The sequence below is a fragment of the Eleutherodactylus coqui genome, chromosome 1 (genome assembly GCF_035609145.1).
Source record: "Eleutherodactylus coqui strain aEleCoq1 chromosome 1, aEleCoq1.hap1, whole genome shotgun sequence".
In the NCBI taxonomy this organism is placed as follows: domain Eukaryota; kingdom Metazoa; phylum Chordata; class Amphibia; order Anura; family Eleutherodactylidae; genus Eleutherodactylus; species Eleutherodactylus coqui.
In genome coordinates, this window is record NC_089837.1 from 362,601,396 (window position 1) to 362,673,484 (window position 72,089).

General features: G+C 42.4%; 2 long non-coding RNA genes across 4 annotated transcripts; one reads left to right on the forward strand and one right to left on the reverse strand.

The window, feature by feature from the left end:
- The first annotated feature begins 23,081 nt into the window (after nt 1-23,081).
- Nucleotides 23,082-26,101, forward strand: LOC136577896 (uncharacterized). Of its 2 annotated transcripts, XR_010786554.1 has the most exons (4): nt 23,083-23,266; nt 23,313-23,464; nt 24,175-24,282; nt 25,642-26,101. It is a non-coding gene; the product is annotated as an uncharacterized lncRNA (long non-coding RNA). The 2 variants fall into 2 exon arrangements; XR_010786553.1 differs by having other exon boundaries at nt 23,082-23,464.
- Nucleotides 26,102-26,183: 82 nt separating this feature from the next.
- LOC136577890 (uncharacterized) lies at nt 26,184-30,835 on the reverse strand. 2 transcript variants are annotated; one of them, XR_010786552.1, is made up of 4 exons: nt 30,635-30,835; nt 30,460-30,588; nt 28,634-28,741; nt 26,184-26,873 (listed from the first exon to the last, which is right to left on the reverse strand). It is a non-coding gene; the product is annotated as an uncharacterized lncRNA (long non-coding RNA). The 2 variants fall into 2 exon arrangements; XR_010786551.1 differs by having other exon boundaries at nt 30,460-30,827.
- Between the last annotated feature and the right edge of the window lie 41,254 nt (nt 30,836-72,089).

Genomic DNA, 72,089 nt, shown 5'->3' on the forward strand with positions numbered 1-72,089 from the left:
ATCCATTCATGAATTCATGAATGGGTGTGAGTGGGACATGCCTCTGATTGGCTCAGCGCTGAGCCAATCAGGGGGCAGGTCTGACTCACACCCCCTTCACACCCACAGCAGGACGGCCGCGCGGAACTCCGGCTGCCGGGAGCAGGTAAGTATATATATATTTTTTATTTTTACACATTTTAGGATGCATTGCAGGGAAGGGCTTATATATTTAAGCCCTTCCCGACAATTCATCCTGGGCTCGCCCGCAGCGCATTGCTTTAAATGGAGCGGGCTCTATTGCCGTCTCCATTGAATGCAATGCGCTGGACAGCTCCGGCCCGTTTCAAATGAAACGCGGCTAGGAGCAGATTTTCGGGTGATTTGCGGGCGACTTGCGCGCACCGGTCACGCGATTTGCGGATGCGCATCCGTCATGCGATCCGCAAATCGCGCGAAAAAACGCCCGTCTGACTAAGGCCTTACACACGTTTTCGCCCAGTCCGAGCTGCCTCATTTTGTATATTAGCCTATTATGTGGCACGGTGTCAAAGGCTTTAGAGAAGTCCAGATATACGAGATCAATAGATTCTCCCTGGTCCAGTTTAGAGCTTACTTCATCGTAGAAACTGATCAGATTTGTCTGACATGAGTGACCCTTCATGAACCCATGCTGGTGAGGAGTTATTCCCTTATTCTCCTTGAGGTACTCATCGATGGCGTCTCTCAGAATCCCCTCGAAAATTTTTCCCGTTACTGAAGTGAGACTTACTGGCCTGTAGTTACCAGGCTTACTTTTGCTCCCTTTTTTGTAAATTGGAACCACGTTGGCAATGCGCCAATCCAATGGTACTACACCGGTCTTGATAGTGTCTAGAAATATTAGGTATAGCGGCCTAGCTATCTCATCACTTAGTTCCCTTAGTATCCTTGGGTGTAATCCCTCTGGGCCCGGCGATTTATTAATTTTAGTCTTCTTTAGTCGCTTCCGCACCTCCTCCTGTGTTAGGTATGAGATATTTTGTGAGGGGTTCATTTTATTCCCCTGCATCTCGTGTGGCATTTCCTTTTCGTTTGTGAATACACTTGAGAAGAAACTGTTTAGTAGATTTGCTTTCCCTTCGTCATCATCAATGATTTCTCCTGCATTATTTTTTTAAAGGGCCAGTGCTCTCCCTGCAAATCCTTTTGCTGTTAATATAGTTGAAAAATAGCTTCGGGTTGTTTTAGCTCTCTTTGGCGATCCGTCTTTCTGCTTCCTCCTTGGCAGTTTTGATCTTATCTTTGCATATTTTGTTTTTTTGGCGCGAGTTCTACAGCAAATTCCGCTGAAAAAATCTGATTTGGGAACATACCCTAACAATTTTCTTCACATCAAGTCAAGTGAAAAAAGAGGAACTAACTCCTGCACTCAGAGTGACCCGTGAGGTGCCGAATGTGATTACCTGAAAACGGATATGTGTAAGTGTGTGGACTGTTAGAATCCGTAAGGTCTGGTACAGAGAAGCAGGGCCCTCTTAGTTGAAATAAATATAAATTAATTGGACAAAGCTATAGTGCACAGTGCAACGCGTTTTGAAGCTAGGATGCTCCTTTCTCAAGCACAAAATCACTAATATAATATAATACAAAAAAAGTAGACGAGAAACAAAGGATATGTGAAAGAGGCGAATTAATAGACAGCAAGGATAGTGATAAAAAAGTAAAGTAATATATAATTAAAATGAGTTAAAAAACCAACTCGTTAAAAAAATTAAAATGTATGGACATAGTAATAATTGCAGTTAAAGTAGTGTATTATGGTAAGTGAACATGGTAATACATTTCCATATTGAACACTAATATGTGGTCAGTGGTACATATAACCTGAAAATCGATGTGAAAAGGGGAAATCTTATAATCATAATTGATGAGACAATATAACAGTACTAAAAAATTGGTAATATTATTGACATAACAGCATCGATATCAAGAGTAATATATTTAAAAGCAAAATCAATAGAAACAAGGCATGGATTGGGGGTAGTGGTCCCTATAGTTACGGGAAACTGATAAGATGAAACCATCACAGAGAACCATACATGAGATAGCGTAAATATGGGGATTGTCCCTTGTGAGTGGCGACATACATTGACCAAAGTCAGGCAGTGGGGAGTGCTGCCTGGCCGTCGGGGAGATACATATATGCAGCACAAGTGATTTATAATGGGAACAGCGCTGGGGCGCTGACGAACTTACCCGGGTCCGTGACGCTCCAACATGTGGAGTGCTCCAGCCGGATCTTAGTTATGTATGTTAGTGAACATGGACGTCGGTCTATGCCGGGATCTCACGGGACTTCAGTGGCTGTGCGTCACCGGAAGTGATGTCAGGATGCGGTCCAAGAGTGGAAGTTATGCGTTCCACAAGCAGGAAGTTACCAGGAATTCTATGTCATATAGACTAGGGTGCAGACCCCTACTGAAAGTAATGAGATGCAATTACCACGGAATTGGCACGAGTTCTGCAACAAATTCAGCTGAAAAAATCTGATATGGGAACATACCCTAACAATTTTCTTGACTGAAATTGAAACAATAATGATAATTGGGAAATTTTCTTATGGAACACTTTAACACTACCATACCATAAATACCATAATGGCTTCAATACTTTGTGGAGCTATGACCAGTTTGACAAATTTGCTTCTAAATAGAGATGAGCGAACGTAGTCGGTAAGGCCGATTTCGCAATCGAGCACCGCGATTTTCGAGTACTTCACTACTCGGGTGAAAAGTACTCGGGGGCGCTGTGGATGAGCGGGGGGTTGCAGAGGGCAGTGGGGGAGAGAGGGAGAGAGAGAGAGCTCCCACCTGTTCCGTGCTGCTACCCACCACGCCACGCCCCGCCCCACAGCGCCCCCGAGTACTTTTCACCCGAGTAGTGAAGTACTCGAAAATAACGGTGCTCGATTGCGAAATCGGCCTTACCGAGTACGTTCGCTCATCTCTACTTCTAAAGGATCTCAACAAATCCATTAGGTTCTGATTAGAGATGAGCAAACTTACTCGGGCGAAAAGATTTGGGGGGCGCCGGGGATGAGCGGGGGGTTGCAGAGGGGAGTGGGGGGGAGAGGAGAGCTCCCCCCTGTTCCCCACTGCTACCCCCCGCTCCACCACGCCGCCCCCGGGTGCCCCCCGAATCTTTTCGTCCGAGTAGTCTGTTACTCGGAAAAAGCGGTGCTCAAGTGCAAAAATGCCCTAAACGAGTAAGTTCGCTCATCTCTAGTTCTGATACTAAAGGGGAAGTTTAAGACCCATGCACCAGATCTGCAGTGTAAAATAGTTGCTAATTTTTGAAGCCCTACTTCCACAAAGACTTGCAACTTTTCCTGCTGCCCCTTTTCAGAAAAGTGTTAGGGGCTTAGCGGAAGGTGGCAGGGCACTCTAAAACTTTTAAAATAATTTATGCCAGAAGTTGGCATAAATATTAGCAAAAATGTAAGCCCGATTGTAGCTAGTATAGATTTCAAACTTTTTGGTGCCTGGGATGGATAGAAAGTTTATTAAGAAGCATGTGCTTCTTATTTCAATTTTTTGCATCTTACTCAGGCGGGCATTTTACAAAGACCAACACCTGAAATGTGACCCTAAGGCCTCTTTCACATGACCGTATGCGTTTTTACGCTCGGCTGATTGCAGCTAAACATTGCATGAAAGAAGAATAGCCGTGATGAAGTCCCAATCAGAATTAGGGTTTTCTTGTCCATTCACATGGGTGGCTGTAACGTACTGGCAAAAGTATACACTGCAGCGTGAAAATCCCTCAAAAATCCTCGAAATGACTTCCAATGCTTAAATAGAGCCAGCTGTCTTCTTTTTCCACCATTGAATGCCGGAAAACTCCCTCCCCCTCCCTTTTTTTTAGTTCCAATAGAAGCCTATGGGAGCCTCAAGCATATCTTGTCAAAAGATAGGGCAAGACCTATCTTTTCACGCGCCGTATAAAATTGCCATTTTCGGTCGCCAATGTCCTAATTTTCCCAACACTGTTTTTTTACGTGCCTAAAAATTGCTCATCTGAATGAATACATTGGAATTCAATGCTTCAGATGACCAGGATTTTTTGACACGGTTAAATTAGTCATGTATAAGCGGTTGTGTGAATAAGGCTTAAGACAGTACTATTCTTGCCATGAAAAACACCAGATCCCAAGGGAATATATTGGAATCTTTTGTAGACCTTAAGCCTCATATTTTTATTGTAGAGCTAGTAGATAAATAGTGTGTAGTGCCCCCAAAGACAGGCAAAATGTTATTATGGTAAGGTGAGTTAACCTTATTGAGACTTCCCATTTACAACTCAATCAAATCTAACATTTAATATTAAAGAATAACTTTAAAATATTTTATATAAGTTATTACTTGTAGTATTATAGGCATAAAACACATTTATCCCTTATGGTATATTGAAGAAAATCCTATGATAAGGTTACATTGTCAATGTAAGTACACTACTAATATAGGATACTTTTTAACATCAAGGGTTAAAAGGAAGAAAAATACCAAAAATTGAATCTGCCGTAACTCCTGCCCCATTTTTTTCCTTTGGCCGCTATATTCTGAGAATTTCTCTGTGTGCCTTGTTTACTGTTGATATTTTCTAGCTGATTGGAGAGGATTGACATTTTGACAGTTTACTGTAGCAGAAAGCACTGTACAAACAAAAGGTGCTGATGAAAGCTAGGAACTCATTATTATGTAAATTATGGCTGACTAACACAGATTCCATCTCCCAGTCCCCATCACTGAGACCAGTTTTATTCAATGATAATAATTTTCATGATTGCAGTCTTCAGAGTGATCAGAAATATGTTTTAGCTGTTGCATTTATGTACTGCCAGTACTTGACCCTTAATTAAATTCTGAAACTTTTCATAAAGTAAAGTAAAATATAGCTGACACAATTGTTCAAACAAGCCATGCGGTACATGGATCTATAAATTAAGGAGGGAAGATTGAAAGGTTATCTTCATGTATAGGTAGCAAGAAGCACATTTTTATGCAAAATCCAATTTTCCTTTTAGAAAATGCATTATCATAGAAAAAAATGTTTAAACATTGATGACTACATTGATATGAAAACAACAACCTAATACTATACACTTATAGGTATCCTTGCATTCTGTTATTCACAGATACAAAGGCAGCAATAAATCTATAATAATAATGTATGTTTTTGTGCTTCCATCTCAACTAGTATAGAAGAGAATGTAACAAAATAATAAAATCCAGTGATTGTCTGCCGCAGTCATATGTCCGTGTCCAGAGAGGAACCAGGAAGTAGGCACCAGAGTTAGTCAGGAGCTTCGAAGCAGGTGTGGTAGGTGCACCAGTAAGGTGAGATTGACATATATTCTTATTTCAGACCATTCTGACCCTTTTTTAAATACTTGTAGTCCCTATAAAATAACGATGTTGATGCAGCTTTCCTTAGGGTGCTGTACTATGCCATTCATCTCTTCCCTGCAGGAAATGTATGTATAAATTAAGAGCTAGGTTTTAGCCTTATCCTAGTAAATAAGCAGTCACTCTACACAGTCTGATGGTGTCATCACTGATTGCTCAATGTCACATAATGTAAGGACACACCCTTTTGCCAGTTAATTCATATGTGTCCAGGAAAAATAATAGAGGATTGATACATTGCCCATTTTACAAGGAGTGGAAGTATGTACTGAAATAGGCATATCACTAAGCTGTATTGGCTTCTCAAAGACGTTCTCCACAGCCAAGGAGGACACCACGTAGAGAATGTCTTTACTTGCCTCTCCTCCCTACCTAAAGGCAAATAGTAATCTTCTTACATTCCCCTTCGCTTTCTTTTCAACTATCACCCAGTTCAGAAAGTAGCACACTTGCATAGGAATCTGAAGTGCATTGATTTCACCCACTCTTTCAGTAATTTTTACCATATCCTCAGTTCGCAAATGCAGATACAGACACTTTTTTCAGTTTATGCATCAGCTGCCAATGTTCGGTTTGTCTTGTGCTGTGCTTTGCTTTGTGAAGGTTTCCACTGAACTATAAAGTGGATTCCATATGTCAAAAAGTCTAAGTCGCCAGCTTCGCTGGTCTAACTGGGCTGTTCTGAACCTGTTTGCTGAGTGTGCATACCTTCATATAACCACTGCTTCTAGCACCTTGGTCAGAATGGTCTAGATGATGGGCAATTTGTCAAAACAACCATCACGCTCCCCTCATATCAATGATGCACCCCCTTTTAGAGCTTGATAACTTGACAAAATGTATTTGAGTGTGTCAGGGTTGAATCCAGGAGCTCCCGTGCACCAAGCAATGGCTCTACCTACTGAGCTATCCAGCCTTCTGGACAGCTTTCCTGCTGGACCTTAGCCTAGTTCCTGTACCCCTGCCTTGCTCTTGATTGGACTTCATATATAAGCCGGGCCCTTCCACTGCATCATTGCAAGATTATTGCGCTCTGTGCCTTTAGTCAAGCTTATTACCTACGGCTCCTTCCTATATGATTGCTGCTACTCGTTACCGACCTCTGGCCAAATCCTAACTATGCTACCTGCCTGTGCCCTTGTACTCCAACAGATACCATCCCATTACGGACCTCTGTATAAATCCTGACTACGCTACCTGCCTGCTCCCTTGTACTACAACAGATAGCAACCTGTTACTGACCCTTGGCTTTCCTTGACCACACTATCTGTCTGCTCGGGTTACAACATAAGGCTCTGAACTCACTCCAGACCGTAACAGAGTGTATCATATAGGCATGTCAAGCAGTCATCAATCTCTCAACAAGAAGTACACTACACAAAAGTAGCCTCTGGCAACCTTGTTATAGGGCAACAGAGAAAGCACTTTTCTAGCCTCCAGTGGCAAGACCCAGTATCTAATCATACCACAACTGTAACTAGTGTCTGCAGCGTTGGTGTCTCAGGTTCAAACCCAACAAAGGGTTCTTTCTGTATGGAGTCTTCATATTCTCTCTGTGTTTACATTTGGTTTCCTATGCCATATACAGAGAGAATAATGGAGTTAAACCAAGATTTAACGGGTGCACTACATGTATCATGTGGTCTGACACTTTGTATTTGACTTTCTTGTGCAGGAAATTACACTAAGCAACCACCCCCCTCATTATAAAGAGGCTCTGTGAGTGGTTGTCTCATCACTGTCCTCACATTTGTCTGTTTTTGACTCCTCCATATGGCAGTCTGCACTCTGCATATTTGAGGGACATGTGGTTTATATGCCTGCTCTTTTGTACCAATGTATCAGTGAATATGGCTGCTATCAAATTCATAGAGCATATTTCAGAATACCATATATCAAAAGTGTCTAATATTTAACAGCATTTAGCTATCATGCATTCAAAACAAATACTAAATAGTTGATGCTGTGCAAACTTATGTATGCCCAATATCATTTTTGAAAAACAGACCTTCAATGAAGCATGCATTGCATTATGTTGTTGAGACCACTCAGCCTGTGAAACATCAGATTGGACAGCATAACTCAACCATAAGATTCAAGAAAGTGGAATTACCAGCTCCAAAACATTTTTGGAAGTTGGACATAACATAGAGTATGCCAGTTAAGATCAGGTTATTTATTTAGTACCTGTTTTGAGGAGAAGCAGAAATGATTTGCCCTTTTAAAGAGTTAAGTGAAGTTTTGGATTTGTAAGATAAATAATAATAACTGATTTTTATTTTTTTCTGAACCAAAATATTGTATTACATGAACTTCTCAATTTTAGAATTCTACTCAATTATCCTGTAAAATTGCACTTGTTTGGTCTTTTCAAAATTCTATTGAAATAAAGTAGGACAAAAAATGTCAAAAACATTTCGCAATTAATATTATCTCACATTTTTGCTGGTAGAATGAAGACAACTAGATGGAGAATAACAATGATATACTGCTAAAATAAAACTTCAGTGAATAATATAAATGGAAAAAAATGGCTTGACATTTGACAAAGGATCAAAGGAATAAACAGACATTCCAAGGCATAACAATGGTGGTTCTTTCTCCCTCTCTCAATTATTTCCTCAATTATTTTCTTGTAATTAGGTTAACGTGCATTTAAATTTGCACCTTAAAAAGGTGACATTTTTATTGCGAAGCAAAAGAAAAAGCATTCAGTTGGGCTTCTCATGAAAGAGTCATCACAGACGTACAGTAGACTAATTAAATAACCAGAAAATGATTAGTGCTGGTTATGTAAAACACAAGGACCATGGCAAGGTGAAAGTCAAGAGATATTTCCTACAATGATGTTAAAAGCTCATGACGGGGCTGAGTATGATAACTTCTCTCTATATACTGGTTGCGCAATTGAATAGCTGACATTCAACTATTATGCTGAGAAGTCTAATTAAAGCGTTATGCAAGAAATATACTTTAGTCTTGGTTTTTTCTGTTATTTCAGGTTGCTTAGTTACAACACTGGATTACGCCATTGTGAACTCTTGATATATTCTGCCATCAAGTACAATGCAGAATAACAAATGGACATGCTGCTCTGACATGACACTAACCAAACAAAACAGAAACTTCATACTTCATAAAGTAAGTGACAGCCTAATAGACCAAATTGCATTAATTAACAGTACAGTATAAATAGATAGTTGCAAGAAAAAGTAAGTGAACCCTTTGTAACCACTTGAATTTTCGCATTGATTACTAACAAAATATGGTCTGATTGTTCTCTAAGTCACAGTTATAGACAGACACAGCTAACTAAACTAATAAAATACAGTTGAACCGTTCATCAATTTTCTAAGCAAATATCCACAGTTCAGGGAAAAAAGTACGTGAACCATTGTGTTAATGATTTCTTCAATAGATAATTTCACTGTGCTTTACTGATTAAATAAAGGTGCAGAGAGCCTGGTTGCTGACAAATCTGTTCTTCTTGAAAAGAGAGAAAAAAAAGAGAAAAAAATCAGGGAGAGCGCCTCACACATCGAGAACGAACATATGAAAAGCCAAATTCCACTTACCCGGTGTCAGGCGGGATACTAATAAAAATACCCCGCCTGCACCTCCAATCCTGGTGGGCTTTAAATCAATATCTTTGAAGGTTTCTTTCACTTTATCCAAAACTTGCAGGGCTGCAGCTTTAAGGGGAACCCGGTTTTTCACATAAAAAACGGGTAAAGATAACCATATACCAGAAAAAAACCCTATTTCTTCTGCGCTACCAAAAATGGATAAACCTCTATATCCAAAAAGAGGGTGGATTTTCCAAAGTTTATTCATAAATATAAGGCAACATTACCTCCGATTAAAAAATAGATGAAGTAGTTTGCAACGCGTTTCGGCATCTGAGATGCCTTTATCAAGCATCTTCTTCTCGAAAAGGATTGATTGGTGTGAGCCATGCCTATATGCAGACAACTTTCAGAAAACCTCAAAAGATGTGATATAGATATAGGTCCACAGTTAGACAGGTTATCTACAAATGGAAAAAAAAGAACTGTTACTACTCTCTAAAAGTTGACATCCTGTTAAGTACCACAGACAATTGAATGTGGTTGATGGAAAATGTTCTATGGATAGATACATCAAAAATTAAACTTTTTAGCACAAATTCACAATACTAGGTTTGGAGGAAAAAGAGCAATGCACACCACCCCAATGTCATCCCAACTGTGAATCATGGTGGAGATAACATCATGTTTTGGGGGTGCTTTGCTGCCTCAGGACCTGGACACCTTGTGATTGTTGATGAAACAATGTATTCTAAGGTGTCAAAACATTTTACAGGTGAATGTAAGGGCAGTGGTCCCTGACCTCAAGCTGAAAAGATATTGGGTGATAAAGACTATATGCAGCGGTTCAGGTACTAGGGTGGAGCCTCAGGTGTAGTAGCTGCAGGTCTGGAGGTAATCAGGGATGAGCTAGGAAACAGCAACAGGAGGTCTTGGTTTGCAGTACAAGGAGATGAGGCGTGTAATGTGGTCAGATGGAAAGCCAGACGTCAGCAACGGGAGGTCTCGGTTTGCAATGCAGAGAAATGAGGTGGGTGACGTAGTCAGATAAAAAAAGCCAGAAGTAGGAATCAGGAGGTCTTGTCACAATAGCAGAGGAGCAGGCAGAAGTGGAGCTAATCAATGCTGCAATTGTCAGCAGAACAATCATGGAAGAAGTGGGTGGAAGGGCCAGGCTTATATAGATATGGGGTTCCCTAGAACATTGTATCTGATCACGGGGTTCAGTTTGTTGCGCAATTCTGGCGAGCCTTCTGTAGAAATCTGGGAACGTCGCTTTCCTTCTCGTCAGCATTCCACCCGCAAACTAATGGTCAGACTGAGCAGAAGAACCAGGATTTGGGGCAATATTTGCAGTTGTTTGCTAGCGAAAAGGCTCATCAGTGGTCAGAATTTCTGCCACTGGCAGAGTTTGTGCTAAACAACCATACTTGTTCTTCCACTGGGGTATCTCCATTCGGTTGCGTATATGGTCAGCATCCCCACTTCCTTACAGCTATCTCTACTCCGTCTGCCTGTCCTTCAGCTAATGACACCACAGATGCGCTACTGGGAGTATTGAGAGAGGTACAGAAGAATCTGGAAGCAACGGGGGCTCGTATGCAGTTGCATAGTGGGAAGAGTCTGTTGCTGTCTGAACCTTACTGGGTGGGACAGAAGGTGTATTTGTCGTCTAGAAATCTCAAATTGAAGGTTCTGTCCTTGAAATTGGTGCCACGTTACGTGGGTCCCTTTGTCATTACGCGGGTAGTAAGTCCGCTGGCTTATGAACTTGTATTGCTAGCTACTTGAAGGGTACATAGGGTTTTTCACAAGTCGTTATTGAAACCTTTTGTCTCTTCAGCTGATTTAGGGGCAGTCTTACAAGCAGCAATGTCCTTGCTCATAAAGCCTTTGGATCCAAAGCAATGTTAATTACCTGTAGGAGGTAACCATGGAAAACAAAAGAAGACAATGATTTCAAGCTTTATTCCCCTTTTAAAGCAACTAGTCTGCTCTTATAATTCAGTCATCATGACAGAGTGATATCAGCTGCTTTGTCCTTGTTAACATTTTCTCTTGAACTAACGAGAGGATCACTGAAATAAGAGGTCATTTTGTGGCAGGGCTGAAATTCAGTAGAAATGGAATTTTAGTGATTAAGTTAATTTTCATGCCAAAAAAGGACTTTGCAATTAATTGCAATTCATCTGTTCACTCTTCAAAACAATCTAGAGTTAATGCAAATTGCCACTATTAAAACTGAAGCAGTAAACTTTGTGAAAAACATTGCTGCGAGGAAAAAATAGCTCACATGAATAAACTCATTTAAGAGAATGCATCACATCGCACAAAGCGACTGTGTATCAGATAGACACAATAGGTAAAGGTAAAGTCTCCTGGTGCAAGAACCGAGTTATGACTGACTCCTAGGGTGACATCACATCGTGACTTTTTCTTGGCGGACTGTTTTTGCGGGGTGGGTACTCATTTTATCGACCTCAGACGGATGGAAGTCTGATTCAACCTTGAGCTACCTGACCCAAGTGGGGATTGAACCCTCAACCTTCAGGTCCAGAGTAAGAGCTTAGGACTACATTTCTGCTGGCTTAACATTCTGCACCACGGGGGGCTCAAAATAGATGCAATAGTGGGGAATAATCAATAACTAAACCTTAATTTTCAAGAGTATATAGTTTATCTTACTGGATTGCCCCTTTAACTGCTCTCTGCAGTTAATTTTTTTGTGTTTTCAGATATGACATGCTTCATCTTTCGGGTTTGATTATTCATTGTAACAGATATATAAGCTGAAATAATCGATACTTGCAAAATTCCTTCAAGATCATTTAGACAGTCTAAAATTAGTCATCAATCAAATAGAACGAGATATCTCAGACAAATATTGAAAAATGAACGTTTTAAATTATTGATGTAGTTAAATATGTATTATATACAATAAATAACACTTTTACTGATAAGGTAAATTATGATTCTATAAATAATTTTGTTACATATGTCACAGGATGGTACACTGATAGCAGAAGCTGAAATAGGCACATCTATACAATTAACAATTTCACGTTAACACAAGCTATCATTAGTGTAAATGTAATTTCCCTGTTATAAGCTTTCTGCTCAATGTTCTATATCATAGCTATAGTATCTATAGTATAGTGTAAGGTAAAATTTGTAAAAGAAGTAATCCACCTAAGTTAAAGGGATTTTCTGGTCATTTACTATCGATGAACTGGTGGGGGCATCGCCAGCGCATGAAGGGATAGGAAGCAGCACTAAGAGCTCCCGCGGCACCTACCCATTTCCAGACCCTGGACACCAGCAAAACCCAGCTTAAGAGCCGCAGCAGCAGTCACGGGAAGGAACAGGACTGACAGGACCGAGGCGGCGGTGGAGGATGGCAGCATTGGGGTGATGGAGTGCTTTCTCGGCACCTCGCGCTCAGTCCCTGGCAGATCCAAGATGGCGCCGGATCGCCACATGCAGGAGGCTCCAGCAGCTCAGACAGGAGCAGGGAGCGCCGGAGTAGCGGCCAGCGGCACTGCAACAGACAGGGGATCCCCCTCAAAGAGACCCACAGCCCCTGAGGACAGCAGAGACAGCAGCCCCAAGGACTTTCTCAGCGCCCATGGCTGAGCTCCTGTGAGTACAGCCAGCAGCAGCCATGCTGCACACCAGTCCTCCTCATCTCCCCTCTCACTTAAACAACAGGGACAAACACTGGAGAGGATAATAATAATAATAATAAACTTTAGGAGTAGTAGTCCTTCCTGGGACATGTCACAATCCCCCACAGACTACCCTGCAGTGACCCTTAAGAGAGCAAGGAGGGTGCTGCCAGCTATGTCCCCACATGATGCAGGGGAGGAAGCCTGGAAAACCCATATTATGGCAATACCTACTAGGGACGAGCTGGGTGCCCTATTCACTAAACTTGAAACCTCTAACAAGCAGGCTCTGGAATCTATCCATGCTGAGGTGCACCAAATTAATCACAGGCTGCATCAGGTAGAGGAGGTGCAGGAGGAGACAGCAGGCAGATCAGATTGCCAATCTTACCATGCACCTGGATGACATAGAGAATAGAAATAGGAGAAATAACCTGCGTATTAGAGGCCTCCCTAAGGAAGTTGAAGGGAACCAGCTAGAACCATGGGCACAAGCTCTCCTTATGCGTTTACTGGACAGACCACCTGAGCGCCCGGTTGAACTTGACAGTATTTACAGAGCACTGGGCCCTAGAGTGACTGACATAAACTGCCCAAGAGACGTTATATGCAGGATCCATTTTTTCTGAGACAAGGATGCTATACTTCGCAAAGCTAGAGACCAGCCGGACCTCCTAACATGCGAGGGTAAATCCATCATCATATTACAGGACTTGGCTCGCCACACACTGCAACTGAGAAGGGCTCTATGGCCCCTCCTGTCGGCACTCAAAGAACGTGGAATCCAGTACCACTGGGGATTTCCATTCTCACTGTCATCCAAAAAGGATGGCAGATCCGCAATCTTTCGTTCATTGGGCGACTTGCCCAAATTCCTGGGAATATTCGAACTGCCGATAATAGCACTTCCTGAATGGCCTTTGCCCTCTAGCTTGCTTATACAGACCACACAAAAGTAGTGGCAGACAGCGCGACCAAGAAGACAACGAGAGGGCCGCAGGGGAGGCGATCACGTCACTTGAATAGAGATTTATATGTCTTAAAGGATTACCAGTGTGTGTCCCCCGTAAAGGGGGTCTTTGGGAGCAAAACATCTGCCTAATGCCTGCGCATATGGAGTGGCAGGGTCTGTCCTTGGCTGACTCCCCTTCTCCCGCCACTTGCCAGGGAAAGGGAGGAGGCGGGACGGGCCCTGTCGGGGGGCGCAAAATTTGTTCTTCCTTACCTGTCTTAGGGACCGGTTCTGAAAGGGCCTACTGTTTTACGCTTATTTAATTTTGCTGGGTTGTCGGTGTTTGGGGTTTTTTATCGGAGACCTCGTTGAGGTCACATGTTCAAGTTTTTGATATTTTATGGGGTGGGCGCGGTCGAGGGGCGTTCTTGACCCTTGATGTGCTCTCACTCTCCCTACTGGGTGACTAGTTGTGCAATTGAGCACGGCCTCTGGCGAATTGCTAGTGTTTCAGATTCACCATGTTACAGCCGATTTGTGCCGTTCACAATTTCCGTTTTCTCTGTTAATCCTGATCTTTTTTTTCCCCTTTGTATTTTTCTGTTTTTCTCTCCCTGTCCTATGTCTGTCCAGTCTTTGAAAGATACCACATGGCAATCAAATGATGGCTAACTTTACATTTGGCACCTTCAATGTGAGGGGCCTAAACAAACCGGCCAAAAGGGGGCAGATATTAGATTACCTACTCAAACAGCGCATAATGATTTCATTATTTCAAGAGACACACTTTTAAGCGGGACTAGTGATGGAAATGACAAACATATGGTTAGTAGACATGTGGAGTGTGCTACACCTCAAGGAAAGGGACTATAGTTACCACTCCTCAGTTCATAACAGTTACCACTGTCTAGACTACTTATTCATCTCACACAGACTTCTAGATAGAGGCCCTGGGTGTTCCATAGGGTTGTTTTTGTGGTTGGACCATGTTCCGGTCTGGGGGTCCCTAGAGTGGGGTCGGAGGGACAATACTAACAGTAGTTGAAGGCTAAATGATAATCTGTTAAACGACCGGGTCTGTCTGCAGGAGATCCAGCAGGCGATAGAGCAGTTTAAAGCCAACCATCTGACAGACGACACTCCAGGTCCAATTGAATGGGAGGCGCTTAAATGCGTACTGCGGGGTATTTTTTATCTCCCACGGGGCACGCTAGAAAAAAGATAGAAGCGGGCACTGGAGGGGTTGGTCACTAGGCTGGGTATCCTGGAGTCGTCCAACAAAGCGACACCCTCGGATCAGAAGGCAGCAGAAATATCTGATGGCCGTGGCCAGATCCTGCTTCTGCTGGATCAAGCCTTGCTATGTCAAAGAGACAGAGCGAGGGGGAGCTTCTATCAATATGGGAACAAATGCAGTAGAGCGCTCGCTAGGGCTCTTAACCCGAGGTCCCCACAGACGTATGTTTTTTCCATCCAGTTGCAGAAGGGGGAACAGGTACACATTAACACGGAGATCCTGTATAGTTTCCACTCTTTTTATCATCTATATATATAAAATTGAATGTATGTCTGTCTGCGTGTCTGTTTGTCCTTTATGCGCTACTACACCATTCATCCGATCGCCATGAAACTTTGGGAAGTTGTTGAGTACACTCCTGGGAAGATTATAGGCATAGTACAACTATCCTACGATAAATGGCGCGCGCGCGAGCGTCGTCGAAAGTTACGACCCCCCCACGTAGATCGAATAAGTAAGCCACCTGCTATTGTGATGTCATCACTGATGTCATCAACATCGGACGCCCTTGAACATGCCCCAACATGTTCTATAAAGCTGCATTGTGAGACCTCCTGCTCATATACTAATATATTAAACAGACGACCGCCTCCTCATATACTAATATATTACACAGACGACCTCCTCCTCATATACTAATTCTATGCGCAAAAGAATTAGCGTCCAAATTTTACGTACGGAATCGAATTCTCTTGCTTCGCGATGTAATAGAAACTTGAAATTTGGCACGAGCATTGAATTTGTCATAAATAGGAAAAGCTAATTGGTCCCAACTCGATTATTCAATTCTAGGCGCAAAAGAATTGGCGTCCAAATTTTACGTACGGAATGTAATTTTCTCACATAGAAACTTGAAATTTGGCACAGGCATTGAATATGTCATAAATAGGAAACGCTAATGGGTCCCAACTCGATTATTCAATTCTATGCGCAAAAGAATTAGCGTCCAACATGTTCTATAAAGCTGCATTGTGATGTCATTAAGGCTCTATTATGACACGTACAGCTTGGAACCACTAGAGCACGCCAGCCAATTACCATTGGAGTTGGAAGTGGGTAAACAAGTACTAGGATATCTTCCTAAGAAGCCACAGCAGCCGGATAAATTGTATGTTCCACCCAACGGCTATTTTATTCAGCCCGCAAGGGGGAAGCAGCGGCCTACAAAATCTAATTCTCTCATTTCCTGATGTCATAGATAGATAGATAGATAGATAGATAGATAGATAGATATATAGATAGACTGTATGCAATAACCCTGATAGATAGATAGATAGATAGATAGATAGATAGATAGATAGATAGATAGATAGATAGATAGATAGACTGTATGCAATGACACGTACAGCTTGAAACCATAAATACTAGAGCACGCCAGCCATTTACAGTCAGTCTCCATTGGAGTTGGAAGTGGGCAAACATGTACTAGGCCAGTGATGGCGAACCTTTTAGGGACCGAGTGCCCAAACTACAACCCAAAACCCACTTATGTATCCGCAAAGTGCCAACACGTCAGGGGGCGAGGCTTATCACAACGTATGATTTTACCCCCGTCGTTCTAAAAAGGACAAGGCTGTTTCAGAATAGACCGGGTGCAGATTCTGACTGCTTTTTGGACGCGGAAATACTGCAGAATGTCCTCAGCGGAGATTTCTGTGGAAAATTCTGCAGCATTTCCGCATCTAAAAAGCAGTCAAAATCTGCACCCGGTCTATTCTGAAAGAGCCCTGCCCATTTCTGCCACATGTACACATACCCCAGCGGTAATAGTGACACCTTCACCCCAGCGATAATAGTGACATCCCACAGCAGTAATAATAGTGACACTCCCCCCATTAGTAATAAGAGTGACATACCCCAGCGGTAAACCTCAGTGGTCGCTGCTGCCGTCATCTAGATATATAAAAACGTAGTATGTATGTATGTCTGTCTTCGCAGCAACGCGCGACGGGTACGCTAGTAATCTATATAATCTGCAGAAAGAATTTACGGGAACGATAGAGGAGACAGTCAGGGTTCAGGACGCTTATCTAGCTTATCTACTACAAAATAGCCCTAAAAACATCCCTGAGGCTGACCGGTGTTTGTTAGAGAAGGACTTATCCCCTGAGGAGTTAACTGACGTAATTCAGTCCCTCAAGGTGGGTAAGAGTCCCGGGTCTGATGGCTTCACCCCGCGCTTCTTTAAGGTGTGTAGGGAAGTGATCGCCCATATAATGCTAGAAGCCTTTAATCCTATCTCCCAGGAGTGCTTTTTCCCACCACAGGCTCTGCAGGCCACTATAATGGTTATCCCTAAACCTGGAAAGGACTCCTCTGCCTGTGGTAGCTACAGGCCTATTTCGCTGTTAAATATTGATACCAAGATCTGTTCCGGGATGTTGGCGGCTCACCTAGTGCCGCTTATCCCCTCGTTGATAGACAGGGATCAGGTGGGATTTGTTCCCAGAAGGGAGGCAGGGGACAATACAATTAGAACACTAGCTATTGTGTCTGGGGCACGTTGCTTGGGAGACCCATTTTGCCTGCTATCTGTGGATGCCGAAAAAGCATTTGATAGGGTGGATTGGAGGTTCCTCTAGGTGACTCTATGGATGGTGGGCATAGGCCCGTGTTTTTTGAGTAGAGTCTTGGCCCTTTATCGTGGCCCTACTGCTAGGGTGTGGGTCAATGGACAATTATCCCAGCCAATGCGGATCAATAATGGTACCAGGCAAGGCTGTCCTTTCTCTCCCTTTCTTTATATATTAGTGATGGAGATGTTAGCGAACGCTTTGGGAGCTAACTGTAACATACAGGGGGTTAAGACAGGTCGAGCGGAACCTAAGGTTGCTTTGTATGCAGATGACCTGCTGATATATGTCACCAATCCTCGAATATCACTCCCTAGTATCCTAAAAGAGTTTGAGGTGTTTGGCGGGCTATCCAACTTCAAAGTTAATCTTAACAAATCCGAGATATTAAATGTAACTTTACCCAGGGGAGAGAAAGAATCCTTGCAACTAGCGTTTCCCTTCACCTGGAGAGAGGATGGGATCAGGTACCTGGGGACAGTTATTACAGCGGACCCTGATAAGCTTTTTGAGAAAAATTATGCACCGCTGATTATGACCCTTGAGAAGGACTTGGATAGATGAAAACCTCTGCCATTGTCCTGGTTCGGAAGGATAAACACAATCAAAATGAACACCCTCCCCCGGTTCCTGTACATCTTCCAAACAGTCCCTATAAAACTCACAGGAGCATTCCTCGCGCGGATTCGGTGCCGAGTCATGAAATTTATCTGGGGCAACCACAGGCCTAGACGGAGCTGGAGGGCCTTTCTAGCCCTAAGGCAAACGGAGGAATGGGAGTCCCCAATATCTTAATGTACCATAGGGCATCCCTGAGCAAATGTGTCTGGGACTTGTTTCATAGCAGGGAGCGTAAAAGATGGGTAGAGGCGGAACAGGACTCAGCCCATTTGGGGGGCAAGCGTGCGTCTGGATCCCGGGAGAAGACAGGCACAGAGATCTGGGATTCTTGCCCTTCATAGAAAATTTACCCAGTGCCTGGATCGGCCGGACCATCAAATCCGGGTTGATTATATCTCCAGGTCCACTCAACCCACTGGTGGGTAATCCAGATGCGCCGGCTTCCTAAGGGGCACCTCCTTGACGGCTCGGATGATGGACCCAGTTCCCAGGATCATGGGACATTCTGACAGGTACAGGGTTGAAGACCCTGCAGGAAATATTAAATGGGAGGGATTCCCCAGCCGGAGCATGGTACCAGTACTTGCAGCTATGCCATTATGTTAGGTCTTTGGGTTGCGCGCAGCAACTGGGGAGGACAATCACGACCTTTGAGAAGATTTGTATGTCTAGGTCGGACATTCCTCAGACTGTCTCCTCACTGTATAGATTACTACTGGAGATAGATACAGAGAGAGGAAATAGGACTTTAGAGTTGGCCTGGGAGAGAGAGTTGGGAATGGATCTCCCTGCTGAGTCTTGGCAGAAGGCTTATGTCATGACCCATAAGTTGAACATCTCCAGCAGACTACAGGAGCTTAATTCTAAGATCCTGACCCGATTGTATAGGACCCCGGTGGGACTAGCCAGAATATACCCCGAGCATCCGAATCTTCGTTGGAGGTCCTGCACACTAATTCACTAATTCAACCACTGTGGCGGGAAGTGGAAACTCTGTACACAGCTGTTTGTAAAAGCTTGCCTAACTTTACCCCTGAAGTGGCCCTTTTATCCATGATCCCAGGGTCACTGTCGCGAGCAAAAAGCTCCTTGCTGCGCTTTTTCCTATTGGCAGTAAGGCAGATTATTCCTAGAAGATGGAAATCCGTGACACCCCCTTCCCCCCGGTCGCGATTCATGTGGCTTGAAGCTATAGATAATCTAAAACATATGGAAGAACACTGCGCCAAAGATGAGATATTCTAAATTTTACAATACTTGGGCGGTTTGGCTACAGTTTCAGGCTTCGCCTGAGCTGGATGCTTGGTTGTGTGGTGGCGCTGCTGCTCTCTAAGCATTTCTGACACACTTTTTACTGTAGACGATGAGTTCTAAAATGCTGGTGAGTCTCACTGCGGGGTGTTCTCAGACTAGACAGACCTTTTCTCTTTTTTCTCTTTTCTTCCTCTCTACTTTCTCCCTTTCTACTTTCCTATTTTTCTAATTCTCTAACCCCCCTCTGTTTTCCTATTTTGTTTTAAAACCCTGGATATTGTTATTTCCTATTTTTTTAGACCCCAAGATATGGGGATGTGTAACAATCCACAACAGGGGATTTTTGTCTATTTTGTTATGTTTTGTTTTTCAAAAATAAAAATTGTATGGGACACTGTGTTAAGGACCGTGCCCGGTCACATAACCTTTCAGACCAAGAGGTCCAAATTAGAGCTGTATCTGGATGCATCCCAGAAACCAAGAACTAGACACTGAGACAGTTGTCAGTTTCCTCAGATACGTAGAGAGGAACCACGGCAGGTAACAAGTAGATCTCTCTGTAGGGAGGCGGATACGTACTGAGCGTTTATTTTCCTTTTTATAGATTTCTATACAGAAAAGGAATGTCTTGTTAGTCACAGCATAAATCTCATTGGGTTAGACAGATTATGAGTTATACATTGTTTGGCAACTGCATAGTGTGAGAGAATCTATGAAATGTCCTTCAAGTTTCTGTTTATCCAGCGTAATCTGGTCCTCCCTTGTGATTTAGACGGTCGTAGTGTCTTGTCAGTACAGTCAGTTCCTTGTCCAAACCTCAAGGCGTGGGGGAGCTTCTATTGATAACAGCTGCACACCGGGCATCCAGATATGGTTCTCGGAAAAAGTAGAAACAAATCATGAGGCACTGCACTGCACCTCCTGCCCTAAGCTTACTTCTGCTTTGAATTATTGTTTTAACACACACACAAGCTTATTCACATCTTATAATACTCCATCTTGTATCTAACGTCCATTTTGAGACAGATTCTTCCATTGTTATGGACCTGTACCTTCTCACACTGGGTGGTGGTGGAATTAGCAAGGAGAAGGTATTGTGGCTAAGTTTTGACTATAGCTTGACTACTCCTGCAACTGTATTGCACTGTATTGTCCGATGCAACTAATAAAATATTTTTGAACCATACTATTGATGAACTATCCTCAGGACAGTTCATCACTAGCTGATCTGTGACCATGAGCATATACTTTGGCCCACTGTCAGTGCAGTGGAGCCAGACATCCGCATCGCGGTCAGAGCTGAGAATGTAATAGAAGGCTTTACTTCGTTTGAAATCAATGGGAGCAATGCATTCTATTGCACTTCCAGCTCCTCATTGTGGTCACAGCTGGAAAAGTAATAGAAGGCATTTCTCGCATTGATTTGAAGCGAAGCATTCTATTACAGTTTAAGCAAACCCAGTGGATTAACTGATCAGCGGTGATTCTGAGCAGCCGATCCCATGAATAGTAAATGCCTGGAAAATAATTTTTGCAGTAGGGTTTAATTAAAAAGTTGCATCATTTGTCTTCTAGAGCTTCTACATATCCCTGTATACAGTAATTGCAGACTAACTTTCCTTTAAGATCCGTTAATGAAGCAGGACTGTCAACTTAGGGTCCTTTTACATGTTTGAAAGGCCATCCCGAAAGGCCATCCCAGCAATGACCGTTGATGGAGAAGTCCCAGAAAATTGGAAAATAGCAAATGTTGTCCCTATCTTCAAAAAAGGGAAGAAGGTGGATCCAGGAAACTACAGACCAGTGAGCCTGACTTCTATACTGGGAAAGATTTTTGAACAAATTATTAAGCAGCATGTATGGAAGTACTTAGATGAGAATGGCGTAATTAACCAGAGCCAGCATGGGTTTGTAACAAACAAGTCATGCCAGACAATTCTAATTTCCTTTCATGACAGAATCAGGGACTAGGTTGATCAGGAAAATGTGATAGATTTAGTATATCTTGACTTTATATCTAGTATATCTTGACTTTACACAGTCAAAAGAATAAATGCTCACCTCATCTCTAACGGGAAACCAGATTCACTGTTTCATAAGTCCACGGAGCTCCAGACACACCGACAGTCCAAAAACACCACAAGGCATAAATTGATTAAGACTGGCGTGCCAGTGGAAACGCATCGTCTATAAAGCATGATGCCTGCCATTTTAAGGAATAAAGCATTTTTTCACATGTAGAGCCGACACTTTGTAAGAATTTATATCTTGACTTTAGTAAAGCATTTGTATCTCATACCATACTTACTGAAAAAATGACCAAATATGGGATTGACAAGGCAACTGTTAGTTGGATTCACATCTGGCTGAGTAACCATACTCAAAGAGTGGTCATAAATGTCTGCATATCCAATTGGAAGAATGTGTCAAGTGGGGTACCACAAGGCTCTGTCCTAGGCTCAGTGTTGTTCAACATTTTTATAAATGATCTGGAAGATGGAATTGAGGGGAAACTGATCAAATTTGCCAACGACACAAAGCTAGGAGAGATAGCTAAACAGTGGGCAGTGACAAACAGAATGGTATTTAACAAGGAGAGATGCAAAGTCCTACATTTGGGCCAAAAAAATGAAAGAAGCACATACAGAATGGGAGGAATTGGGCTATTGAGCAGCACATGTGAAAACGACTTGGGTATGCTAATAGATCACAGACTGAACATGAATCAACAGTGTAATGCAGCAGCCAAAAAGGCAAACACAATTCTGGTATGTATTAAGAGAAGGATAGAGTCTGGATCACATACGTTAATTATCTCCCTCCACACTTCCTAGGCAGACCTCATCTGGAATACTGTGTCAAGTTCTGAGCACCACAATTTAAAAAAGAAATAGGCAAACTGGAGCAGGTTCAGAGAAGAGCAACCAGGATGGTGAGTGAGCAATGAAAAATGGAAGTAAAAATCCTCTACGCTCAAAAATGCTGAGACTAGTGGAACTGCTGTAGCTTAATCATATAACATACTTTAATGCAGTAAGCATATAAAGAAACAAATGCAACACATTTCGTCGTGTGATATAGCGCCTTTTCAAAGCATAAAACAAGTACCTGGTGTTGTATATTTCTAACCATAAGTAAAACTCACCATAGGCATCATGAGCAATGGTTCGATCGCGGGACACCAGGTGGTGTTGTGACGTCACCCTAAGTGCCCAATGCTGTGGAATGGCATCCTACAATCGGACTATTGCTCACATCGCCTATGGTGAGTTTACCTCATGGTTATAAATATACTAGTAATTATTAGAAAATTATATCATCGGTGCTTCTCATGGTGCAATGCACTACACAGCATTGCTACATACACGTCACACACATACAGCTCTGGTACATGCAAGTCAGCTCTGCTATGTGTACATCACATACAGCTCTGCTACGTACATTTTTCATCCCATACAACAGGGATGACAACCAGCACAGCAGAGTCCTGCGCACACTGATCACTCCCTCATCATGTGACCCCGGACTCCTCCCACACAGACTGATCACATGATGATGACATCACCACAGGTGCTGTAAGCATACACCTGCTGTCCGGCTGGCATATTACCAAAGGAGGCCTGAGTTCTCCTATGGGGCCGATTCAGCCAATCAGCTGGCTGGAATCGGCACCACGTGACACAGCGGCGTGCCCGCGCATTGCCGTGCACAGGATTATGCTGCCTGAGTTCTCCTGTGCGGCCGATTCAGCCAACAGCGGCGTGCCCGCGCATTGCCGTGCACAGGATTGTGCTTTGCCCGCGCTTTCACGTGCTCAGAGCCTTGCCATGCACTCGTGTGGACACAGGATTGTGCCTTGCCCGCGGTTTACATGCCACTCGTGTGTGGCACAGACAGTTATTGATTTGGCAGGTATTTTTTGTGCTTTTTGGCATTTTTTTTTTGTGCTTTTTGGCAGGTTTTTTTTGTGCTTTTTGGCAGGTTTTTTTTGTGCTTTTGCCAAAGGTGATTATTTCTTTTGCGCACGTGGATTTGCCAGTGGAAGTTTTACATCTTTTGCGCAAGTGGATTTGCCAGCGGACGTTTTACACAGGACTACTAAAAGCCAAGGTAAGCTGCTGCATCTGCTCATTTAATTGCGCTCTTACTTCCCCTGCGCGCATTGGCGGAGAGGCGGCCAATTCTGCATGCCGCTGCATTGTCCACGAGCGCGATCCCCAGCATGCCGCTGCATTGTCCACGAGCGCGATCCCCAGCATGCCGCTGCATTGTCGCCGCGATCCCCAGCATGCCGCTGCATTGTCCACGAGCGCGATCCCCAGCATGCCACTGCATTTTCGCCATGCCGCTGCATTGTCCACGAGCGCGATCCCCAGCATGCTGCTGCAATGTCCACGAGCGCGATCCCCAGCATGCCGCTGCATTGTCGCCGCGATCCCCAGCATGCCGCTGCATTATCGCCATGCCGCTGCATTGTCCACGAGCGCGATCCCCAGCATGCCGCTGCATTGTCGCCGCGATCCCCAGCATGCCGCTGCATTGTCGCCGCGATCCCCAGCATGCCGCTGCATGCATGGTCGCCGCTGCATTGTCCACGAGCACGATCCCCAGCATGCCGCTGCATTGCTATGTGTGGAGACGCGGATACCAGAGATTTGTGCGCTGTGCGCTGCTACGTGTGGAGACGCGATTACCTGAGATTTGTGCGCTGTGCGCTGCTACGTGTGGAGACAACACCCAAGATTTGTGCGCTACGTGTGGTGAGTACGTCACCTGAGATTTGCGTGACGCCACCTGACGCAACCTGTCTTTTTTTGCAGATTTGTGCGCCTTATTGCAAAATAACGTGTGGAGAGGATCCTGACGTTTGGACGCGTTTCGAGAAGAATTTCGCTTCGCTCGGACACCATCTGACATCACTCAGCGAGGTAAGCTGCTGCATCTGCCAAATTTTTCATTGCTTGCATATGCTCATGTGTACATGCATGCGTGCCTGTATGCGTGCATGCGTGCCTGTATGCGTACATGCCTGTATGCGTACATGCATGCATGCCTTATGCGTACATGCGTGCCTGCGTGTATGCGTACGTGCGTGCCTGTATGCCTATGTGCGGGCATGCGTGCCGTATGCGTGCGGGCATGCGTGCCGTATGCGTGCGGGCATGCGTGCCGTATGCGTGCGGGCATGCGTGCCGTATGCGTGCGGGCATGCGTGCATGCCTTGTGCGGGCATGCGTGCATGCCTTATGCGTGCGGGCGTGCGTGCATGCCTTATGCGTGCATGCCTTATGCGTGCGGGCATGCATGCCTTATGCGTGCGGGCATGCCTTATGTGTGCGGGCATGCGTGCATGCCTTATGCGTGCGGGCATGCATGCCTTATGCGTGCGGGCATGCATGCCTTATGCGTGCGGGCATGCCTTATGCGTGCGGGCATGCGTGCATGCCTTATGCGTGCGGGCATGCATGCCTTATGCGTGCGGGCATGCATGCCTTATGCGTGCGGGCATGCATGCCTTATGCGTGCGGGCATGCCTTATGCGTGCGGGCATGCGTGCATGCCTTATGCGTGCGGGCATGCGTGCATGCCTTATGCGTGCGGGCATGCGTGCATGCCTTATGCGTGCGTGCCTTATGCGTACATGCATGCCTGTATGCGGGCGTGCATGCCTTATGCGTACATGCGCGCATTATGCGTACACGCATTATGCGTACACGCATGCCTGTGTGTACACGCATGCCTGTATGCGTACACACATGCATGCCTGTATGCGTACATGCATGCCTGTATGCCTATGTGCGTGCATGCATGCCTTATGCGTGCATGCCTTATGCGTACACGCACGCGTGCCTGTATGCGTGCATGCCTTATGCGTACACGCACGCGTGCCTGTATGCGTACACGCACGCGTTCCTGTGTGCATGCATGCCTGTATGCGTGCATGTATGTATACATGCATGTATGCTCACCCACTTACTCAGCCACCCCCTCTCTCTCTCTCACACACTTGCTGTGTTAAATTCGTCTTATTGGGCGAAAAAGACATAACATTAGATTTGAGCATTTAATTCCTTTTTTTAGCAAACGTACAGGTTCCATCCCAATACTGCACCTAATCTGCACTAACTGAACAAACCTTCGGAGAAACATACCAATTGTCCAAATACGATGTCTTTATCTATTAAAGTAGGAGTGAAGAAAAGCAGGGACAGTGCAAGAACTATGAAAACCCACGGAATTAAGCCAATTGCAGGCAGGGTTAATTTTTTTTTTCTTCCTCCTTCTAGGTCAGCTGATACGTTTTGGTCAGAATACTGCACTGTGGTAACCGTTTCCGGTGCTCACAACCACAGAGTTGAATCACCAGAGAGCCAGAAGTTCCCAGATGTTGGCTCCGGAGGACGCTTAAAAGCTGGAAATGGCCCATCACCTGCTATGGAAATCCATCATCAGGATCTGATGGAGCAGTACGATGCATGTGATGCTGCTCACTGTCCCTCGTTAGTCGGTTCACAGTTTATACACTAAGCTATTTATCCCCTTAGAGAACAAGCCTGTTTGCGCCTTAGTGACAGACTGAAAACTTGGAACTTTACATGTGTCACTTGACATATCATAAGTCCGTAAAGGTTTTGCATATCCAAGTGACTGTGACATTTTTTTCTTCCCCTTGTTGTACTTCTGTTAGGTAGTAAAAAAGGACTGTTAAAAGTTGTGTATATTTATTAAAATTGCTACTTTGCACAATTTTGAATTTTCATTTTTTCACATTGTCAAATGTCATATATAAAATAAGTGCAAACATTCTGTACAAATCTGTGCGAACATATAGATTTCCATCTGTACACTTTATTCTGGAAGCACGGTTTAAAACTTTTGTACATTTATTTTTTCCATCTAGGAGACGTACAAATTTAACATTACTTTTCAGAATTTTGAGGAACACTTAGTTTTCCTACACCAATCCAAGTTTGCAAAGGCTGCTAGGTCTCATAATTAAGGATGAGCGAGTATACTCGCTAAGGCACTACTCGTTCAAGTAATGTGCCTTAGACGAGTATCTCCCTGCTCGTCCATAAAGATTCGGGGACCGCTGCGGCTGACAGGTGAGTCGCAGGGGAGATAGAGAGAGATCTCCCCTCCGTTCCTCCCCGCTCTCCCTCGCGGCGGCCCCCGAATCTTTAAGGACGAGCAGGGAGATACTCGTTTAAGTCACATTACTCGAACGAGTAGTACCTTAGCAAGTATACTCGCTCATCCTTAATTATGACACCTAGCAGCCTTTGTGACATAGACAAAAGGCCGCTGTGTTTATGGGTCTTTTCTGTTTAATGCATTGCAGTAAAATATTGCGCAGTTTTTCAGGATCCTCCGTCATAATTATTTTTTTTAAAAAGCGTATTAAAAACAAGGGAGTCACTGGGAAAAAACAGTTCATTAAAAGAAGGGTTTAAAGATTGCTGAACGACGAGGGTCTCTTCACTGTCTGCCAGCCTTCCCGTTCTCAAGGACGTCAGATCTGCAGGAAATGACGAGAAATCAGCAGGTTAACAGTCACATCCCACCAGTATTACTGATTCCTAGATCCGCTCAACCCACTTACAATGACCACTACTCCCCCAACCAGGTCAGAAGAATTATGCATGCATACATGCATGTGTGCATCTATGCATGCATGTGTGCATCTGCATGCATGTACACGCATGCGTGCATCTATACAGAAATGCATGCATACGCACGTACGCATACAGGCACGCGTGCATGTCCGCATACAGGCACGCGTGCATGCCTGTCCGCATACAGGCACGCGTGCATGCCTGTCCGCATACAGGCACGCGTGCATGCCTGTCCGCATACAGGCACGCGTGCATGCCTGTCCGCATACAGGCACGCGTGCATGCCTGTCCGCATACAGGCACGCGTGCATGCCTGTCCGCATACAGGCACGCGTGCATGCCTGTCCGCATACAGGCACGCGTGCATGCCTGTCCGCCTACAGGCACGCGTGCATGCCTGTCCGCCTACAGGCACGCGTGCATGCCTGTACGCCTACAGGCACGCGTGCATGCCTGTACGCCTACAGGCACGCGTGCATGCCTGTACGCATACAGGCACGCGTGCATGCCTGTACGCACAAGGCACGCATGCACGCACATAGGCATACAGCCACGCATGTGTGTACGCATACAGGCACGCATGTGTGTACGCATACAGGCACGCATGTGTGTACGCATACAGGCACGCATGTGTGTACGCATACAGGCACGCATGTGTGTACGCATACAGGAATGCGTGTACACAGAGGCATGCGTGTACACATACAGGCATGCGTGTACACATACAGGCATGCGTGTACACATACAGGCATGCGTGTACACATACAGGCATGCGTGTACACATAATGCGCGCATTTACGCATAATGCATGCACGCACGCATACAGGCATGCATGTACGCATAAGGCACGCACGCATAAGGCATGCACTCACGCATAAGGCACGCACGCACACAGGCATGCATGCACGCACGCATAAGGCATGCACGCACGCATACAGGCACGCATGCAGGCACGCACGCATACAGGCACGCATGCAGGCACGCACAAGGCATGCACGCATGCCCGCACGCACAAGGCATGCACGCATGCCCGCACGCACAAGGCATGCATGCCCGCACGCATAAGGCATGCATGCCCGCACGCATAAGGCATGCATGCCCGCACGCATAAGGCATGCATGCCCGCACGCATAAGGCATGCATGCCCGCACGCATAAGGCATGCATGCCCGCACGCATAAGGCATGCATGCCCGCACGCATAAGGCATGCAGGCCCGCACGCATAAGGCATGCAGGCCCGCACGCATAAGGCATGCAGGCCCGCACGCATAAGGCATGCAGGCCCGCACGCATAAGGCATGCAGGCCCGCACGCACAAGGCATGCAGGCCCGCACGCACAAGGCATGCAGGCCCGCACGCACAAGGCATGCACGCATGCCCGCACAAGGCATGCACGCATGCCCGCACGCATAAGGCATGCACGCATGCCCGCACGCATAAGGCATGCACGCATGCCCACACAAGGCATGCACGCATGCCCGCACGCATAAGGCACGCATGCCCGCACGCATACGGCACGCATGCCCGCACATAGGCATACAGGCACGCACGTACAAGGCATGCATGCATGTACGCATACAGGCATGTACGCATACAGGCACGCATGCATGTACACATGAGCATATGCAAGCAATGAAAAATTTGGCAGATGCAGCAGCTTACCTCGCTGAGTGATGTCAGATGGTGTCCGAGCGAAGCGAAATTCTTCTCGAAACGCGTCCAAACGTCAGGATCCTCTCCACACGTTATTTTGCAATAAGGCGCACAAATCTGCAAAAAAAGACAGGTTGCGTCAGGTGGCGTCACGCAAATCTCAGGTGACGTACTCACCACACGTAGCGCACAAATCTTGGGTGTTGTCTCCACACGTAGCAGCGCACAGCGCACAAATCTCAGGTAATCGCGTCTCCACACGTAGCAGCGCACAGCGCACAAATCTCTGGTAACCGCGTCTCCACACATAGCAATGCAGCGGCATGCTGGGGATCGTGCTCGTGGACAATGCAGCGGCGACCATGCATGCAGCGGCATGCTGGGGATCGCGGCGACAATGCAGCGGCATGCTGGGGATCGCGCTCGTGGACAATGCAGCGGCATGGCGATAATGCAGCGGCATGCTGGGGATCGCGGCGACAATGCAGCGGCATGCTGGGGATCGCGCTCGTGGACAATGCAGCGGCATGCTGGGGATCGCGCTCGTGGACAATGCAGCGGCATGGCGAAAATGCAGTGGCATGCTGGGGATCGCGCTCGTGGACAATGCAGCGGCATGCTGGGGATCGCGGCGACAATGCAGCGGCATGCTGGGGATCGCGCTCGTGGACAATGCAGCGGCGACCATGCATGCAGCGGCATGCTGGGGATCGCGGCGAAAATGCAGTGGCATGCTGGGGATCGCGCTCGTGGACAATGCAGCGGCATGGCGACAATGCAGTGGCATGCTGGGGATCGCGCTCGTGGACAATGCAGCGGCGACCATGCATGCAGCGGCATGCTGGGGATCGTGGCGACAATGCAGCGGCATGCTGGGGATTGCGGCGACAATGCAGCGGCATGCTGGGGATTGCGGCGACAATGCAGCGGCATGCTGGGGATCGCGGCGACAATGCAGCGGCATGCTGGGGATCGCGCTCGTGGACAATGCAGCGGCATGGCGATAATGCAGCGGCATGCTGGGGATCGCGGCGACAATGCAGCGGCATGCTGGGGATCGCGCTCGTGGACAATGCAGCGGCATGCTGGGGATCGCGCTCGTGGACAATGCAGCGGCATGGCGAAAATGCAGTGGCATGCTGGGGATCGCGCTCGTGGACAATGCAGCGGCATGCTGGGGATCGCGGCGACAATGCAGCGGCATGCTGGGGATCGCGCTCGTGGACAATGCAGCGGCGACCATGCATGCAGCGGCATGCTGGGGATCGCGGCGAAAATGCAGTGGCATGCTGGGGATCGCGCTCGTGGACAATGCAGCGGCATGGCGACAATGCAGTGGCATGCTGGGGATCGCGCTCGTGGACAATGCAGCGGCGACCATGCATGCAGCGGCATGCTGGGGATCGTGGCGACAATGCAGCGGCATGCTGGGGATTGCGGCGACAATGCAGCGGCATGCTGGGGATTGCGGCGACAATGCAGCGGCATGCTGGGGATCGCGGCGACAATGCAGCGGCATGCTGGGGATCGCGCTCGTGGACAATGCAGCGGCATGGCGATAATGCAGCGGCATGCTGGGGATCGCGGCGACAATGCAGCGGCATGCTGGGGATCGCGCTCGTGGACAATGCAGCGGCATGCTGGGGATCGCGCTCGTGGACAATGCAGCGGCGACAATGCATGCAGCTCCATGCTCACGATCGCGGCGACAATGCAGCGGCATGCTGGGGATCGCGCTCGTGGACAATGCAGCGGCATGCAGAATTGGCCGCCTCTCCGCCAACGCGCGCAGGGGAAGTAAGAGCGCAATTAAATGAGCAGATGCAGCAGCTTACCTTGGCTTTTAGTAGTCCTGTGTAAAACGTCCGCTGGCAAATCCACTTGCGCAAAAGATGTAAAACTTCCGCTGGCAAATCCACTTGCGCAAAAGAAATAATCACCTTTGGCAAAAGCACAAAAAATACCTGCCAAAAAGCGCAAAAAATACCTGCCAAAAAGCGCAAAAAATACCTGCCAAATCAATAACTGTCTGTGCCACACACGAGTGGCATGTAAACCGCGGGCAAGGCACAATCCTGTGTGCACACGAGTGCATGGCAAGGCACTGAGCACGTGAAAGCGCGGGCAAAGCACAATCCTGTGCACGGCAATGCGCGGGCACGCCGCTGTTGGCTGAATCGGCCGCACAGGAGAACTCAGGCAGCATAATCCTGTGCACAGCAATGCGCGGGCACGCCGCTGTGTCACGTGGTGCCGATTCCAGCCAGCTGATTGGCTGAATCGGCCCCATAGGAGAACTCAGGCCTCCTTTGGTAATATGCGTCCGGCTGTGCAGGATTTTAATAAAGTAAAGGACCTGTGATGACGTCACCATCATGTGATCGGGGAGGAGCTCAGAGCCCTGGTAACTGATCCCATGATGGTGGCATCTTCACATGTAACTCACACAGGTACTCACTTACAGACAAGTGATAATTAGTATTCCATAGCAACTGAGACCACGGGGTTTTGTAGGGGGATGTAGTCTGCCTGTAATCTGCACAGGGATGAAGGACCTGTGATGACGTCACAATCATGTAATCAACTTACTCGCAGGCACAGAGCCGAGGTGACTGATCACATGATGTCGACATCATCACAGGTCCTGTAAGCACACAGTTGTTGTCCAGCTCTGCATGTTTTATGTTTGAGGACCTTTGATGACATCACTGTCATGTGATCATGGGCGGATCATGTAACTCACTCACGGACAGGTGGTCATTAGTATTTTGACAACACACTTGTTTTATGCTTGAAAAAAGCAATATCACGTGTCGAAACGCATTGCATTTGTTTCTTTATATGTTTACTACATTATACTATGGTATATGATTAAGCTACAGCAGTTCCACTAGTCTCAGCATTTTTGAGTGCATAGGATTTTTACTTCCATTTTTCACTGCTCACTCTGCACCCACTTTCCTGGATTTGGGCATACCCTCTCCTGCTGCTCTCCTTACCTTTGGATTCTTGCTGGACACAAAGGTCACTGTACTGCAGCAAAGTCTATCAAGACCCCGAGGTGCCAGCGGGCTGTATTCCCTGTAGGAATCCCGCTGAGCGCCAGGTAAGGCTCACTCTATTTTACTCTATCTTAACTTTATCACGTCATTTTACATCAAGGCGCTGTCCCATTTACTTTTGTTATTTTAAGGATCGTGTGTGGACTGCAAATCATGTCCCATGAAGAACTGTGAAAAGGAACTGGGAATGTTTAGCTTGTAAAAATGAAGGCTGAGAGGAAACTTAATAGCTGTCTACAAATATCTGAGGGACTGTCATAATGCAGAGGGATCAGCCCTATTCTCGTTTGCACAAGGAAAGACTAGAAGCAATGGGATAAAACTGAAGGGGAGGAGATACAGATTAGATATTAGAAAAAACTTTCTGACAGTGAGGGTGTTCAATGAGTGAAACAGGTTGCCATGGGAGGTGGTGAGTTCTCCTTCAATGAAAGTCTTCAAAAGAGAGGTTGGACATACATCTGTCTGGGATGATTTAGTGAATCCTGCAACAATTGTTCAGATTCTCAATGGATATGGGAATCTGAATGATTTATCGGTGCATGTAATATTGTATGTAGCATTTTCGAGAGTCACCAAGAAACAGAGCTTAAAAAAGTCAAAATATACCCTGTTTCACTTCAAGGAGTACGCACAGATGGAAGTTGGTACACTGAAAATCTTTTTTATCCTGAAGTCCTTGCTAATCTATATATATAAAATTGAATGTATGTCTGTCTGCGTGCGTGTCTGCGTGTCTGTTTGTCCTTTATGCACTACTACACCATTCATCCGATCGCCATGAAACTTTGGGAAGTTGTTAAGTAGTACACTCCTGGGAAGATTATAGGCATAGTACAAATATTCTACGATAAATGGCGCGCGTGCGAGCGTCATCGAAAGTTACGCCCCCCCCCACGTAGATCGTTCGATTTCCATCACTGCCACTAATTCTCTCACTTCCCAATGTCGTAGAAACATGAAATTTGGCACGAGTATTGATTATGTCATAAATACGAAAAGCTAATGGGTCCCAACTCGATTATTCAATTCTAAGCGCCAAAGAATTAGCGTCCAAATTTTACGTACGGAATCTAATTTTCTCGCTTCCCAATGTCATAGAAACTTGAAATTTGGCACGAGCATTGATTATGTCATAAATAGGAAACGCTAATGGGGCCCAACTCGATTATTCAATTGTAAGCGCCAAAGAATTAGCGTCCAAATTTTACGTACGGAAACTAATTTTCTCGCTTCCCAATGTCATAGAAACGTGAAATTTGGCATGAGCATTGATTATGTCATAAATAGGAAAAGCTAATCGGTCCCAACTCGATTATTCAATTCTATGCGCCAAAGAATTAGCGTCCATATTTTACGTACGGAATCGAATTCTCTCGCTTCCCAATGTAATAGAAACGTGAAATTTGGCAGGAGCATTGATTATGTCATAAATAGGAAAAGCTAATGAGTCCCAACTCCATTATTCAATTCTATGCGCCAAAGAATTAGCATCCAAATTTTACGTACGGAATCTAATTTTCTCGCTTCCCAATGTCATAGAAACTTAAAATTTGGCACGAGCATTGATTATGTCATAAATAGGAAAAGCTAATGGTTCCCAACTCCATTATTTAATTCTATGTGCAAAAGAATAAGCGTCCAAATTTTACGTACGGAATGTAATTTTCTCACTTTCCGGTGTCATACAAACGTGAAATTTGGCACGAGCATTGATTATGTCATGGATAGGAAAAGTTAATGGGTCCCAACTCAATTATTCAATTCTATGCGCAAAAGAATTAGCGTCCAAATTTTACGTACGGAATCTAATTTTCTCGCTTCCCAATGTCATAGAAACTTGAAATTTGGCACGAGCATTGATTATGTCATAAATAGGAAAAGCTAATGGGTCCCAACTTGATTATTCAATTCTATGCGCAAAAGAATTAGCGTCCAAATTTTACGTACGGAATCGAATTTTCTCACTTTCCGGTGTCATAGAAACGTGAAATTTGGCACGAGCATTGATTATGTCATAAATAGGAAAAGCTAATGAGTCCCAACTCCATTATTCAATTCTATGTGCCAAAGAATTAGCGTCCAAATTTTACGTACGGAATCTAATTTTCTCGCTTCCCAATGTCATAGAAACTTAAAATTTGGCACGAGCATTGATTATGTCATAAATAGGAAAAGCTAATGGTTCCCAACTCCATTATTTAATTCTATGTGCAAAAGAATAAGCATCCAAATTTTACGTACGGAATGTAATTTTCTCACTTTCCGGTGTCATACAAACGTGAAATTTGGCACGAGCATTGATTATGTCATGGATAGGAAAAGTTAATGGGTCCCAACTCAATTATTCAATTCTATGCGCAAAAGAATTAGCGTCCAAATTTTACGTACGGAATCTAATTTTCTCACTTCCCAATGTCATAGAAACTTGAAATTTGGCACGAGCATTGATTATGTCATAAATAGGAAAAGCTAATGGGTCCCAACTTGATTATTTAATTCTATGCGCAAAAGAATTAGCGTCCAAATTTTACGTACGGAATCGAATTTTCTCACTTTCCGGTGTCATAGAAACGTGAAATTTGGCACGAGCATTGATTATGTCATAAATAGGAAAAGCTAATGGGTCCCAACTCGATTATTCAATTCTATGTGCAAAAGAGTTAGCGTCCAAATTTTGCGTACGGAATGTAATTTTCTCACATAGAAAATTGAAATTTGGCACGGGCATTGAGTATGTCACAAATAGGAAAAGCTAATCGGTCCCAACTCGATTCTTCAATTCTATGCGCAAAAGAATTAGCGTCCAAATTTTACGTACGGAATCGAATTCTCTCGCTTCCCAATGTAATAGAAACTCGAAATTTGACACGAGCATTGATTATGTCATACATAGGAAACGTTAATGGGTCCCAACTCGATTATTCAATTTTAAGCGCAAAACAATTGGCGTCCAAATTTTACGTACGGAATCGAATTTTCTCGCTTCCCGATGTAATAGAAACTTGAAATTTGGCACGAGCATTGATTATGTCATAAATAGGAAAAGCTGTGCTGCGATTCGTTGTTATATATTATACCACTGAGGTAACATGAAAGCTGCGCTATGATTGGTTGCTATATATAATACCGCAGAGGTAACATGAAAGCTGCGCTGTGATTGGTTGCTATTTTTTATATTGCTGAGGCAGAATAAAAGTTGCGCTGTGATTGGTTGTTATTTCTCTTACTGCTAAGGTAACATGAAAGCTGCGCTGTGATTGCTTGTTATATATTATACTACTGAGGTAACATGAAAGCTGCGCTGTGATTGGTTGTTATCTAGATATATAAAAACGAATGTATGTCTGTCTGTCTTCGCGTCCAAATTATACGTATCGGACGCCCTTGAACATGCCCCAACATGTTCTATAAAGCTGCATTGTAATGTCATTAAGGCTGTCTGTTCTATGGCGACATGTAAAGAAATTGACTTTGAAAACCAATATGCGTGTTCAACTACAAAATGATGCATCCGCCGAACGCTTCGCAAAACAATTGCTGGATATTGGAAATGGGAAAATGCCTATCGACAGATCTACACAATGTATCACATTGCCAACAAACTTTGGAAAGATGACATCAACCAAAGACGAATTGATCCAAAAGGTGTTCCCAAATATTGCGCGGAATTACCAAAATCCTCAGTGGCTCAGCGCACGGGCTATATTAGCAGCTACCAACAACGATGTCAATGCCATCAATTTCAGCATTCAAAACGGAATACCAGGCGAAGCGACAACGTATAAGTCCATCGATACTGTGATGAATCAAAATGAAGCTGTCAATTACCCAACGGAATTCTTGAATTCACTCGATTTTCCAGGTATGCCACCGCATATTTTAACATTGAAAATAGGCGTGCCTATCATTCTTCTCCGAAACATCCATCCACCACGACTTTGCAACGGTACAAGACTTTCAGTGAAAAAGATGATGAACAATGTCATCGTAGCTACAATTTTGAATGGGAAATTCAAGGGGAAGATGTCCTGTTGCCACGGATTCCAATTATCCCAACAGATATGCCATTTGAATTCAAACGTTTACCGTTTCCGGTGCGACTCGCTTTTGCAATGACCATCAACAGAGCACAAGGACAATCGCTGCAAGTGTGTGGGCTAGATTTGGAGAGTCTTCGCAGCAACGCGCGACGGGTACGCTAGTCTAGTATAAAAAAGCCCACAGGCTTTTTCTTGCTCCACACTTTGACCACTTTGCGTGACCTTTGGTGGATGATTTTTTTGTCATTATTTTGTTACATCCTCACCACCGCCATAAAATCATAACATTTGGGTTTGATACATTGAGCAACCAGTCAGGCCAGGTCAAAGTTACTATGTAAAGTCTAGTGGCGCTGTTATGCTTGTATCTCTAGTAGGTTAACATTACGCCACATTGAAGTTCAAACTCTGGGATCCATGGACAACATTTGCCAGCATTGTAAGGCCCTGCACTTTCAAGCTGAATGGAGCCGTACAACCATTCTTCCAAACATTTTATGTTCATGTAGTGAACATTGGGTTAGTCTACTGAATTCAATGACACTCGGGACCCTTGCCAATCAGCTGACTGAACAAGCCGCATCACCTGTGCATCTACAATGTTTGCATGTGCACCAGAATGCCATACTATGTCAGACTGCCATACTATTTGTAGCAGCCATTCTGACTACTGCAGCATTTTCCCCTTGAAGTGAAAAGGACAACGCTGATTGAAAAATCATCTGATCAACAGCGATCCCGGGTAGTGGATTTTCACCAATTAGATATCGATGGGTAGTCTTAAATAATAATAATAAACTTTATTTGTATAGCGCCAACATATTCCGCAGCGCTTACATAGACAGGGGATACAGAAAGACAAAAGTACAAACATTACAGAACCACGGTTACAAAGTAATCAATTGATGGAAAAAATAGGGGTGCGGGTCCTGCTCTTAAAGATAGGCCTTCAATTTTTAAAAGCTGAATGATCCCTTTAAGTCCAACCTACTGTAGATATTATAGCTGGTTGCTGGATGAAACCCCATTAAAATCAATGGAAGCGGTAAAAAGCGGTGTGTGTGTGAGAGTGGCCTTAGATAGCGGTCATACCATATTTTATCAGCAATCAATGTAGAACTCACAAAGCCTCACTTACTTTTTCTTGCAACTGTTTATAAAATTGTGTTATCAGGTAAACATGCATTGATGAAACAAGTAATGAAACCCATAGATGTGGCTTTATTCAAGATTAATTATTACACTACCGTTACCTCACACTTCCCCCTCTTTCTGGCAGTCATTTTTTTAGGCGTTAACACTACACCACCCACACAGTCTTATTTATAGGACAGAAGCCCCTTCACAAGTAATTGTGAGATATGATTGAATATTACTTTTTAGCATACAGGGTAACAAATTCCATGCGTGCAACTTAATGATATGACAGCATGAACCACAGAAACACCTACCAACTTCAATGCAAACTGTTGTTTTCACTTGCACCATGTGCTAAAGTAAATAACTTAAAGTTGAGAATCAACATTATTTCTGATAATCTTATTTATTTTTAAAGAACATTCGCTTCTAGACAAATATCTGTACTCAGCGGGGAATACAAATGCAGATTTCAGTAATCTTTCCTTTGCAATATGTGTTAGTGCATTATGATGAAAGTTTTTTTTACATTTTACATAAATTAAGTGTATTTGTTATGAAACTTTCAGCACCGCGCTAATTGCGGTAAAACGCTCCCATTGTTTTTAATGGGAGCCACTCAGACAGCCGCTCGATCTCAGCGCTTTTCAGCGCACTCATTTTCAAGCGGTGTCTGTTCTACTTTCAAGCGTTTAGCGCTCCTCATCAATGATGCTACGGCCGAAAATGAAAGTAAAACGCAGCAAAGCAATTTAAATCAAGGCGCTTACTGCAACTCATGTGTGAGAGAGGCCTAAGGGGGTTTTCCAGGTTTAAGATATCGCTGATCTATCCTTCGCTTACCGTGAGTATGGTTTTAAACGTCCATGTCCCTATGACCAGGTCACCTGCTGTCTTTTCATGGACCACTTGTGATATGTACTAACCACTACGTGCTGAGAACAAGGCACAAGAACTGTTGTTTTGAAGATGCTCTGACCCAATCATCTAGCCACTATTTGGAGCTTGTCAGAGTTCCTCATTTCCTTACACTTGCCCATTTTTCCTGATTCTGACACATTAACTTCAAGAACTGACTGTTGATTTGGTGCATAATATATATCAAGCCTTGACGGCTGTTATTGCCATGGGATAATGACTGTAATCCACATAAGTGAGTTTAATACTATTAACTAAAATATAAATTGCCAGGAGAGCACCAAGAGGTGAAACCTGGTCAAATATTTGGAGGTGGTCAAATTACACTCACCTATTAGAGTTGAGCAGGTTAAGGCCCTTTTATATGGTTTGATCAGGCCTCGATCACACGAGCGCTGTTTTATCACATTAGAGGCACGTGAAAAGAACGTTTCTATAAGTACCAATGGTTTCCTAAAGAAGCATTCACATGAATGAATTTTAGACCCACTAAATTCTAGACCAATCAAGGATAGGACATGGACTGCAAAGCTCGCATCTAAGGTCCATGGTGCGAGAAAAGATAGGACCTTACCTATCTTTGGTGCGTACTTTCCAGAGACTCCTAAGGAGCTGGATTACGCGCACCACGCACCTCGGATCGCGCGAACGGGCTAATTAACCCGTTCACACGATCTTCAGTGCAGTATAGCCACAATCTTTTCATGCGCCTATACTGCGCTAAAACAGCGCTCATATGAACGAGGCCTAATGGTCAAAGAAATGCCTTCTGACCAAATACAGTTTGAGGTCGCAGGCCGAGGGCATTTTTTTAATGGTCAATGGTCAATAAAAGGGCCAATGTTCAGTTGACGAACAAGCAAACAGTAGCATAAAAATTGATTACACATCGTTAGACATATTTAAAAGCTATAGCCAATTTAGCAACAGCATGCGTCACTGTCAGAAACACCAGCAATGTCGCCTCCAGTAAACACAACTTGAAAAAAAACACACATGATAAATTCTCCCTGTACGTTTTAAAGAGCCAGTCTGATTTCAGATTGCATCTTTAGACTTTGTAGACAACCCCTCTAATATAAATGGGGTGATTAAGAGAAGGAACATTGCTCCCGATAGCTTTTTAAAATGTTAGTTTATGAGAATACTGCTCTTTTTATTAGCAAGGAAAGCAAAAATCAAAACTTCCTAAACACCTTTGCCATCTTGCTATAAATTACAAGTGGAACAAAAGAACATATTTCAATTGATTTAGCAAAAAAAACATTTCTTGCAGTTAGTTGGCAGAGCCAATGAGCTACAAAGATAATTACTTAAGTGGATATCTTGAAGATCAGAAAGATGATTGTTCCACATTAAATAACAATTGTATCCTTAATGATGTGTTAGACTATAATACAAACATCCCTATGCCATTAAAGACATTACAGCAGAGCTAACTAATTACTACAGCAGTATTTCATTCCACGGCTACGATATGCATTCTATAAACAGCTGTCTTGCTATTGATGAATTGCAATAAGGTGTTCTTCTATGTATGTTGGTAATCAACATACATAATATAAATCAATTATCTTTTTGTGTATTTATACTGCTGCTTCTCTTTGCATTGTATTGTATGCAGATTTTGTTCCTTTCTTACAGCCAAGATGTGGTTACAATGCAGTTCATATGGTGGATATTACTTTCCAGAAACCGATATCTGGATTCATACCTCATGTCAGGATACAGTACTCTACTGAGCATTCCAAGTCTCACCATGCTGTTTCAACCATTTATTTAATACAGATGTATAAGAAGTAATAACTGCTATACATACTTTGTTGTGAATATGACTGTTATGCACTGGATGATGGTGGCTTTCTCTTATTGGTAGTTGTGTTGCCTCTGGTTTCAATAGGAGTGGCAAGGAGAATGTTCAGCCCCAGGTGCTACGGCCAATCACATGCAGAATAGTAATTCAGAGGACTGTAGGAAATGTGAAAATGGAGATACACTGCAGAAGCAAGGAATATTTGAAGAGTGGCTAATAGAGATAAGCGAATGTACTCGTTAAGGGCGATTTCGCAATCGAGCATCGCTATTTTCGAGTACCTGGCTACTCGGGTGAAAAGATTCGGGGGCGGCGTGGTGGAGTGGGGGGTAGCAGTGGGGAACAGCTCTCTCTCTCTCCCCCCCCCCCCACTCCCCTCTGCAACTCCCCGCTCACCCCCGGCGCCCCCCGAATCTTTTCACCCGAGTAGCCAGGTACTCGAAAATAGCGATGCTCGATTGCGAAATCACCCTTAACAAATACGTTCGCTCATCTCTAGTGGCTAACCAATCCGTATTTCCCCTTGAAGTGAGCCTAAACAGCAGTAGTGTGGTCATCCGACTCACTCTAATGGATCAGCTGTGGAACAGTTGCATAGTGACTACACCAGCAGCAAACTCGTACATAGGAGATAATGAAACACCAGGGGTATCCCTGCTGATCATAACAAAAGAATATTAGTAGGCAATTCTGTGACCATTAGAAATGCCTTAGGCCTGTGACCTCAAACTGGTATTTGGTCAGAAGGCATTTCTTTGACCATTAGGCCTCGTTCACAGGAGCGCTGTTTTAGTGCACTATAGGCGCATGAAAAGATCGTGGTTGTACTGCACTAAAGATCGCATTAACGGGTGATTTCCAGCTCTCAAGTCCCAAGGTGAAATTGCCCGTTCACATGATCGGAGGTGCAAGGTGCATGTTATCCAGCTCCCTTAGGAGTCTATGGAAAGCACACACCAAAGATAGGACAGGTCCAATCTTTTCTCGCATCACAGACCTTAGATGCGCGCTTTGCAGTCGCATGTCCTATCTTTGATGGGTGCGGGTATTTAGTGCGTCTAAAATTCCTTCGTATGAATGCTTCTGTAGGAAACCATTAGTTCTCATAGAAGTGCTCTTTTCACGTGCCTCTAATGTGCAAAAACAGCGCTTGTGTGAACGAGGCCCTAGAAATGTTCTCAGTCGGTGGTCTCCAACTGTATTTGGTCACAAATCTCTCAGTGACTGATAATATTCTCATAATTTATACGGGTACAATATCTCTTATACACTGCATCACAGAGCAAATGCCCCACCATGAAGAAATGTGACTTTATGACAAATTGGTGTATGCCATTCAAGAGTAGTTTTTGCCTTCTTCTGGATCAACTGAAATATAAAAGAATGAATGTTGCAGACTTTATTGAAGAAAGTTTCAATGAAATTGTCGCTATGAAATATAGATTCTATGTCATAAAACAGAGAATTACTAGACTTATAATTAGACAGTTCCAAGTTTTTGCCCTGCTGAAGACGTTTGGTAAGAATTAAGATAAACAAGGTGGTTTCTGGAGATAGGTTATTTAACTCTAACTGTCATTTCAGGTGACTTTTCATAATATTCTATTGTGTGTGAACATGAGTAATAACTATAGCTAGCCATTATATGACATGTATGAGGCATTTTCACTATTTTTCTCTTCTGCAGATTTCATATCTAATTGTCAGTGTTCCCTAAAGGTAGAGACTAGCTGCGATGATATCTCCTATACAGTGCATGCAGAGAAAAGAGGGGACTCTACTTCCCTATCACTCTGTAGCACACCTTCAGATGCAGTAGTACCGTGGAGAAAATCATATAGAAGTAATGAGCAATAAACCTATGAATGTAGCACTGGGATAAGATTAAACATTTACTAGGCCCTCTTTCTTTTTCTCTCTGCCTTGTCCCCTCTCCTCTACATCGGCATCTATGGGATGCATTTGTAAGCAGATCTTTCAATGAGCAGCTAAGCCATCTTCATTGAAGACTAATTTTATCAATGAGTTGTGAGTGCACAAATAGTTAAAGTGTACATAACGTTTCAGAATAAAGTGGCATATGTATATGGATAACATGAAAAGTAGCAGTATTTCCAGCCATTATATAACGTGTATCTTGCATTCTTCAGCATTTTTCACTTTGTAGGCTGCACCTGTAATACTCAGTTTTCTCAGAGCTAGTGAGTGGAGATTAGCTACTATGATGTCTTCCACATACTGCACAGAGAAGAATTGCTGCAGCTTTTAGTAAATGTTTTATTGTCTCACAGCTACTGGAATGATATCTATATTGTTCAGTACTGACTGTAATGCCTCCCATGCTGCTGCTTCTGTGTATGTGATAGACACAGGGAAGCAGGATCTCCTTTCTCTGTGTGCAGAGGGAGACAGAGGCAATGAGACTCATCAGCCTCCTTCACTTCCTATGTTCTGTCTTGTAATCTCAGTTACTAGGAATGAATTTCATAAGGCAACAGTCTGTGAAAAGCAAGTTAGCAGGAAGTGAGATCTTTAGTGGGCAGCATTTAAAGGGGTTGTCCCGCGCCGAAACGGGTTTTTTTTTTTTCAATAGCCCCCCCCATTCGGCGCGAGACAAACCCGATGCAGGGGTTAAAAAAGAAAACGGGATAGTGCTTACCTGAATCCCCGCGCTCCGGTGACTTCTTACTTACCTGGTGAAGATGGCCGCCGGGATCTTCTCCCTCGGTGGACCGCAGGTCTTCTGTGCAGTCTATTGCCGATTCCAGCCTCCTGATTGGCTGGAATCGGCACGTGACGGGGCGGAGCTACAAGGAGCCGCTCTCCGGCACGAGCGGCCCCATTCAGAAAAGAAGAAGACAGGACTGTGCAAGCGCGTCTAATCCGGCGATTAGACGCTGAAAATTAGACGGCACCATGGAGACGAGGACACTAGCAACGGAACAGGTAAGTGAATAATTTCTGTATGGCTCATAATTAATGCACAATGTACATTACAAAGTGCATTAATATGGCCATACAGAAGTGTATAACCCCACTTGCTTTCGCGGGACAACCCCTTTAAGACTGTTTTTATTTTTTTTGTCACGAAGATATCATTTTAATTAAATAAAGTGATTTTCACTTTTGTTATCACTTAACGGGAACCTGTCACATCTCCATAGCACCATAAACTAAGTAATGGTGCTATTTGGGGATATGACAGGGAGCCGAGTGAGGTATTTTTTATACTCGCATACTCCCACAATCTAGTGGTTTTCCTCTTCAAAGATCACACCGGCTCTGCAAATCTGATTCTTTTCACTTTGCCTAAACGAGTTCTCCTATACAAGTCTTTGAGAGAGCTTGTGCACGGCACTATACATATATTACAAAGGTTATATTCACTTGTGTTATTGATATATGCAAAAAAATATTGAAATGACAGTTAAGGCCCATTTAGACACAACGATTATTGCTCACAATTAGCTCAATAGCCATCTTTTGAGGGATAATCATTGTGTGTAAAGGTGCCCATCTTTCACTTTTTTGCCAAACGATGGATTTCAGTTCAGCATGAAATCCATTGTTCAGCGGAACAGCTAATAAGAAGGACCGCGCCATTACATTGGCTCAGCTGTCAGCCCCGTGGCAGAACAAAGAGGATGTATTCAGTGAACAGCAGGTGGTCTTTTCTCTGAATACAGCTCACACGCTACTAATTGGTACTATTAGACATTAGTACCAAGTAGTAGTTTATGCAAAAATTATCACTCAAAAGCCATCATTTGAGCGATCATCTTTGTATCTAAATGCACCTTTAGTCTTTAACTATAGATGTTATACTGGCATGCTTAAGTGATGAAGAGAAATCTCCAGTTTAAAGCAATAACTTATAAAGTTTGTAAAGACAGGCATGACTATGTGACAAGATTAGTAAGGAAGTCATGAGATAAGGTTTGGATATTAATTAATATACCCTGTCTAAGTTAGGGAGCATAAGTATGTATTAATATCATTCTCAAGGTATATTAGGAGCGATATATTCTCTCCTTATGGAGAGCACCTAGAAGGTATGTGAGTGAGGAGACTTATAAGGCCATTCATGCTCCTCTGGGTAATATGCAAATGAAGGATATTGAACAATACCCTGCAGCATTACATATTGGAAGGCAGCATTCCTGCAAGTCAATGTTAGACTCTTTATACAAGCCTTGTAACAATGCCTGGGAATAGAAGGTATATTACAAACTTTTCTGTTGGGATTCAAGAAGTAATAATCAGTAGCAGGTTCCCTCACATAGCTCGTGCCATTTATAATATTGGTGTCTTCATACAGTATGTGTCAGTGGGGTCTTTGGACCACCTGAGGCACCCTTGATGGGCAACTTCTACTTTTACACCCCCTATAGCTACACTCCTGTGCATGTGATCATACCTTTAGGTGAAAAGTTCTAACACAAATTAAAATAATAATAAGTAGTTTTGAACATTTTCTAATAATGAGGAATATTTACTAGGCACTATAGGGCCATTTTGAACAGGCTAAAAATCTGGAAGAGGCCTTTATTTAGGTAAACTTTGCTTTCCATGTCCATGTCCTGACACAGCATCCATATGGGTCATAAAATTGTATCTGAAAAGGCATCTATATTGGTGTATTCCCTGGTAATGACATCAAGTTTATAGCATTCATTTGTTATATTTCCTCAGTAGCTGTTGTGTTGAGATTAACTGCATAAGTGGTCTGCAGCTGTCTGTTATGAATTAAGGGAGTTTAATCAAAGTATTTCTAATGTACAGCATAATGATAATACATGGGGGAAGTACTATTTAAGAGATAATGATGGCTTCAGAAGATCACTGTTGTAATGTTTAGTGCATATGCCTTCAGCATTGAATTTGTTGTTGTTCTGAATATGCTTAATGGATCTGTGAAAAGCTGCCTAATGTGGGATTGTTTGATGGGGCTGACAGAGCTGGAATTAGCCCATTGCTGTTTACTGCATACAGCCATTAAGATTAATTGCTGCCAGATAATTTTGACTGTTTTTTATCTCCAGCAAAACGTGTCACTAATGGGTTTATAAATTGGTTCACTATTACTATTAGTGCGGCTATAACAGGAGAGGAGATCAGCAGCTCATTCTGCAGATAAAGGTAGAAAAAAAAATTATAAAGTATTAGGTGAGTTGCTTGTTTTAAGACATTAGACAGCCTGATATATGATGCTCATTAAGCTTTAGCTAGGATTTCTGTTAAAGCTAATAGATGATAATAAAGTCTTATTTGATATGCCATTAACAGCTCGATATTTCCTCTCAATAATACATTGGGTTATTTATAACATATTCAGTAAATAAAACACTCTCCGTGCTTAAGTTCTCCTGTGCATAGAGCTATACAACTGCACAGATTTTGGAATATTGTTCGATGATTATGTGTAATTGAAAGAAACCTCATCATACCCCTTGTGATTTCACAATGTTTCCTAGTTATAAACTGTTGGTTATGCTCAGAGAAAGGGAACTTGGCAAATTATTCAGCTCAAGATTTCCTCTGAGTTTTTGAGCCAAAAGCTTAGCGCATAGTTGAACATCTCAAATGACATAAATTAAGTAGCGACTGGCTTTAATGCCTCATGCCCATGGTCATAGGGCTGCTCCATGAATTCATAGAGCCATATGAAGGTTTATCTGTGGATTCCATACAAATCGGACCAAATAAAAAAATGTAACATGCTCCATTGCTTGTTGTATATAATAATCACCTTTATTTATAGAGCACATGCATATTACATCACTTGATATTGGGTTATGACCCCATTGAGGCTCACAATATATATTCATCTATGTATATGTTTTTAGGGGTAACCCACAGAAGCACATACAAACTGCATGCAGACGTTGTTCTTAGTTGAATTTGAACCCAAGCCTCTGGACTACAAGGCAACAGTGCTAACCACTGAGCCACCATGCACAAGACCTTTTTTTGCAGCCATTGGGAAAGGGAAGGTTCATATACATTGAAGGCTAATATATGACACATTATCCCTTTTTATTTGTTTGCTATTAGGAATAAAAGCTGTGAACTTTACATCTAGGACGTAAGACTTGTGATTACCATCATCGGGGGGGGGGGGGGGGGGGTGTTCGGTCTGTCACATTCCCCTCCTTCAAAGTGTCTACAAATATCTCTTCTGCCAATTGGCCACTTGGATTCATCAGTATTCCTATGGACTCAAATTTCTTTTACATATTTTTTTATCTTATTCATTGTTCTCAGTAAAACACTGTGCCGTATAATAGACTAATATATAAAATGAGACAATTCAGGGTGAAAACATATGTAGTTGGGTAAAAAACTATCTCAGAGATAGAAAGAAGAGGGTGGTAATAAAAGTTTTGTACTCGGATTGGGCCACAGTCACTAGTGGGGTGCCACAAGGTTCAGTATTAGGCCCCATTCTGTTCAATATATTTATCAATGACCTGATAGAAGGACTGCACAGTAAAATGTCGATATTTGCAGATGATACGAAATCATACAAGGCAATTAATATAAAGGAGGACAATGTACGGCTGCAAATGGACGTAGATAAGTTGGGGGCTTAGGAAGAAAAATGGCAAATGAAGTCCAATATTGATAAATGTAAGGTTATGCACATAAACAAGAGAAATAAATCTAACCAATATATACTTAATGGGGTACTGCTAGGGAAAAGTGATATGGAAAGAAACCTGGGGGTATTAGTTGACTGTAGACTTAACTATAGCAAACAATGTCAGTTAGTGGCTGCAAAAGCAAATAAAGTCTTGGGGTGCATTAAAAGAGGTATAGGGGCGAGGGACGAGAACATTATTTTTCCACTATATAAGGCACTTGTCAGGCCTCATATAGAATACTGTGTACAGTTCTGGTCACCAGTGCTCAGGTAAGACAGTGCTTGAGGGGGTTCAAAAAAGGGCAACTAAATTAATAAACAAAATGGGAAGACTGGAATACCCAGAGAGGCTATCAAAATTGGGATTATTCACCCTGGAGAAAAAGACAATTAAGGAGTGACCAAATTACTATGTATAAATACATTAGAGGACAATACAAGGATGTCTCCCATGATCTGTTTATACCCAGGACTGCGACAGTAACAAGAGGCCAACCTCTATGTCTAGAAGAGAGCAGGTTTCATCACCAACACAGAAGGGGGTTCTTTACTGTAAAAGCAGTGAGACTGTGGAACTCTCTGCCTGATGACGTGGTAATGGCAAAATTGATATAAGAGTTTAAGAGGGGACTAGATGGCTTTCTATGATATTACAGGATATAGACTCTGAATAACCAACAGGGTTGTTAATCCGGGTCTTAGAGTCAGGGAGGAACTTTCAAAACGTTTATCCAGGGATTATTTTGACTGCCATTATGAATTTTTCACCCAATGGGATGAATTATTTTCCGCCTCAGTAGGTTTTTTTTTTGCCTTCCTGGGGATCAACAAGGGGGGGTGGAAACAGGATAAACTAGATGGACATTGTCTCTCTGCAGCCTAACATACTGTGCTACTATGTAAGTAATCTTATAGATATGATACCTTTTAATGGCCAACAAAAATACATGATGTTATAGCAAGCTTTCAGACCTCACAGGGTCCTTCATAAGGCACCCTGTGAGGTCCGAAAACTCGCAATAACATTATGTATTTTTGTTAGCCATTAAAAAGTATCATGCCTCCAAATTAAGTGATGTTGTGTTTAACTATTCTCCACTTTGGTTAAGAGATAAGGTTCTGGAACGGAGGATCTTTTCTATTAACTTCCAAAAAGGGTACTATGTTTGAAAAAGGGTTTTAAAAAACCAAACACGAACGTTTAAGTCATGTTACTACAACACTCAATTCCTGTGGTGTTCTAAGAGTCTGAGCATACTGTATATGTCTGTGTGTGTGCGTGATATAGAAAAGTATAACCTGAAACTTCCAGCGCATTGCATTCAATGGAGTCGGCAATACAGCCGGCTCCATTAAAAGCAATGCGCTGCGGGCGAATGTGGGATGAATTGTCGGGAAGGGCTTAAATATATAAGCCCTTCCCTGCAATTCATCCAGAAAAGTGTTAAAATAAAAAAAATATACATACTCACCTGCTCCCGGCAGCCGGAGTTCCCCGTGGCCGGCCTGCAGTGGGTGTGAAGGGGGTGTGAGTCAGACCTGCCCCCTGATTGGCTCAGCGCTGAGCCAATCAGAGGCAGGTCTGACTCACACCCATTCATGAATTCATGAATGGGTGTGAGTCAGACTTCATGAATTCATAAATGGGTGTGAGTCAGACCTGCCTCTGATTGGCTCAGCGCTGAGCCAATCAGGGGGCAGGTCTGACTCACACCCCCTTCACACCCACTGCAGGCCGGCCGCGGGGAACTCCGGCTGCCGGGAGCAGGTGAGTATGTATATTTTTTTTATTTTAACACTTTTCTGGATGAATTGCAGGGAAGGGCTTATATATTTAAGCCCTTCCCGACAATTCATCCCGCGCACGCCGGCAGCCCATTGCTTTCAATGGAGCTGGCTGTATTGCCGGCTCCATTGAATTCAATGGGCAAACATCGTTCTTCTCTGCCACAGCTGTTACAGCTGTGGCAGAGAAGAATGATTTGTCTCCTATATGTTCTCAATGGGGTCGGCGCTGCTGCCGCCGGCCCCATTGAGCGCATATAGAGAAGAGAACAGGAATTGCAGATTGCAGATAGGTGCAATCTGCGATTTCTGTTCTATAATTTATCGGACGAGCGCATAAAAAGCGCTCATGTGTCCGATACCATTGCAAAGCAATGGTTTTAATAAATCGCCGGACGCATGCGCAAATCGCGCAAAAAACACCCATCTGACTAAGGCCTCAAAGGGACATTCCGATTTCAGTTCTTCATAGCCGAGATGGGAAAATCACTGTTATGGTGTCCAGCTATGTGGCTGGAGCCTACAGAAAGGGTTTTGCACTTCAACTGAGTGTTATTTCTATAACTCCCAATCACTTCAATGATAGCTATGGAAACAGCTCTTGGCTCTTTCCAACAGGTGGCAGGACAGAGTATTGGCTTTTTCCATATTGGCCATAAAAATATGAGATGGGAATAGCACCTTAGGCTATTAAACAAACTGTGTGCCTTTACAACAGATTTTCAATGTTTTTTGATTGCGCTAAGGTAACTAGTTGAAGCAAGCTAACAGCATTGGGTCAAACTATCTTGCAACTGTGTTACATCTGTATAAGCTGTATACAGTGGTACTCAAAGGTCTACACACCCCTATCAAAATGCCAGATCTTTGTCATGTTAAAAGATTTGACAACGATAAAACATTTCAGATTTATTTCCACTTTCAATGGGACCCGTTATCTTTACAATTCCGTTGGAAAGCTAAATTAAATAATTAATGGGGAAAAACAAAAATAACAAAGCTAAGATAATGTGGTTGCATAAATGTGAACACCCTCTTATATTTGGGGACGTGGTTCTATTCAGAATTAGCCAATCACATTTAAACTCATGCTAAACAGTAGACAGTACATAGCTGCCATTATTTTAAGTGATTCTGATTTGCCCCATATAAAGTTAAGCTGTTTTGGTAGAATCTTACTGACATTTTCTTAGTTTCATTTTTCAGCAAAAGCTGTGGTCCGTAAAGAGCATCGAAGTGACATTACCAAGAATTGGATGTCCCTCAAAAATTAATGAAAGGACCAAAAGAAAATGAGTCCAGGAGGCTGCCAAGAGGCCTACAGCAACATTAAAGGAGCTGCATGAGTTTCTGGCAAGTACTTGGTTGTGTAGTACATATGACAATCATCTCACATTTTCTTCATATGTCTGGGCTGTGGGGTAAAGTGGCAAGATGGAAGCCTTTTCTAACGGCTTTTTGCCAAAACCTATATGAAGTTTGCCAAAAGTATGTGGGAGAATGTGTTATGGTCTGATGAGACAAAGGTTAAACTTTTTTGGCCTTATTTAAAATAGGTATGTTTAGTGCAAAGCAACACTACACATCACCAAAAGAACACCATACCCGCAGTAAAAATCGTGGAGGCAGCATTATGCGTTGGGACAGTTTCTCTGCTGCTCGGACTGGGGCTTTAGTCAAGGTGGAGGGAATAGTGAAAAAATATCAGTCCATTTTGGCACAAAACTTTCTGTCCTTTGTTAAAAAACTAAAGATGAAGAGCAATTTTACCTTTCAGCATGACAACAACCTAAAGCATACCTCCAAGTCAACAATATAATGCCAGAAAAAGAGCAAAGTTTTCGAATGGCCCAGCCAGAGCTCAGACTTGAATCTTATTAAAAATTTGTTTGGTGACCTGAAGAAGGTGGTACACGCGAGATGCCCTTGTAATCGGACAGATTTAGAACACTTTTGAAAGGAAGAGTGGGCAAAGATTGCCAAGTAAAGATGTACCCTGATAACAGACGCCTAGCCTACCCCAAAATACTGAATGCTGTCATAAAGTCAAGGATACATCAACAAAGCATTGGTTTTAGGATGTGAATATTTATGCAAACACATTCTTTTAGTTTTTTATTTACATTTTTCCACGCTAACAGATTACATTTTGTTTTTCAATGGAATCTAGAATGATTAATCTGTGTCAAGACAAAAACATGGCATTGTAGTAGGGGTGTGTAGACTTTTTATATCCACTGTATATAATCACCCTCAAAATATTTTTGACTGTCGTTTTTATCTCCATTCTCCTTTCTCCTTTCTACCATCATGTTTGGATCCACAATCTTATTTTACATACTTTAGTTGTACAGATATAGCAAAGTCTAACTTAACTGTAATAACTTGCTGCAACACATCATATTATTTTAACACAATAAAAGCCATATAAAAACTATTGAATAGGCAAATAAAATGTGGGACAGAGCTTCTTCTTAATTAAGTGTCAAATTAATTTTTGCTACAGTTGTACCTGCCGTTTCAGTAATGGTTTATACATTGGGACGGCTGTTTTTATCACCACATGAGGATATGGGAGGACATTTATCTACTTGGAATGTGTTATTTATAAGCTGTGGATTAAATGTTTTTTATTTGTACCAATTATTTTTGTAACCCCTTAACACTACAGCCAGTTTTGACCTTCGTGACACAGCCCCATTTCTCACATCTGACATATCACTTTATGTGGTAATAAGTTTGTAATGCTTTTACCTATCCAAGTGATTCTGATATTGCATTTTCATGAAACATTGTACTTTATGTTTGTCAAGAATTTTGGTTGATATGTTTATCATGTATTTATTTTTTAAAAATCCAAAATTATGGGAAAATTGTGGAAAATTAGCATTTTGCTCAATTTTAAATTTTCTTCTTGCAAGGCAGATAGTCATACCACATAAAATAGTTAATAAATACCATTTACCGTATGTCTACCTTATGTTGGCATTATTTTCCAGGCATCGTTTTATTTTTTCAGGGTAGTTCTAGACTTACAAATTTAGAAGCATTTTTTATTTCTTTTTTAAAAGAACATTTGCAAAATCTACAGTATTTTTTTAGGGACCAATTCAGTTTTTAAGTGGCTTTGAGGGCCTATATATATTAGAAAACCTGTAAATTACCCAATTTTAAAAGCCAAAACCCAAAAAATTTTTAAAACTGAATTTAGGAAGTTTGTTAACCCGTAAGATGTTACACAGAATTTAAAGGAAATTAAAGGAAAATGTCATAATGTTCATTTTACTTGCAGAAAAAAAATGTAATATTTTTTTCTCAAACACAACAGGATAAACGGTGGAACAAAACTCAAAATTTATTACCCTGCTTCTGTAATTTTTATAAATATCTCATTTGTGTCTCTAGTGTGCAACATAATTCAAACTTTTCAGGACTCAGAAAAGAAGATGCACCTTATCAATTTTGGGGCCTGCCTTTTATTATGACTTCCTTCAGGCCCCAGTTGAGATTTATAGAGGCCATAAAGTTGCAAAATGTAAGAAACCCCTCCAAAAGTCCCCATTATGAAAACTACACCCCTACAAGAATTTGGTTCAGGGTGTTGTTACCTTTTTAACCTCATTGGTGTGTCATGAAATTTGTTAACATTCGGCCATACAAATGAGAAATTAAAATAAGTAGGTTTCGCCCTAAAGTTTTCATTTTACAAGTGATATAGCAGAAAAGCCACTTACAAGTTCCTAAGGAATTTCTACCAAGTATGGATATGCCCCATATTTGGATATAAACTGATGTATAGGCAAATGGCAGGTATGAAAGGAAGGAGCCCTGTTTGCCTGGAAATCAGTCCCATTTTGGAAACTTGGCCACTGGTGGAATTCAGCAAGGGGTGTGGTGACCCCACACATGTTTTCTAGAAGTTGTTAACATTTTGCAATAAAATAAAAAATTTAAATTTTTTCCAATAACACATATATATGTTCAGCACTAGAGTTGAGTGAACATACTCTGCCGAGCTTGATTCTTGTTCTAGTATTAGTGTGCTCGATGGTGCTCATTACTCGAACGAGCATCTTGCTGTGTTTGACCCCGCCCCAGTTTTTGGCTCCTCCCAGCTGTGACGTGCCTGTTTTGACCCCTCCCCGCCACGACACAGTGCATGTCATTTGCAAATTTTTTGTCTGGCAGGCAGGGGAGAGAGAGAGAGACGAACCTGGAGGGAAAAAAAGCTCAGCACCCGGCGTCCCACATACAAAAATGCTCGAGTCTCCCATTGTAGTCAATGGGGTTCGTTACTCGAGTAGAGCTCTCTAATCTTACGAAAAGCTCGACTCGACTAACGCGGACTCGAGCATTTGGGTGCTCGCTCATCTCTATTCAGCACCAAAGTTTTAATTCTCATTAGGGGCAATTGCAGAAAAAGCACCCCAATATTTGTTACCAAATTTCTCCCAAGACTAGCAATGTCCCATATGTGGATGTAAACTGCTGTTTGGGCACGTGGCAAGGCTCAGAAGAGAAGGAGGACAATTTGGCTTTTGGGCCAGAGATTTTGCTTGAGTAATTTTCAGATGCCATGTTGCATTTGCAGTTCCCCAGAAAAAGACTACTCACAGAATTTATTAAGAGGTGTAGACCCCACAGGTGATTTTTTAGAAATTGTTAGCATTCGGCTGTGAAGATGAAAAATTTAATTTTTCCCAATAATTTGTAGGTGTAGCCCCAAATTTTCTATTTTCACAAGAGGTAATAAGAGAAAAAGCACCATGTAATTTGCAACCAAATTTCTCCTGAGTACAGAAATACAGTTTGTGGTCGCAAACTGTATGGTTACATGACAGGGTTCAGATGGGAAGATGCTCATATCTTGCTGGAATATTTTTCGGGACATCGTGTCACATTTCCACAGCCCCTGAGATACACTGTACAGTAAAAACCCCCAAAAGTGAACCCATTTTGAGAACTAAACCCCCAAGGTATTCATCTATTTGTGTAAGAAGTAGAAATTTTGTTACTGGCATGGCAATTTGTAAAAATATAAACAGTCAAGAATATATCACAACATAATTTATTTGGGGGATGTAATGAAGCTCTGTGAATGCTAGTTATTTTGCAGGAGGAGCTGAAATTTTCATTGATACCATTTTGGGGAACAGAAAACGTTGTGATTGCTTTTTATTGCATTTGTTGTCAGCCAATGTGTCCAAACAAAGGACAATTTTGATTTTTTTCTTTAATAGACTGTTAAACTTAGGCCTTAGTCACACGGGGGCATCGGCACCCGTACACCGGCGCCGATGCGCCCGTCTGACTGTGTGAGAAGACGGACGTACCTAAAGACGGCCGTCTCTCTGCAGCGCTGGAGGAAAGAACATGTGACCGGCTCCATTGCCGGTCATGTGTTCTTTCAGCAGCGCTTCAGAGAGACGGCCGTCTGCAGGTACGTCCGTCTTCTCACTGACAGTCAGACGGGCGCATCGGCGCCGGTGTACGGGGGCCTTAGTCTGCAGGTCAGTATGATCATGGCGATATGGAATGTATATATTTTTTTAGACTTGACTACGTTTGCACAATAAAAGCATTTTTCATGGAAAAATGCTCTTGCATTGCCATATTCAAAGAGTCAGATCTTTTTATTTTTTTGTCTATGTATAAGGGCATGTTTTTTTTGCAGGTTTAGTAGATGTATACATTAACATCATTTTGGGGTGCATATAACTTTTTGATCTCTTTTAATTCTGTTGTTCCGGAGGCAAAATAGTCAAAATCAGAAATTCTTGCTCTATTTTTTCTACATTGTGTGAGCTAAATAATATCATAACGTCATTACAAATGCATCAATACTGACTTTGTAGAGGTTCCCTTTTGTTTGCAGTTTTGGCTTAATAAATCATTAGTAGACCCTGCCTTCAGTAGGGCTTAATTGGCCATTGTACACAGCACTCCCAGAGAGCAATTTTTGGTCTCTTGCTGCCATGGAAAATATTCGCATCTCGTGATCGCATGTGGGGTGACCGGGACTTCAGTCCTCCCAGATGCCAAGGTCTGCATTGACTACGGTATCTAAGATATTATAGTGTTCAGATGCCAAATCTATTGGTATCCCATTGCTACCTGATGGCTTGGATGTTAGAAACTGCCTCACTAATCAGCACAGCAGCACACATAGCGTTGCAAATTTTTCCTGAAGTCCTGCAATAGAAAGACAGTGTAACAGAAAAAGTACTCTGAATGGCCACCATAAAAGGCTTATATGGTGATTATTAAATAATTAATTGTGATTGAGTGATCGTATACAAATGCATCTATGGTAACATTAGGTGTACCCTGGAAGATGCTGCAAAACTCAAGTCAAGCCAAAGTGTGTTTCTGTAGATTTTTGACAGTGAGTAGAATAAAAAAACAGTTTTCACTTTTCCTAAGCCACTATGCGCGTTCCTTGTTTTTTGAACAGTAGAGGTGACAAACAGTTTGGAAGCAGAGCAGGTATAATTGTGGAACATAAATGAGGGACCAATATCTTCCTTCTGGTACATAGAGAAGAGTTTGGCTTTTGGTTGAGACCTTGTGCAAAATTTTTCTGGTAGAGTGCAATCTGTACCATGTGAGTACATGAGGACTAGCACTATTTCTGACAATTATAAAGTTATCTTGTTACTTATAGTGCATTGTAAACCCCATTAAAAAAAAAACATAAAAACTACAGCTCGTCATACAAAAAAAGCCAATAAAGAACCTAGATAAACTGGGGGCTTGGGTAGAAAAAGGGCAAATGAAGTTAAATAATAATAAATATAAGGTTGTGCACATGGGCAGGAGAAACAGATGTCACCAATACACACTAAATGGGGTACTGCTAGGGAAAAGTGAGATGGAAAAGACCTGGGGGTACTAGTGGACTATAGACTTAACTGGAGCAATCAATGCCAGCCAGCTGCTGCAAAAGCAAATAAAGTATTGTTGAGCATTAAAAGAAGCAAGGGACGAGAACATTATACTTCCACTATACTGTATGAGGCACTTGTCAGGCTCCACATGAAATACTGTGTACAGTTATATGTGAGATAGTCTGCACAGCCCCAGAAAAAAAATAGCCCACTGTTTACCGATGAGAACTCTGGCTAATTCACCCAACACAGCGAATGGGATATAGGAGATAGTCTGCAGAGGCCTAGATGCTTGAAAAAAAGAATTGGTGCACTACTGCTCCCGGCCAGCAAAAAATGCAATGCACACAATGAGGAGTAGCCCTAAGAAGGACTGTTGGGTTCTTGAAGAGAGGATCCCTACTATAATACTTTTCCTATCACAGCTGCAGCTGTTTTTCTAACCTCTGTCAGCATGTGTCTGAGGCGAGCTGTGGGCGGCACCACTTTAAGTACTCGGCGGTCACCTGATCCCGCCATCCACTCACTGCTGTAGACGTGCAGAGGGCTAGCACGTTACAGCAGGAAGTGGTAATGCCTTCCCTGCTTGTTTAGTGGCTAAAAAATGTTGCTAAACATGTGGGGAGGGGAAATGAAATTGACTCGAGTACCGCGTGTTGCTCGACTCGAGTACCGAGTATCTCGAGTAGCCTAATACTTGAATGAGTATCAAGCTCGGACTAGTGTGCTTGCTTATCTCTAATAATTATTCTATAGCTCTGAGTAATATTGTCTATGCCTATATGAAGCAGGGCCAAGCCCATTCTTTTTTAACTGCGGAAGAACACTTAAATAAAAAACAAACAGGTATACTTACCTGCATCTATTCTTTCTCCCAGTCTCTGCAGTCCACACCACACTGCTCACCTGAGGACTTCATCGTAAAGTGATCATGTAACAAGCACAAGCTGAGGACAGGGACTGGCTGTAGTGATCATGTGATTGTTCTACCAGTATGTTCTTGGGTGAGAATTGCAGCACAGACTGCAAAAGCCAGGAGTGGTAGGAGAAATACGGGTGAGTATACCTATTTTTTTGTGCATAAAGGTTATTATTAGGATATGGAAGCCATGAGAGGCACGAATAGAATATGGAGGCCATGAGGGGCACTAATAGGTTTATGGGGCCATGAGGGGCGCTAATAGATCATGGAGGCCATGATGAACATTAGTACTAGATGGGGACCATGAGGGGCATTTTTACTTAACAGAGATCATGGCGAGCATTACTTTTATTGTGTGGAGGGAACTAAAAGCAGCACCTACCTAATTGCTATCTGGGGGAATATGGATTGTGTAGAGGTGAAAAACAAGTAGGAAGACTGATGGAAAGGCAAGGAGCAAAAAACAAATGTGTGTCAAATTCTGCAGAAACAAGCTGTTGCCACAAGACGTCACCATGGCAGTCTCAGCCTGGATAGAGAAGAAAAGGGAAAGAGAACGACACCAATCAGAGATAATGCCACCCATAATCAATGCAGGTAACTGCATTGTAATCACTATCACTGTATAGAGCTGGTAATCTGGATGTTATTTAGAAGTATACTAGTACTGCAAAGAGATCACTAAGGGGCTCTATTACTGTAATGTGAGGGGGTCATTAATGGGTACTATTACTCCAAGGATATACAAAGAGTATTGATTAGCATAAAAAGACATAGAAAAATTGCCATGGCAGACCGTGCATACTGCACACTATGCCACACTTTTTTCTTGCAAAAATTGAGGGAGTATGGTCTTGCTGAAATTTTTTTTTTACATAAAGAGAAAAAAGGCATACCCCAATCTAGCCCTGACCATCAACCCCAACATCTTCCCATTTCCAGGACCTTGCCTGTTCCCTAATACCTGGCAATCATGTCTGCGTAGGGGCACTCATGACATCCTTACATGTGCCCACCAATGTGTTAAAATGGCCCTGAAGCAAGGACGTATATAAGGATATCTTAAACATTAAACTAGTCCGTCCAAATAGCCTCCACTTTATAGCTTCTAGAATCAGACTTTGAATGGCGGTATATTGTACCCAGCATCTAGCTTTAAAGAACAGGAATTTTTTTTGTAGAGCTTGTCGTCTGAGAACAGATTACAGATGAATCTTTCTCACACGGTCTATCCCGATTGTCCATTTTAGCTTAATACAAAGTACAGAATAGTACAGTACAAACACCTAATTTTTTAGGGGAGCTGTATAATAATATTGTGTCAAAGGTGGCAGTAAACATAAGTCAGTATTCCACTGAATAGGTAATTTACAAAAATACTATTTGTTATTCAAGGATGTAGCAATATATTTTAGGGAAGATGCAGGATCCTTTGAATTACATATTATATAATCTTGTTTACCTAAAAGGGTTGTCTGGGGGCCAAAATTGTTTTCCAAACTGCTCACAATGCTGTAAAAAGTTAAAGAACCCATCATAACCTCATCTGATCCTCTGCCACTTTCATTCTACCAATGCACAGTCTTCTACTAATATTCACTTCTAGCTGAAGCAAGCCAGTGATGATGTCATGTACACCAGGAACCCGTGACCATTGCAGTCAATCACTGGCTTACTTCAGCCAATGATTAGCTTTCATAGGCAAACATCCTGTTTTCAGGATGTCATCAGCTGAGAGTAAAGGCAATGATTCTACAGGAATAGCCTACGATCAGCTTAGGTGAGTGTGGTTTATTTCATTATTTTACGGCATTATAAGCAGCTTTTGCAAAAAATTTAGTCCTTGGATAATCCCTTTAATGAAAGAGAATGTGGTTCTCTCGTATTGCTGCAATCTTTGGAACAACCTTCTAATTAATACTGCGTTTTACAAGAACTTTTTCGAACCAGATAAACTTATAATGATGGGTTTTATGATCTAAATGCATTAATTAAAATAATACATACACTCTAGTCCATGTTATTACATACAAACATATAGGGAAAAAAATCTTCTATTGCTAAATCAGTTCTTTAGAGATTATTAAGTGTTTATATTGAGGGAAAAAAATCTTACTCAAAGCCAGAGTTTATTTTCTATTTCATTTCAGGAAGTCTTATCTGGATATGTTACTACTGTAAGTGCTTTAATTCATTTCAAATTAATATGGAGGGGCAGTGTATGAAGTCACAGATCGTCCAATTATTCTGCTTCAAAAGAGAACCATGCTCTAAGGCATCCTTCTCAAATCTATTAGAGGAGTATCATATCTGAACCCAGGGCATGTATTTATCAGTGGTTATAAAATTGAAATATACACACAAATTATTTCTCAATGATAAGATGAATTTTAACAAGGTGCAATATAACCATGTGTAACATATGCAAATATATTAGTGGCGATCCCACCTCTGAGCTTTGATGAAAATCTGATCAGTGAATGTTTTGAAAAGGATGTAGATAGGAGCTAATATGAGGATGTCATCTGCATATTTAGCATCTCCTGTTTCTTTATTTGGCAGGTAGAAAACCAGATAAAGATTTTCTTGCATCTCCTGTTTGATTTGACAAGGTTCCTTAGTGGACTTCTACTGTATAAGCAGTCTGTCTTTTTTTGAAGAAGGTGTGAATTTAATACATTTCAAACATACTGCATGCAATCACATCTTGCAAAGTTGCAGACAGATGGATGATGCAATTAAAATTCCAAATCAATGTAATCAAGATCACCAAAGAACAAATACATTTTGTCAGCATGGTAAATGCAATAGATAAGGAAGGTGTTTTGACATCAGGAATTTTAAATCATTCTCTTAAAATTCATATTTAAATCTGTGCATACTTTGTGGATCTGCTGAAACTGATATTGAAATAAAAGAGCTAAGGGCTTGCTCATGAGAGGAAATTGTGGCAGGCTGGGAGAAGAACTGAAATGCTCACACTACCTGGAATATTTGGACTTTAAATATATTAATTAAGGGGTGTCTGGTTTTAAAACCCCTGGTTTAACCCCCTCAGTGACAGGTTTATTATTACCATGTCATGACTCATAGGGCAGGTTTTTTAAATGAGTCAACAATGCAATTTTAAACCCTGGATGATTTCAGATGACAGCTGTGCACATTTCAGCACTAGAGCTGTCCATGGAAATCCTCTAGAGTTTAACTGCATGGTCAGTGCAGCAAGCCCTGGAGATTTTCCGGGCGTGCCACTAAAGGGGTTAAAAGAGGGGCGCCCTTTCAGGAACTGCATCTCTTACTTTGAAGGACAAAAAATGTCCATGCCTTACATGAATATCCAGCTTATTTGTATAGGAACTGCAATATTTAAAGGGGTTTTCTGGTCAAATACTATTGATCATGTATCTTCTACCGCTCGGGATCCCCAGTAGTGCAACAGAGCCGGACACTGCTATTGGGGTCAGAGTTGAAAGCATCATAGAGGGCTTTACGCAAATTTAAATCAGTGGGAGTGCTGTTTTCATATTACACTTCCATGCCCAACTCCAGTGTCAGACTCAGAAGTGCCTGAAGTATAAAAGAAGGTTTTGGCTCCTATTGAATTTAGTGGGAGTGAAGCCCTCTATGACACTTCTGCCTCCAATTCTGATGATGATTTCCAGCTCCATTGCGCTGACAACAGGCCAGACAATCAGCTGATCGCTGGGGATCACAAGTGGCGGGTCCTAGACAATAAACTATTAATGATCTATCATGAGGATATAACATCAAGAGTTATTGACCGGAAAACCCATTTTACAGTGCCCATGTGGTGGAACACTTGCTGTCTAATTCCTTAAAGGGGTTGTCCCGCGGCAGCAAGTGGGTCTATACACTTCTGTATGGCCATAATAATGCACTTTGTAATGTACATTGTGCATTAATTATGAGCCATACAGAAGTTCTAAAAAGTTTTTTACTTACCTGCTCCGTTGCTGGCGTCCTCGTTCCCATGGAGCCGACTAATTTTCGCCCTCCGATGGCCAAATTAGCCGCGCTTGCGCAGTCCGGGTCTTCTGCAGTCTTCTATGGGGCCGCTCGTGTAGAATGCCGGCTCCGTGTAGCTCCGCCCCGTCACGTGCCGATTCCAGCCAATCAGGAGGCTGGAATCGGCAATGGACCGCACAGAAGCCCTGCGGTCCACGGAGACAGAGGATCCCGGCGGCCATCTTCAGCAGGTAAGTATGAAGACGCCGGACCGCCGGGATTCAGGTAAGCGCTGTGCGGGTTGTTTTTTTAACCCCTGCATCGGGGTTGTCTCGCGCCGAACGGGGGGGGGGGGTTTTAAAAAAAAAAAAAACGTTTCGGCGCGGGACAACCCCTTTAATAGATTGCAGCTTAACATATATGTATCTGTGTGCAATTGATTGGCTTTTTTTAAATTTTAGCTCTATTGAAAACATTGTTAACTTCACTTTAAACACAGTTGGTGCTTCACATATGCCAGCCAAACATATTCGATAAAAAGGTTTGCCCATTAAAGTCTATGGACACTTCACTATATACATTGAGTGATTTTCTAGTGCATGAGCTATCTATGCATTATAGATATGGTGCTAACTCATCCTTATCAGGAGACGCTTCTAAAAAGCAGTCATTTTCCAAAGAAGACTTATAGGGGCAGCTTTATGAAACTGTCTAAAAAAAAACTGTCTTAGTTACCCATAGGAACCAATCACAGTGCTGCTTTCATTTTACCAGAGCGGGATATAACATGAAAGCTGCGCTGTGATTGGTTGCTATGGGGAAGTAAGATAGTTTTTTTTAAAATAAATCATAAATACCCTACCTAATGTTAACAATGCTTTTAGTCTTTCACTAGATAGGTTATGTATATTTCAAGCCTGAAATCATGTACTTTTATGGTTGAATTCATGAAAGCGCCAAACTTTTTCGAATGAGCAGAAATGAAAAAAATTAAGACTTAATGACAAGTGATGAGTGCCAATTAATAAATTTCCATACATTCCAGTAGCAGCTCATGCAATTCACAGAACTACCTGACAGATGATTCATAGACAAATTGTTAAAATGAATACTTCCTACTTGAATTAAGCTAATGTATTATTCACTTTCAAAATCAATTACTTAGGACTGATCTACCTAATCAAGATACCATGTACTCAACATTCTTCCACTGTCTGTTTTACTAAATATCATCATTTCTTTTGACTTCAAATTAAAATCCATATTTCACAGAACCACAGCACATTTTCTTTTTTCTTGGCGATTAGAATCATAATATTTAAACCCTTTTCAATGTGAATTAAATCAGTTGTTCAAAATTAATGTGTTGCTACTTTTACCTCAATTTAAATGTTGCTATTTCATATAAAGTAGTCAGAATGGGGACCATAGGGAAATATTTGTCCGTTTTTTCCCTATTTTTGCATATTATATATTGTTCTTTGAGGCTATAAGTTATATCTGTCATTTTTGTTTGTTTAATTTGCTGTTCTTTGAATGGCTTTAGAAAATGTAGCAGTTAAAACATGCTTTTAAAAAATTGGACAAAAATAGTTTTAGATGACATTTTCATGAAATGCCTCTTTTCCTCAGCATGACAGAAGCAAATAATTTCCTGACCTTGAAAGATGCAGTTGTAAAAACTCAAATTTTTGTGAAAAGGTTTCACTTATCTCTAGCCCACAGGTAGTACCATCCTTCAAAGTCACAATGATTATAACATTTATTTTATAAATTAATTTTTGAACAGCAGCCCGGTCCAGCAAGATGGTTAACAGCAATCTCAGTTTTTAATCAAGAAATTTACCCATAGGGGTTAACTAGCAGCCAGGCAGTCAGTTCTAACTATATGACTGAGCTGTAGATGACAAAGCTGGAGAATCTGTAGGGCTATTTGTAATATTTAAGATTGCCTAGGGCTTGAACTTCTGGTGCTTGTATTCACAAAATATTGACCTTTGAAAGATAAGCTTGTTTGTTTGAGAATGTCTGTGTGATAGAAGATTGGGGCATCCTCTCTAGGTAGTCCACTGACAGAATACAGACTGACGAACTAAACAGATTTCGTATTCCGCTACCAATATGTGCATGGTAGTGGCAAGGGGTTTGATTGTCTGAACAGCCAAAACCAGTATTGCTTTTATATATATATATATATATATATATATATATATATATATATATATATATATATACACACACAATTACAGTGTTTTGTAAAAGTGTGTTATTTTGTTGCATTGTAACCTGAAATTTAAATAGATTTCTATTTGGATTTTATGTAATCGACCTGACAAATTGTTAGTGTTGTTTAAAAATAAATGAATACTGAAATGTTCTTAGTCTGTATGTTTTCACGCCTTTTGCTATGAAACTCTGGTCCCTTTGGTTCATATAGGTAGTTGAATAAGACCCCCTTGTGTGCAATGAAAGTGTCACTTCATCTGTAACATCACTAAGCAAGCATAATGAAGACCAAGGCGGTCTCCAAACAAGTATAGTTCAGGGTTGGGTTGTAATAAAAAAAAGCAAAATTTGAACACCATATAGAGCCCAATTAAATCCATTAGAACAAAACAAAAATAATTTGGCACATCTACAAACATGACAAGAGAAGGCCGTTCACCAAAACTCATAGACTGGAGAAGGAGACCACTAATCAGAGATGCAACAGAGACACCAACAATAACTCCAATGAATCTCCAAAACTCCACAGCAGAGATAAAAGTATTTGTCTACAGGATCACTATAAGCCATACACTCCACAGAGACAGGCTTTATGTTAGTAAAAAAGCCATTACGTGAAGAAAAATATAAAAAAACACATTTGGGGTTCACCAAACAGAATGTGGCAAATTTGCCAAACCCATAGAAGAATGTTCTCTGTTCAGATAGAACTAAAATGATACTTTTTGGCAATCATCATAGGAAATGCTATGTGTGATGCAAACCCAACACGCTCCCTCACCCCAAGAACACATTCCCATAGTAAAGCATGGTAAGGTCTGCATCATGTTTTGGGATTGCTTTTCCTCAGCAGGGACTGGAGAACGGGTCAGGGACTGACGAAAAGATAGGTGGCAATAAACAGGGCAATTCGTGAGGAATACCTATATCATTCTGTCAGAGATTTCATACTGGGACAGAGGTTCACCTTCTAGCAGGACAATGATCTTCAATAGCTGAGAACTGCCTCTGATTGGTCACAGTGCTCAGCCAATCAGAGGCAGCCCATTCAGCAGGCGGGGATTTTAAATCCCTGCCTGCTAAATACTACTGAAAGCAGTTCAGGAGAAGAGCAGGCTGGATGCGGCTGAGCCCCAGCAGCTGCAGAGAGGTGAGCATTGATTTTTTTTTATTTTTTACACTTTTTTAGGATGGTTTACAGGGAAGGGCTTATATGTGAAGCCCTTCCCCGAAAATTAATACAGTGCTTGCTGGCAGCCCATTCTTTTCAATAAAGCTGTATTGCTGGCTCCATTGAATTCAATGGAAGAACATCGTTCTCCTCTGCCACAGCTGTGACACAGCTGTGGCAGTGGATAGCGGGCAGCGCTTTTTTCGAGCATACGAACTGCTGCTCTGCTCACCGCTGCTCTGCTTCCCCGCTCTGGTAGTGTGACTGAGCCACCAGGGCGGATAAACGCTGCTAGCAGCGTTTTTTTTTCTGCCGTGACGCTGGCTTCGGTCACACGATTTTTTGAACACATCAGTTATGCGCACAAAAAATCATGCGAAAAAACTTCCGTATGACTAAGCCCTAACTCTGCATGGCCTACTATAATTGCTAGAAAAATTAAGTAAACCCTTTAGAATTAACAAGATTTTGGCATTGATTACAAATAAAATGGGGTCTGAGTGTTATTTAAGTCATAATTAGAGATGAGCGAGCACCAAAATGCTCGGGTGCTCGTTACTCGAGTCGAACTTTCAGTGATGCTCGAGAGTTCGTTTCGAGTAACGAACCCCATTGAAGTCAATGGGCGACTCGAACATTTTTGTATATCGCCGATGCTCGCTAAGGTTTTAATTTGTGAAAACCTGGGAAATTCAAGAAAGTGATGGGAACGACACAGAAACGGATAGGGCAGGCGAGGGGCTACATGTTGGGCTGCATCTCAAGTTCCCAGGTCCGACTATTAAGCCACAATAGTGGCAAGAGTGAGACCCCCCCCCCCCGCACTGTCAGCATAAAGATCGTTCTCCTCTGCCACAGCTGTAACAGCTGTGGCAGAGAAGAACGATGTTAGCCCATTGAATTCAATGGAGCCGGCAATACAGCTGGCTCCATTGAAAGCAATGGGCTGCCGGCGATCGCGGGATGAATTGTCGCGAAGGGCTTAAATATATAAGCCCTTCCCTGCAATTCATCCAGAAATGTGTAAAAATTAAAAAAATATATACTCACCTTGTCCCGGCAGAACGATGTTAGCCCATTAAATTCAATGGAGCCGGCAATACAGCTGGCTCCATTGAAAGCAATGGGCTGCTGGCGATCGCGGGATGAATTGTCGGGAAGGGGTTAAATATATAAGCTCTTCCCTGCAATTTATCCAGAAATGTGTAAAAATAAAAAATATATATATACTCACCTGGTCCCGGCAGACGGAGTTCAGCGCGGCTAGCGGCAGTCCTCCTGAACTGCTCTGAACAGCTGTGAGCAGTATTCAGCAGCCGGGGATTTAAAATCCCCGCCTGCTGAATGAGCTGCCTCTAATTGGTCACAGCCTGACCAATCAGAGGCAGATTCCACTCACACACCCATTCATGAATTTATGAATGGGTGAGTGACTGCTGCCTCTCATCTGATTGGTCCCGCTGAGCCAATCAGAGGTATAAATTCATGAATGGGTGTGTGAGTGGAATCTGCCTCTGATTGGTCAGACTGTGACCAATTAGAGGCAGCTCATTCAGCAGGCGGGGATTTTAAATCCCCGGCTGCTGAATACTACTCACAGCTGTTCAGAGCAGTTCAGGAGGACAGCCGCTGGCTGCGCTGAACTCCGTCTGCCAGGACCAGGTGAGTATATATATATTTTTTTTTTACACATTTCTGGATGAATTGCAGGGAAGGGCTTATATATTTAACCCCTTCCCGACAATTCATCCCGCGATCGCCGGCAGCCCATTGCTTTTAATGGAGCCGGCTGTATTGCCGGCTCCATTGAATTCAATGGGCTAACATCGTTCTGCCGGGACAAGGTGAGTATATATATATATATTTTTTTTTACAGAATTCTGGATGAATTGCAGGGAAGGGCTTATATATTTAAGCCCTTCCTGACAATTCATCCCGCGCTCGCCAGGAGGCCATTGCTTTCAATGGAGCCGGCTGTATTGCCGGCTCCATTGAATTCAATGGTCAGTGCTCGTTTAATCGAGACGAGTACCGCGTGGTGCTCGTCTCGAGTAACGAGCATCTCGAGCACCCTAATACTCGAACGAGCATCAAGCTCGGACGAGTATGCTCGCTCATCTCTAGTCATAATTATAGATAAACGTAATTTAGCTAAACTTATAAAACACAGTTGTACCATTCATGTCTATTATTGAGAGAGATAGAGTAAAATGTAGAACCGCATGCAGATAAAGTAAGTACCGTATTTTTCCATGTATAAGACACAGTTTTTTTGACAAATATTTTGCTCAAAAATTGCACTGTGTCTTATACATGGGATGTAAGTTTTTGTTGGAAATGATCCAACGAAAACTTACATGAATGTTGGCTGCAAGGTACCACTCATGGGTGTGCAGGAGCCCTTAGGGCTCTGTCACACTACCAGAGCGGGGAAGCAGAGCAGCGCCGAGCAGAGCAGCAGCACGGAGAAACAGGGCAGTAACGTGAAGAAGCAGGGCAGTGGTGCAGCTAGATGAGTATGCCTGCACCCTCACACATATACACTACACACATATATACATTACGCACACAGCACATATACAGTACATACATACAACACAGTCTACTCACTAGCCATCTCCTCTCAGTTCTGCCTGGCCGGTCTTCTGTCTCCTCCACTTGGTCCCCATACAACCTGTAAACAGCAACCTCTCACGAGACGGGGGGGAGGGGGGGTTGCTGTAAAGAGCTACAATGACCTGTCGGGCAGCACGAAGAGGATGGTGAGGACCTAGGTGAGGACCTATAGTGGGATTTAATCATAGTACTGTTTTATGTTGAAATCCTTTTTTTCTTAATTTTGGGTGGGAAAGTAGGGGGTGCGTCTTATACATGGGGGCATCTTATACACTGAAAAATACGGTAAATATACTGAAGATTTCCATTTATGAGCAATCACCTCCACCAAATGTTTCATTTAGTTGTAAATAAGATTTGCACCTCGGTGAGGAGGAATAAAGGACCATTATTTCTTGCAAACTTGTTTCAGTTCATCAATATTTCTGGGATGCCTTGCATGCACAGTCCTCTCTAAGTCATGCCACAACATCTTAATGGGATTGCAGCCTTTAAATTCATTCAGACCCAGACCAACCCTACACTTTAAAATGAAAGTTACTGATAAAAAGCACAAAAATAGACTAAAATAAAATATATAATTTGCTTGAATGCCCCCAAGAGAATATATCATAAGCTAATACCGATTACGCCTCAGAAACAGCTGTCAGATACACTTTAAACCTATATACATCACAGTAAGTATTGAGTTTGATGAACAAAAAGCTAAAAAACAGACATCATATGTTTCTCCAATCACTGCCTTTAGAAAAGCGCTGTAACCCAATTATTGATCTTTTGACTAGGTGTATGCAAGCACATTTATCTAAATGCAGGAATTCCCTCCTTCTTCCAACATACATATTTCTCCTGGTGTAAGAAGCAATTAAAAGGGCTCCTAGGTAGAACTTTTCTGCAAAGTCATTAATGTAGGCAATACCAATGAACAATTGTGTCAATGAAACAATTGCCTCCAACACATCTAACAAATTTATCAACTCAACCTACAGTAATTTTTCCCTATTTCAAATAGTCTTTTCATTTGTTTACAGTGTATATGTGATGTAAGTCATAATAAACTAATAATTCCCTATGTAGGTGGTGTAGAGCAATTGTAGATTGGGTAACGTGTACAAAATATGTGTATGTACTAAGTACTGTATTAATGCTGCTTGTCTTGATCAGTTGGGTGGAAAAATTGCCCCAATTGTCACCAAATTGAACATGGTAAACCCAACCACATTTAGGCAAAAATTGTGCAAAAATCAAATTTCCCAAAATGCCTGCTACAAAAGGGCAGAGTGCAGCTGATCAGCAGCCAGGGTGCCTTGCTGATGTCACCAAATGTTTCATCCATCTTTCATATGGGCAGCAGTTTTATTGGACACGTGCATCACATGACCTAGCATATATAACACAGGCACAGTGTAACCAGCAGATATTTTACAGCTAAGCATAGGACACAGAAGCTGCATCACACTTATATGCCTATATAAAACATGCTCTGTTCCTAGGGAGAGATATTCTGCAGAGGATATATTCCTGCTGGTGTGAAAGCTTGTATACCTGCACAGACGTGAAATGGGGTTGTATTGGGGGGACCAAAGAAAGAAACTGCCTCTTGTTTATATGCCTACACAAAATGTGGTCTGTACATTGGGACATGGAAAATATTGCAGCTCTTTGTATGTAACCTTGGACGTTGTTTAAAGTCCCAAATCCGGACACAATGAATTATTTGCAGGTCTTATGCAGCTACCAGTGGGCTGTGGGAAATTAAATTATACTGTAGAAAACAGGGAAGTTTGCAATATCCAATCTATACCCTTTGTCCTCCTGTTCTCACATATCATGCTGCCCAGGGACTATTAGTTGTTGGCGTTTTTTGTTGAAAAAAAAATAAAAGGAATGCTACACAGGGAAACAGCCAATAAAGACACAGAGGAATGTGCACCATCATGCTTAAGCACTTGAGGCACATGAGTGTTTTTATGCTGCAATGCTTGCAGAAGGACCATTGCATAGCCCACATCAAAACATCAGATCATTACTGCATGGCCACCCTCTTTGATTCCCACTACATTGCCAAAATGACAAATCTTATTCCAGCAGTAGAGAGGGACCTCAAAATACAGCAATATCAGTATAGATTCTTAATCAGCTTGAGTAAAGCATTTGCCTTTGGCCATGGGGATGAATCCACAATGGATCACAGCTCTGTGGCTCATGGCGGATTAGCAGTTAGCCACGGCAGCAACACCACCACCACTGGAAGCATTGGAAGTCTAACAGAGTTGTAACAGTTTTTTTCAGCCTGCAACAATAGCACAGGGTAGGACTCACAGCACAGGCAGCACTTATTCATGATGGTCCAAGAGTATGTCAGATCCCACATAGATGTAATCCGACATGGTATTGGCACCCTTCACTTCTGGGTGTCTAAACTGGATGAGTGACCAGAGATTGCTTTACCAGTGCTTGCCTGCCCGACTGCCAGTGTGCTTTCAGATAGAATGTTCAGCACATGTTCAGCGGCCATGTTGCGCTTTAAAAAGTGGCTGTGAAAAATATTGCCATGTGAATAGATACATAAATTTACATTAGCCCCCATATTACAGTCCCCAAAACATGGACCAAACACGGAAGTAAAATATACTAGTCTAAAAGTGACCCAAGAAGTAGTCAAATTATTTCTCTATTTATCTTTTTTCAAGTTGAGACCTTTTAACCACTTGATAAATCAGATTTTGACATGGTCTTATTTTACAGCAGTCTCACACTTCACAAGTTAATGTTAGAAATAAAAAGTCTGCATATTTCAGACAGTGCTTTTGATACAAGTGCATGCATTTCAGAACTATATATTTTTTCAGACTATCAATTATTATTTTTGAGGTTTGCATCTTGACTCTAGGGAGCCGTTAGCAAGCTGTAGAAAAAAATCAATCCAGTTTTACAACTTTTAGCTTGGCATAAAGCCAAACCCCTTATCTAACTAGGTTGTTAATCTTTTTCTCTTTAGTACGCTTTTTCTGAGCAAAGCTAAACTCAAAACAGAAAATAGCACACAGCACAAAATGATAAATATATGTTTATATCTTAGCAGTGGCTTGTCCGTTTCATAACACCTTATGCCCATATGCAATCATCCTATAATTTTGTAGTTAAACCCTGGCTATTGGGCCACAGGTTGTATATCTCCGTTTTCTCCCTGATAAATGTAAAAAGGAATAGACATGTTTATCCAAAATCATTTACGTATTGACACTAGAATATTAAGTGAAAAATGCATTTATCCTTAATGGTCAGGTGTCTCACAACTGCATTTCTCTGTACTGTACTTATCTATAATGCTTAGATATCTCATGATATTGAATTTATGAAATTGTAGTGTTCAGAATGACTGCAAGAAATTGCCTGATTCAACTTGATAACCCAGAATAAAAAAAAATGATTTCTTAGCAGATAGTAAATCAGCAGAGACATTCATTTGACATTCGAATGTAGAATTGGGCAAAAGTGGGTTGAGGCACTGTAGCTTGTATTGCAGATGTAAAGAAATTCACAAACTGTAAATCAATATTTTCTAAATGTCAGTGGCAGTGCCAGTTTTATAGAAAATGGTTTTCTGGGCAAATCACAAAGTAGGCCTTCTTTACCATCTGTATACAGATTTTTCTCTTCATTTCAGCCTGCAAAATATTACCATATAATACATATAAAATAATATACAGCATCCTTTAGTACTCCCTTAAAGAGCCCACATAATGGCGCCATGTAGTTCTCAATACTATAATTCGATTTCCAAATAACACCCTATATGGTTAACTAATACTGGGTGCTTCTAGTATGCTACAAGAGAGTCCATCCTCACTGTGCTCCTCGAAAATGGAGGGCCTATGCAATTACCCAGTGTGCCACCTTTTACATGAACCTATAGGTTGCAGATTTGGAGGGAATTCCAATTGAAACAACTGTGTTGTGGATACCACAGTACTTATACATTGCCCCAATTATCCTTATGACAAAAATGAATTTGATGGACATTAGCACCAAAAGTTTTTTAAAGTGACCACAATAGCCTCAGGCTTTAGGTCTGAAATTTTAATTTCCATGAATAGAAGTAAGATATTAAAATAACAAGGTTTTCAGACTTGTGCACTACAGGGCATTTTAGAAGAGATTTATGTTTGTCTAGTGTTTTCAACCAATTTCATTGAGATGTGAATCGTTACGTACATTTGTCAATATAAATTGTTTTTTCCCTAACTTTTCTGTATGAGTTTTCTAACTGTTTTGATTGTTTCAGGGTTGGATACTGATCTGACCTAATCAACTTACTGCATCCCCTGATTATAATGCAATAAATGTTATTACAGATAACTCATTAGAGCAAGGAAAAATGGATTTCTTCCATTTTAGGGATTCTATCTGAGGTAAGCAGCAAGATTAGGGTAAAAAGGAAGCTAACAAGAGCCAAAAATCTATTTACTTCAGCACTTTGAAACACAAGACCATATGCAACATTTTATTGCTTTTTTAGCATATTTTAAACAATATGACAAGATGTTGCGTTATGATCTATATAAAACGTAGCAAATTCTACATTCATTTTTTGAAGATTTTTATAGCGTTTTGGAAGTCAATGGCCATTTAAATTCATACACGTCATGATCTTACTGTAGTATTGAGCATTATCTGATATTTTGGCTGACAATATGGACATGGAATGGGTTAAAATAAAAAATAGATGCCCCCCCCCCCCCCCCCCCCCCCGGATGGCAGTATCGCCACTGAAGCCCATGATTGGCTGAGTGGTCACATGCACAACGAGCAGAATGTGAGCATTGCAGCTTCTTCTAGACCAGGGACCGCATGACTTGGAGCTCCTGCACTGGACCTGGGGGCATATATAACCAATGGGTATGGCTTATTTTTTGTTTTGTTAACCTATTCCCTGCCCATTTCTTTACTATTGAAAAACACTTTTAAACCTCATTTTGAAAACACAATGGACAGGTGAAAATTGTACCTTTCTGCCCCTAGTGGGCAACTACGCATGCATTATGGCTTGCATTCAGAATAAATATTAAATAAATATGGATTTCCTTGTTGTGTAGATGTGTGCTAATAGTGAAAATGTACATACCATTTGTGTTAATACCAGAATTACATGTAGAATAATATTAATTTTCTCATTTGCTGTGGCTACTAGTGTACATTGCCAACAAATAATTTTATATGTTAAGCTTCAGTAACACAGCTAGCTAGAGTGAGATTGCTTCAATTAAGCTGTTTTGCATGATTAAAGAATGTTGTACCTATGAAACATTTAGTATGCCCTACTCATTAATTCCCACTGTGCGCCTAATTTGATTTTATGTTATGTATAAAATTAATATATGCTACATGTTCTTAATAGGGGCAAATCACAAATTGTTATTCTGTAATCCATACAATAACATCACAAGCTGGGCATCTGTAGCATTGCAATATTAGGGAGAAATGCTTACATACATATACTTTTTGTTAAAAAAAATCAAGCAACCTAGAATTGTCATTTTGCTGCAAAACTCAGCATGTAGTTACATCATATGCAAATGACTAAAGTTGTGGTGTAATTAGATGAACAATCTTACCACCTGAGGTCCTAAAAGTTGTTCCACCCTTGACCTATAAAAAGGCTCCTTGTGTGTAGTGGACCTCTTTCTGCACTTGTGTAAAGCTAGCTGACCACTAGACGCCTCTACAACACAATCAAAGAGATTTTGTCCAGTTAACAGAGTTTGAGAGGGGACGCATTATTGAAAGATGAGAAGCTGGATGGTCGTATCGACAAACTGCCCGCCACTTGGGCCATTTTGACCAGACTCTTAGGAGGTGCTTGGATCAGTGGATGCATGAGGACATGCACACAATGCAACTGGGCTCAGGATGCCCTTGACAGACCACCGGACTACCATTTAAACAGTCAATAAGCTCGAGAAGCTCCAACTGTTTCAAGAGACAGGTGGCACCATCATTACAGTCCCCTGTGTCTAGTAGAACCATTTCCAGGCTCTTGGCTGAAGGACATTTGGTCTCACGGCACTCATTACATGAAATGCCTTTGATAACTATTGATAACTACCATCACGTTTGTTTGCAGTGGTGTCGTGAAGGATAAAACTGGACTGCTATCAAGTAGAACTGAGTTGGCTTCAGTGACAAATGCAGGTTTTGTTTGAGCACTGATGATGGCTTACTTGTGTCTGGACACCTTAATCCTTTCTTTGCTGTGGAGTGGCACATATACAA